Here is a 72,089-nt window from a genome sequence, read left to right as displayed (position 1 = left end):
GGCATCCAAATTGGAAAGGAAGAAGTCAAACTAGCCTTGTTTCCAGATGACACGATCTTATAATTACAAAAACCTAAAGACTCCACCAAGAACACTATTAGAATTGATAAATGAATTTAGTAAAGTGGCAGGGTACAAAACAACATACAAAAATCAGGAGGATTTATATATGTCAACAGTGACTGATCTGAAAAAGAAATCAAGAAAGCAGGGCCAGGCATGGTGGCTCATGCCTGTAATCCCAGCACTTTGGGAGGCCAAAGTGGGCAAATCATCTGAGGTCAGGAGTTCGAGACCAGCCTGACCAACATGGAGAAACCCTGTCTCTATTAAAAATACTAAATTAGCCAGGCATGGTGGCACATGCCTGTAATTCCAGCTACTCGGGAGGCCGAGGCAGGAGAATCGCTTGAACTTGGGAGGCGGAGGTTGTAGTGAGCTGAAATAGGGCCACTGCACTCCAGCCTGGGCAGCAAGATCAAAACCCCATCTCAAAGAAAAAAAAAAAAAAGAAAGAAAGCAATCCCATTTACAATAGTTACAAAATACATAAGACACCTAGGAATCAATCTAATCAGAGAAGAAATATCTATACAAGGCCGGGCACGGTGGCTCACACCTGTAATCCCAGCACTTTGGGAGGTGGAGGTGGGTGGATCACAAGGTCTGGAGTTCCAGACCATCCTGGCCAACATGGTGAAACCCCGCCTCTACTAAAAATACAAAAAAAAAAAAAAAATTTGAGCTGGTCATGCATGGTGGCATGCGCCTGTAGTCCCAGCTTCTCAGGAGGCTGAGGCAGGAGAATCGCTTGAACCTGGGAGGTGGAGGTTGCAGTGAGCTGAGATCGTGACACTGTACTTCAGCCTGGCAACAGAGCGAGACTCCATCAAAAAAAAAAAAGAAAGAAAGAAAGAAAGAAAGGAAGGAAGGAAGGAAGGAAGGAAGGAAGGAAGGAAGGAAGGAAGGAAGGAAGGAAGGAAGGAAGGGTCCATACAAAGAACAAAGGAACACTATAAAATTCTGATGAAAGAAATAGAAGAAGACAAAAATGAAAAGATATTCCATGCTCATGGTGTGGAGGAATTAATATTGTTAAAATGACAATACTACTCAAAGCAATTTACGCATTCAATGCAATCCCTCTGAAAATACCAATGATATTCTTCACAGAAATAGGAAAAAAATTCTAAGTAATTGTTTCCTTTCAAAGTAATTTGCCTTTATAGGTCCTCTACCCATCGACATACATTTCAGAATTTTAGTTTCTCAATTTCTAAAATAAGGAATACAGCTGTGATTTGATTGGAATTCTTATAGATCAATGTGGGAAGAATAGACATTTTAACAGTATTGAGATTTATGACTCATACATTCCATTGATTGAGGTCTCTTATTTATTTTAACAATATTTTGTAGTTTCGTAGTTTTCAAACGTTTCTTTTTTTTGCAGGTTTATCCCTAAGTACTACACGCTTTGATATTTGCAATAATATCAAAATTATGGTAATATTAATGTAAATGTTTCATTTTTTCCTCCAGTAATTGTCAGGTAGCTTTAAATCATAATTTAATTGTATGATAAAACGGGGTTTTGAGAAACGTATACACATTGTATATATACATATTTTTCAGTTTGGCAGATTGACTCCACTATCATATCATAATTTAAAATTGCACTAATTACCACCAGCCTGCTCTCAAGGACAATACATCAAAATATGTATCATGTTTCAGTTTATTTAGCATCATGAAACTCTCATATTGCACTGACTTTTGTAAACCTGGAATAAAACAATAATGTAAATATCAGCTCACAGGCAACATATGGGTACATGTGACAATTTTCTAGATATCGACCTTTCACTATTTAATTCTCTGTTTATATTGTCGATTTTTTCCCTCCTCTTGAAACTCTCTTACACTGCTTATTAAATTTTGGTTCAATTCTCTCCCTACTTTTTCCAATAATCTACTTTCTAATATTTTACTGATGCTGTGCTCCTTTTCATTTGGACACTTCAAAAAAGCTGCATAATTTCTCCTTTGTATTAAAATGCAAATCCATATCCAAAATAAATGAGTGCAGGGACCAAACAGATGTTTGTGCAGTGTGTCCATGAGCAATATTATCCACAATAATCAAAGGGAAGGAGCAGCCCATGTGAATATTGATGGATGAGTAGTTAAAAAAATGTGGTATATACGGCAACGTCATAATATTCGGCCTTAAAATATATTCTGAACATGCTATGAAATAGATGAAACTTGAAGATATGCCAAGTGAAATAAGCCAGTTCGAGAAATTCAAACATTCTATATCATGCCATTTCTGTGAGATACTTTGTGAAATTTGTAGAGACAGAAAGTAGAATGGTGATTGCTACGGGGAGGGGTAGGGAGAGGAATAGGAAGTTGGTGTTCAATGAGTACAGAGTTTTAGTTGGAGAAGACAAGTTTTGGAGGTCTATGGTGGTGACTGTTGCACAACAGTGCAAATATACTTAATGCCACAAAACCGTGCACTTAAAGTGATTAAAAACGTAAATCTTTTGTTCTGTATATCTTTCCAGAATTATAAACCTGTAATCACAGTATAGAAATAGAACATGTTATATAGCTTTAGGTGATGATATTTTACACATTTGCACATATAAAATGCTAAATAAATTAAACATGGAATGAAGATTTGTCCTTAAATATAATTTACAAGAAGACTTTGATATTTGTTTTTCACAAGTGAAGCATTCTTATAAACTGTCATGACCTTTTGGGGGAACCTCTGGAAAAAATGGAGAAACTCTGAAGCTACATTCTCCCTAACCTCTCTTTACAGGGAGCTCCTGCAGCTCCTACAGAAATGAGTGGCTGAGATTCTTGATTGCATAGCAGAACTTCTCATCCAAACCCTTTCCCTTTTTAGTGTCTGTGTATCAGTATAAAAGTTCTGTAAACTGTAGTTCCTTATTTTAATCCCAAAGCACAGTAACAATATATTTCATCCTAGCATTGGCAGTTTCTGTGAGTGTTTTGTTTAATTCTTAAAACTCTATCTTTGGGATTCCAAAGAGCCTAAAAAGTAAAATATTTTAAAAAGGGGAAAGAGACAAAGAGAAAGAAACTAAAATCAATAGCTCATTCTGTCACTGTTATTAAACACCAGAATACCTTTCTGTTAATCTAATTAAAATTAGTGACATCATTTAGCATTTATGTCTTGAACAAAAGTTTGGAATCCTGAAAAAGAAATTTAATTTGCTAATAAATATATTTGAGTGGAATTGAAATCCTTATATATTACTTCAAATAAGAACACAAGATGAATTATGATATAGAAAATTCTATCTCTCATTGTCCAAAATCTAATAGTTAAATTGAACTTATCGAATAACATTATTTGCCAGGCATGTGGCTTACATCTGGAATCCCAATACTTTAGGAGGCAAAGGCAGGTGGATTGTTTGAGCTGAGGAGTTGCAGACCAGGTTTGGCAGTACAGTGAAACCCAATCTTGAAAAAAAAAAAAAAAGCCAGGTGTGGTGGCTTGCCTGTAGTCCCAGATACTCAGGAGGATGAGGTGGGAGGATCACGTGAGCCTGGGGAAGCTGGGACTGCAGTGCACCATGATTGTGTCACTGCACTCCAGCTTGGGCAACAGACTGAGACCCTATCTCAAAGAAAGAAAGAGAAAGAGAACAAAAGAACAAGAGAAAGAAAGCAAGAAAGCAGGAAGGAAGGAGGGAAGGAAAGAAGGAAGGAAGGAAGGAAGGAAGGAAGGAAGGAAGGAAGGAAGGAAGGAAGGAAGGAAGGAAGGAAGGAGAAAGAAAGGAAGGAAGGAAGGAAGGAAAAATAATGTTTTTGGTGCCAATAATCTTTGTGAAATTATACATGGAATTTTGCTTTAATAAAATAGATTTAACTAAGTTGTGACATGATTTAAGTGTACTGACCCTAGCAATCAGAGACCTCCGAATCTGCACAATGACTTGACAGTTACATTTGACAAGAATTGATTCTCCTATCATACATACAGCATAGTCACAATTTCAGAACTCCAACTTTCCCTATGCTATTTGTGCACATTGCTTAACATCTCTAAGACTCGATATTTTTACTCTTAAAATACTGCTAATAATAGTACCTAGTTTTTATAACGTGTATCAAAAGCATTATACTTTAAGGCAAATAGTAATTTCTCAGTAAATATTTGCTAATGTGTGTTTTAGTACAAACAGGAAAATTGGATTGTGATATTTATGACACTGTTGATTCTCCTTCTAGAAACATTTAATTGTTTCTAAAACTTGTTTTCAAGTAGAGCAGTATTTTGTGTTCAAATTGAAAATACTATGTGTTCATACTTTTTTTTTAAAGTATTCCTTGAATATTTTCATTAAAAAATTCCTAAATGAGCTTGAGCAAGGAGGACAGGAGAGATCAGTAAAATAAGGCTTTGTGGCATAGGAGACATTTGGTGGAGAGCTTTCAGCTCAAATAAGATTTGGGAAAAAAAAAAAGAGAGAATTTTTATAACAAACGTAAAGGCAGGATTTACCCTGATGAGCTTGTGAAGAAAATACAGAGTATAACGAAATCCAAAAGAGACTAATCAGTCAAAGTAGTTTTGAAGGAAATATCTCGAAGAGAGAGAACATAAAATGAAGATCAGGTATGTAATTATTTTAATAATCTACCCATGAGATAGAAAGCACTGGGTTTTTTGAATTGATCACAAAGGGAAAATAGTTTCAAGAACCATTCTTTGTTCAGCCTAAAGCAGATTTTACATTTTGAAACAATGACATATTGTGCTAAGTAGATAATATCCACATTTGTGTGTATATGAACAATTCTGTTCTCAATAAAAACACTTTATTCACAAAAGTGATGATTATCTGCATTTGATTTAGTGCTGAAAGGCCAAAGGGGGACTAATAAAATTTTAGAAATGCAAGCGGCTTAACTGGAAAATCATGATCATATTCAACTCATCATGACTGAAATAAGAAAACAAAGCAAAAAATAAATAAGAAAAAAATGGACTACATGAACATTTGCTTCTCTCCTAAGAATCAAAACGCTTAATTTGCTGTGGCTTAAAAGCATCTAGGTCCACAAGCCATGCAAAAGTCTACTGTTTCTGGGAGATAAGAAGAAGCAAAACACATCAGCTTTCAGAGAAGGTTAAGAAACCTCTCACACCCTACTCCACCCCACCTGAGACCAGGCAAAGGATCACTGCTTCTAGGGCACGGATGGAGGAAAAATACTTCTCCATCAGGAGAGGAAGAAGGATTTTTTGGGGCCCAGGATTTTGCACTAATGCAGAGTCGTGCTACTGTGGTAAAGGGTTGGAAAATCTCCATCCAGTGACCACAGACAAAGGTGCATTGTTCCTATGGAAGGAGAAAGAAAAGAGTTAGCCCTTATTGTGGGTTTGAAAACTTTCAATGATATAAATCAAAGGTTTTCTACCACTGAGGTGGGAGGAGGCAAGATATTATTTCTTCCTCAAAAACCAACACAGATAAGGGACAGTTTGACTCCCACTGGAATAAGAGTCACAAAGTGCTAAAAATATCCCTTCTCTGAGACTCCGATGATGAAACTGGCTCCAAAATAACATGAATCATCCCTCTGCTCCCAACCTCAATTTTCTGCATAGTCACACACACAAGAAATGATGTTCTACAGTTAGAGAGGAACAAGAAAGTGGAGAGAGACCCTCTCTGTGACATAGGTGGTAAGGACTACCAGAAGGTAACTGTGGAACAGGAGCATTGGCATATGCCCTGCAGAGCCTAAGGCCCCACACAAGGCACAAGGTATTGCAGCCTACTGCTGGAGAAATTGAAGTTACATGGTTCACTGAATGTTTCAGACACCACAGCAAAAATCAGCCTTTGTTCCTGCCGACACTAATAGCATGACACAAACCAAAATGAAACAGAAACATAAAACAATCTTGACATAAGTAATTATCTCACGAGCTACTGTTTTTGTACATCTGATGATTGGCATTTTTTTAGAAACTGGGAGACACATAAAAGCAAGTTAGAAATTTGAGTTATGAGTTATAATATTTTCAAAAGATAAAAAGTCAACAGAATCAAATTCAGAGATAATTCAGATGTTGGAACTAAATGCAAGTAATTTAAATAATAATGATCAAAATGTTAAAGGATCTAGTTAAAAAAAAGACATGCATGGAAAAATGAGGAATTTCAGCAGAGATGGGAACAGTAAAAGGCAAAAGCTAGAAATAAGTGAAAGCTTGAGAACAGAGATGAAGAATTACATCAACAAGCTGATTAGCAGACTGGTCATCAGAGTTAAGAAAGAAGCAGCAAATTTTATATTAGGCCAACACAAATTATTTGAATGGCAGCACAAAGGGAAGAAAGAGGAAAACAAAATAAACCAATGAACCAAGCAAATAAAATACTCCGGTGAGTCCAAGAATTCTCTGCTAATACGAAATTCACTAAAATACAATTAATTGGAATTCCAGAAGGAGATTAAAAACAGTGTGAGAGAAGAAAAATTTGAAAAAGATGACTGAGGACCCCAAGCAACCTCAAATAGCTCCAAGAAAGATTAATAAAAAATTTAAAGAACGCTAGAATAATCACACTAGTCTAACTGATGAAAACCAACGATTAGCATAAATCTTGAATTCAGTCACAGAAAAATAGGAACATTGTGTACAGAGATAAACAAAAACAAACATTACAGTGAACTGCTTGTCAGCAACTCTACAAGTCACAAACCAATGATACAAAATTTTTAAATAACTAAAAAAAAATCAGTCCCCAATCTTATATCCATTAACTATATAACTAAAATAACAATTAAATGAAGACATTTTCAGATTAACACTGGAAGAGTCCCTTGCTAACAGGTCTGCACTAAAATAAACGTCAAAACGATTTCTTGAGGCAAAAGGAATATGGAAGCAGATGAATGTTGAAACTACTCAAAGAAATAAAGAGTGCCAGGGAAGATATAAAGATATGTAGCCCAATTATTTTACATTGCTCTAAAGATCATGGATTGTCTAAATTTTTTTTAAAAAAAGAGTAACTTCACATCATGGAATTCATAATATTTGAGACTATAATGCATGACATAAATAGTGTAAAGGAGGGAGGAAACAGAAATATACAATTTAAGGTTTTTATACCATAGTTGATATAATATAAACTGTAGGTTACTGTAATAAGCTAGAATAGGTATTGAAATCTCTAGAGAAACAATAAACATTTTTAAAAGATTGTATGTGCATTAATGTTTTCATAGAACTTTTAGCTTTTATTTATTTGTTTTTATTTTATTTATTTATTTATTTATTTTTGAGATGCAGTCTCGACCTGGAGTGCAATGGCGTGATCTCAGCTCACTACAACCTCCGCCTCTCAGATTCCAATGATTCTCCTGCCTCAGCCCCCCGAGTAGCTGGGATTACAGGTGCATAGTGTGTGGATATTTTCTTCCATTCTGTAGGCTGTCTGTTCAATCCCTTGATAGTTTTTCGTGCTGTGCAGAAGAAGCTATTTAGTTTAAATAAATCCCACTTGTCAGTTTTCATTTTTCTGGCAATTGCTTTTGAGTACTTACCCACAAATTCATTGCGAAGTGCAACGTCCAGAAGAATATTTCCTAGTTTTTCTTCCAGGATTTTTGCAGTCAGAAGTTGTAATCTTATGCCAATGGGTCTTATTAATCAAATGACTCCACAGTGAGAATCATTACTCTGAAAAATCAATTTTGTTATAATGATGGAAATTTAAATATTTGAAAGTAAAAACAGATGCCACTTTATTGCTAGAATTCTACAAGGCAAATTGCTATTAGAGAGGCAGAGGAAATATATATATATCTCCAAAATATAATTTGCGGTGAAATAAATAGAAGCACATTATAAATAAACTTACCTGATTTTACAAACTAACCTGTAAAGGGATTTCTACTCATTTTTCTATTGCCTGCAATGCGCTTTCTTCTAGATCCAATTTATAATTTTGTACATCACCAATTTGTCTTCACCTGTGTGTTCTTTCCATAAGCATCTTAAGATTTAATATTTCTTCTTCCAACATATTTTATCCTCCTGAAATTTTTTACATTCCTGTTGTACTTTTTTTCATAGATTATAACTCCCATTGAATAACTTGATTTTATTTAGTCAAATAGACATATTTTGAAGATACAGCTCCCAGCTGTGTTGTAAGATCATCAAGCTACATTAATAAAATAATACAGCTTGATAATGAAGGAGGCTGAGAATAATCTCATACAAAACCAGTAACAAAATTTGAAATATATTTACTTGCAATAAAATGTTATCTATAACATACATTCTTTAAATGTTAACCCATAAGTTACTCAGAAATTCAAGAAGAAAGTAAAAGCCACCATGAGTCACAATCATATATTCTTTACTATCATCTTTGCCACAGAACTTCTGCACTTGATCTTTCTTTTATTTTTCTGATAATCTGTGTTTGTTCCTCCTTAAATGGCTCCAAGTTAACTCTTATTAGAAAGTTTCGAACCCCCTTCTCTCATCATCATGCCCCAAAATTTGTCAAAAAAAAGTTTCTGAGATATTATATTGAGTTATTTAGGCCAAAGTCAATAAATGGATCTTAGAATAAGACTTTGAAAATAATGTAATACTCTATGCTAGGCATGGCGGCTCATGCCTGTAATTCCAGCACTTTAGGAGGCTGCGGCAGAAAGATCACATTAGGCTGGGAATTTGAGACCAGCCAGAGCAACATAATGATACTATACTCTCAACAACAACAAAACCACATTTAAAAAACTAGCCAGGCATGGTGCCTTATGGTTGCAGCTCCAACTAGTTGGGAGACCAAGGCAAAAGGATGGATTGCACTCAGAGTTCATGGCGGTGGTGAATTACGACAAAATTACTGCACTTCTGTCTGGATGAGAGACAAAGACCATATCTCAAAAAAACACAAAATAATCATATAAATAAGGATTCTAATGCCATAAGCCTTTTCCTAGGTTGTAAATGTTTTATGCTAATTTGAATTGCATTTTAAAACATAAAGTCCTCCTCAAGATGGCTTGTGGAGGTAACCAAGAAGCCTGCAGTGCCATACAAGCCCTGAGGCATGGACTGGAGCCCTAAAGCAAGTACACACCCTACCACTGAGCCTGCTGCTCATTTCCTCTGTCTGGCTCCATTTGCAGCACAATTGTTGCACTGAGGCTTGTGCATACCTGGCAAGGCCAAGCTGGATCAAAGAGCAATGAGCCAAATCTGCAAGGGTGTGCCAGGAGCCGGTGGACCAGCACACCAACCTCACTCGCTGCCGTTCAGGATACATCATTTCTTCTATCCTAGAGGTAGGGCCTCAGTGCCATCTGCTTTCCTCAGGCCTCTGCTCCAGCAGCCATCAGGTGGCAGGCACTCAGGCTGTGGGAACCTGACCATCCCTGCTTCCTTCAGTGGGTGAGGTTGGTGACTGGTCCAACTGCTACACGCACACCCTTGCCAAGGTGGCAGGCTGTTCTTTGAACCAGCTTGGCCTTGCCTGTCATACACAGGCCCCAGCTACCCACGTACCGCTCTGAGTGAGTTGTCCTGCCTGAGGCCAAATTCTAAGTCTGGAAAGGGCCACAGAAAGCCTAGACCCCTGGATTGCAATCCTGGCTGCTTTCTTCACTTGAACACAAAGTTCTCCTTCAGACGGCCTGAGGTCTGCCTCTTGACAACAAAGAAGCCTGCGGTGCCATCTGAGCCCTGGGGAATTGACTGGAGCCCTAAAGGCAACGCACACCCTGTTCCTGAGCCTGCTGCTCCTTTCCTGTATATGGCCCCATTTGTAACACAATTGTTGCACTGAGGTATGTGCATGCCAGGCAAGACCAAGCTGGCTCAAAGAGCAACCAGCCAACTCTGCAAGGGTGTGCCAGGAGCCCGTGGACCAGCCACCAACCTCACTCGCTGCCGGTCAAGGTACATAATTTCTTCTACCCTAGTGGCAAGGCCTCAGTGTCATCTGCTTTTCCTCGGGCCTCTGCTCCATCAGCCATCGGGTGGCAGCCACTCAGGCTGTTGGAATCTGGCCATCCCTGCTTCCTTCAGTAGGTGAGGTTGCTGGCTGGTCCACCGGTTCCAGGTGCACCATTGCAGTGGTGGCTGGTTGTTCTTTGAGCCAGCTTGGCCTCACCTGGCATGCAGAGGCCCCAGCTACTGAAATGCTCCTCTGAGTGAGCTTGTCCTGCCTTGGGCCAAATTCTAAGTCTGGTCAAGGCCACTGAAGGCCGAGTCCTCTGGGTGGTAATCCTGGCTGCTTTCTGTTTTGGAACATGCAGTCCTTCTCAAGAAGGCCTGTGGTCTGCCTCTTTAAAACCAGAAGCCCGCAGTGCCATACGAGCCCTGAGGCATGGACTGGAGCCCCAAAGGCACTGCACACCCTGCTCCTGAGCCTGCTGCTCATTTCCTCTATATGGCTCCATTTGTAGCACAGTTATTGCACTGAGGCTTGTGCATGCGGGGCAAGGCCAAGCTGACTCTAAGAGCAACCAGCCACTTCTCCAAGGGTGTGCCAGGAGCTGGTGAACCAGCCACCAACCCCACTGACTGCCAGTCGGGTACATCAGTTCCTCTACCCTAGAGGTAGGGCCCCAATGCCTTCCGATTTTCCTCAGGCCTCAGCTCCATCAGCCGTCAGGTGGCAGACAGTCCGGCTGTTGGAACCCGGCCATCCCTACTTCCTTGAGTGGGTGAGGTAGGTGGCTACTGCAACTGATCCAGGTGCACCCTTGCAGAAGTGACTGGTTGCTCTTTGAGCCACCTTGGTTTTCCCTGGAATGCACAGACCCCAGGCACCAACATGCTGCTCTGAGTGAGCTGGTCCTGCCTGGGGCCAAATTCTAAGTCTTGCCAGGGCCACAGAAGACCTAGGCCACTGGGTGGAAATCCTGGCTGCTTTCTGCACTTGAACATAAAGTCTTCCTCAAGATGGCCTGTCGTCTGACCCTTGGCAGGAAAGAAGCCCAGAATGCCATCTGAGCCCTGAGGAATTGAGTGGAGCCCTAAAGGCAGGGCACACTGTGCTCCTGAGCCTGCTGCTCATTTCCTCTATATGGCTCCATTTGTAAGACAATTGTCACAATGAGGCTTGTGCATGCAGGACAAGGCCAAGCTGGCTCACGGAGCAACCAACCACCTCTGCAAGGGTGTGCCAGGAGCCCATGGACCAGCCACCAATCTCACTGCCAGTCAGGGTACATCATTTCTTCTACCACAGGGGTAAGGCCTCAGTGCCATCTGCTTTTCCTCAGGTCTCTGCTCCATCAGCCATCAGCAGGCAGCCACTCAGGCTGTTGGAATCCGGCCATCCCTGCTTCCTTGAGTGGGTGAGGTTGATGGCTGCTCCACCTGTTCCGGGTGCACCCTTGCAGAGATGGCTGGTGGCCCTTTGAGCCAGCTTGGCCTTGCCTGGCATGCACAGACTGCAGGTACCAAAGTGCTGCTCTGAGAGAGCTTGTCCTGCCTGGGGCCAAATTCTAAGTCTGGCCAGGGCCACAGAAGGCCGAGTCCCTTGGGTGGAAATCCTGGCTGCTTTCTGCACTTGAACATAAAGTTCTCCTCAAGATGTCATGTGGTCTCTCTATTTGCAACCAAGAAGCCCGCAGTGCCATCTGAGCCCTGAGGAATTGACTGGAGCCCTAAAAGCAGTGCACACCCTGCTCCTGAGCCTGCTACTCCTCTCCACTATACGGCTCCATTTGTAAGACAATTGTTGCACTGAGGCTTGTGCATGCCACACAAGGCCAAGCTGGCTCAAAGAGCAACCAGCCACCTCGGCAAGGGTGTGCCAGGAGCCAGTGGACCAGCCACAAACCTCACTCACTGCCGCTCATGGAACATCAGTTCTACCGTAGAGGTAGGGCCCCAGTGCCATCTGCTTTTCCTCAGGCTTCTGCTCCATCAGCCATCAGGTGGCAGCCACTCAGGCTGTTGGAAACTGGCCATCCCTGCTTCCTTGAGTGGGTGAGGTTGGCAGCTGCTCCACCTGCTCCAGGTGAGCTTGCCCTGCCTGAGGCCAAACTCTAAGTCTGGTCAGGGCCACAGAAGACCTAGGCCCCTGGGTGGAAATTCTTTCTGCTTTCTGCACTTGAATATAATAAAGTCCACCTCAAGATGGCCTGTGGTCTGCCTCTTGGCAAAGAAGAAGCCCGCAGTGCCATCTGAGCACTAAGGCATTGACTGGAGCCCTAAAGGCAGCTCATACCCTGCTCCTGAACCTGCCGCTCCTTTCCTCAATATGGCTCCATTTGTAAGACAATTGTTGAACTGAGGCTTGTGCATGCCAGGCAAGGCCAAGCTGGCTCAAAGAGCAACCAGCCACCTCTGCAAGGGTGTGCCAGGAGCAGGTGGACCAGCCACCAACCTCACCCACTGCTGCTCGTGTACCTCATTTCTTCTACCTAGAGGTAAGGCCTCAGTGCCATCTGCTTTTCCTCAGGCCTTTACTCCGTCAGCCATCAAGTGGCAGCCAGTCTGGCTTTTGGGACCTGGCCATCCCTACTTCCTTGAGTGGGTGGGGTTGGCGGCTGGTGCAACTGCTCCTGGCACACCCTTGCAGAGGTGGCTGGTTGCTCTTTGAGCCAGGATGACCTTGCCTTTCATGCACATGCCCCAGCTGCTCCGAGTGATCTTGTGCTGCCTGGGGCCAACTTTTAAATCTGCCCAGGGCCACAGAAGGCAGAGTCCTCAGGCCTCTACTCCATCAGCACCTGCTCCAGGCACACGCTTGCAGAGTTGGCTGGTTGCTCTTTGAGCCAACTTGGCCTTGCCTGGCATGCACAGACCGCAGGTACCGATGTGCTGCTCTGAGTCAGCTTGTCTTGCCTGGGGTCAAATTCTAAGTCTGGCCAGGGCCACGGAATGCCTAGCCCCTGGATTGCAATCCTGGCTGCTTTCTGCACTTGAACATAAAGTCCTCCTGAAGATGCCCTGTGGTCTGACTCTTGGCAACGAAGAAGCCCGCAGTGCCGTCTGAGCCCTGAGGAATTGACTGGAGTCTTAAATGCAGCACACACCCTGCTCCAGAGCTTGCTGCTCCTTTCCTCTATATAGCTCCCTTTGTAAGACAATTGTTGCACTGAGGCTTGTGCATGCCAGGGAAGGCCAAGCTGACTCAAAGAGCAACCAACCACCTCTGCAAGAGTGTGCCAGGAGAAGGTGGACCAGCCACCAACCTCAGTCGCTGCCAGACATGGTAAATCCTTTCTTCTATCCTAAACGTAGGGCCACAGTGCCAACTGCTTTTCCTGAGCGCTCTGCTCCATCAGCCATCAGGCGTCAGTCACTCAGACTGTTGGAATCTGGCCATCCCTGCTTTCTTGAGAGGGTGAAGTTGGTGGCTGAACCACCTGCTCCAGGTGCACCCTTGCAGAAGTGACTGGTTGCTCTTTGCGCCAGCCTGGACTTGCCTGGCATGCACAGGCCCCAGAAACTGACACTGCTCTGTGTAAGCTTGTCCTGCCTGGGGCTAAATTCTACGTCTGGCCAGGGTCACAGAAGGCCTAGGCCCCTGGGTGGAAATCCTGGCTGCTTTCTGCACTTGAATATAAAGTCCTCCTCAAGACAGCCTGTGGTCTACCTCTTCACAATGAAGAAGCCCGCAGTGCCATCTGAGCCCTGAGGAACTGACTGGAGCCCTAAAGGCAGCACACACCCTGCTCCTGAGCCTGCTGCTCATTTCCTCTATAGGACTCCAGTTGTAAGACAGTTGTTGCACTGAGGCTTGTGCATGCGGGACAAGGCCAAGCTGGCTTGCAACCAGCCAACTCTGCAAGGGTGTGCCAGGAGCCGGTGGACCAGCCACCAACCTCACTCACTGATGGTCAGTGTACCTCATTTCTTCTACCCTAGAGGTAAGGCCTCAGTGCCACCTACTTTTCCTCAAGCCTCTGCTCTGTCAGCCATCAGGTGGCAGCCAGTCCGACTGTTGGGACCTGGCTATCCCTACTTCCTTGAGTGGGTGAGGTTGGTGGCTGGTGCAACTGCTCCAGGTGCAACCTTGCAGAGGTGGCTGGTTGGTCTTTGAGCCAGGATGGCTTTGCCTTGCATGCACGGGTCCCAGCTGCTCCAAGTGATCTTGTCCTTCCTAGGCCCAAATTCTAACTCTGACCAGGGCCACAGAAGGCTGAGTCCCTTGGGTTTAAATCCTGGCTGCGTTCTGCACTTGAACATAAAGTACTCCTCAAAATGGCCTGTGGTCTCCTCATTTGCAACAAGAAGCCCACAGTGCCATCTGAGCCCTGAGGAATTGACTGGAGCCCTAAAGGGAGTGCACACCCTGCTCCTGAGCCTGCTACTCCTTTCCTCTATATGGCACCATGTGTAAGAAAATTGTTGCACTGAGGCTTGCGTATGCCAGGCAAGGCCAAGCTGGCTCAAAGAGCAACCAGCCACCTGTACAAGGGTGTGCCAGGAGCCGGTGGAGCAGCCACCAACCTCACTCACTGCCCCTCATGGTACATCAGTTCTACCCTAGAGGTAGAGCCCCAGTGCCATCTGCTTTTCCTCAGGCCTCTGCTCCATCAGCCATCAGGTGGCAGTCACTCAGTCTGTTGGAATCTGGCCATCCCTGCTTCCTTGAGTGGGTGAGGTTGGTGGCTGTTCCTGCTGCTCTGGGCGCACCCTTGCAGAGGTGGCTGGCTGCTCTTTGAGCCAGCTTGGCCTTGCCTGGTATGCACAGAACGCAGGTACCAAAGTGCTGCTCTCAGTGAGCTTGTCCTGCCTGAGGCCAAATCCTAAGTCTGCCCAGGGCCACAGAAGGCCTAGGCCCCTGGGTGGAAATCCTTTCTGCTTTCTGCACTTGAACGTAAAGTCCTCAGGATGGCCTCTGGTCTGCCTCTTGGCAATGAAGAAGCCCGCAGTGCCATCTGAGCCCTGAGGAATTGACTGGAGCCTAAAGGCAGCCCACACGCGGCTCCTGAGCCTGCTGCTCTTTTCCTCAATATGGCTCCATTTGTAAGACAATTGTTGCACTGAGGCTTGTTCATGCCAGGCAAGGCCAAGCTGCCTCAAAGAGCAACCAGCCACCTCTTCAAGTGTGTGCCAGGAGCCAGTGGACCAGCCACCAACCTCACTTACTGCCATTCATGATACATCAGTTCTACCCTAGAGTTAGGGCCCCAGTGCCATCTACTTTTCCTCAGGCCTCTGCTCCACCAGTCATCAGGTGGCAGTCACTCAGTCTGTTGGAATCTGGCCATCCCTGCTTCCTTGAGTGGGTGAGGTTGGTGGCTGCTCCATCTGCTCTGGGCGCACCCTTGCAGAGGTGGCTGGTTGCTCTTTGAGGCAGCTTGGTCTTGCCTGGCATGCACAGACTCTAGGTATGGACATTCTGCTCTGAGTGAACTTGTCCTGACTGGGTCCAAATTTTACGCCTGGCCAGGGCCACAGAAACCCTAGGAACTTGGGTGGAAATCCTGGCTGCTTTCTGCACTTGAACATAAAGTCCTCCTCAAGACGGCCTGTGATCTGCCTCTTGGCAATGAAGAAGCCCGCAGTGCCATCTGAGCCCTGAGGAATTGACTGGAGCCCTAAAGGCAGTGCACACCCTGCTCCTGAGCCTCCTGCTCCTTTTCTCTGTGTGGCTCCATTTGTAAGACAATTGTTGCACTGAGGCTTGTGCATGCCAGGCAAGGCCAAGCTGGCTCAAAGAGCAACCAGCCAACTCTGCAAGGGTGTGCCAGGAGCTGGTTCATCAGCCACCAACCTCACTCGCTGCCGGTCAAGGTATGTAATTTCTTCTACCATAGCGGCAAGGCCTCAGTGTCATCTGCTTTTCCTCGGGCCTCTGCTCCATCCGCCATCAGGTGGCAGCCACTCAGGCTGTTGGAATCTGGCCATCCCTGCTTCCTTAAGTGGGTGAGGTTGGCTGCTCCACCTGCTCCAGGGGTACCCTTGCAGAGGTGGCTGGTTGCTCTTTGAGCCAGCTTGGCCTTGCCTGGCATACACAGAACGCAGGTACCAAAGTGCTGCTCTGAGTGAGCTTGTCCTTCCTGAGGCCAAATTCTAAGTCTGGCCAGGGACACAGAAGGCCTAGGCCCCTGGGTGGAAATCCTGGCTGCTTTCTGCACTTGAATATAAAGTCCTCCTCAAGACAGCCTGTGGTCTGCCTCTTCACAATGAAGAAGCCTGCAGTGCCATCTGAGCCCTGAGGAATTGACTGGAGCCCTAAAGGCAGCCCACACCCTGCTCCTGAGCCTGCTGCTCATTTCCTCTATATGACTCCATTTGTAAGACAGTTGTTGCACTGAGGCTTGTGCATGCAGGGCAAGGCCAAGCTGGCTTGCAACCAGCCAACTCTGCAAGGGTGTGCCAGGAGCCAGTGGACCAGCCTCCAACCTCACTCACTGTCGCTCGTGTACCTCATTTCTTCTACACTAGAGGTAAGGCCTCAGTGCCGTCTGCTTTTCCACAGGCCTCTGCTCCATCAGCCATCTGGTGGCAGCCAGTCCGGCTTTTGGGACCTGGCCATCCCTGCTTCCCTGAGTGGGTGAGGTTGTACGCTGGTGCAACTGCTCCAGGCGCACCGTTGCAGAGGTGGCTGGCTGCTCTTTGAGCCACCATGGTCTTGCCTGGCATGAACATGCCCCAGCTGCTCCAAGTGATCTTGTCCTGCCTGGGGCCAAATTTTAAATCTGCCCAGGACCACAGAAGGCAGGATCCTCAGGCCTCTGCTCCAACAGCACCTGCTCCAGGTGCACCCTTGCAGAGGTGGCTGGTTGCTCTTTGAGCCAACTTGGCCTTGCCTGGCATGCACAGACTGCAGGTACCGATGTGCTGCTCTGAGTGAGCTTGTCCTGCCTGTGGCCACATTCAAAGTCTGGCCAGGGCCACAGAATGCCTAGTCCCTGGATTGCAATCCTGGATGCTTTCTGCACTTGAACATAAAGTCCTCCTCAAGACAGCCTGTGGTCTGCCTCTTGGCAACGAGGAAGCCCGCAGTACCATCTGAGCCCTGAGGGATTGACTGGTGTTTTAAAGGCAGCATACGCCCTGCTCCTGAGATTGCTGCTCATTTCCTCTATATGTCTCCATTTGTAAGACAATTATTGCACTGAGGCTTGTGCACGCCGGGCAAGGCCAAGCTGGCTCAAAGAGCAATCAGACACCTCTGCAAGAATGTGCCAGGAGCCGGTGGACAAGCGACCAATCACACTCGCTGCTGGTCAGGATATATCATTTCCTCTACCCTAGAGTTAAGGCCTCAGTGTCATCTGCTTTTCCTTAGGCCTCTGCCACATCAGTCATCAGGAGACAGCCACTCAGGCTGGGGAAAAATGGCCATCGCTGCTTCCTTCAGTGGGTGACATTGAAGGCTGGTCCAACTGCTACAGACGCACCATTGCAGAGATGGCTCGTTCCCCTTTGAACCAGGTTGGCTTTACCTGGCATGCACATACCCCAGCTATGGACATGCTGCTCTGAGTGACCTTGTCCTGCCTGGGGCCAAATTTTAAGTCTGGCCAGGGCCACAGAAGGCCAAGTCCCTTGGGTTTCAATCCTGGCTACTTTCTTCACTTGAACATAAAGCACAGGCCACCAACCTCACTCACTGCCGCTCATTGTACATCAGTTCTACCCTAGAGGTAGGGCCCCAGTACCATCTGCTTTTCCTCAGACCTCTGCTCCTTCAGCCATCAGGGGGCAGCCACTCAGGCTGTTGGAATCTGGCCATCCCTGCTTCCTTGAGCGGGTGAGGTTGGTGGCTGCTCCACCTGCTCCAGGGGAACCCTTGCAGAGGTGGCTGGTTGCTCTTTGAGCCAACTTGGCCTTGCCTGGCATGTACAGACCTCAGGTACCAAAGTGCTGCTCTGAGTGAGCTTGTCCTGCCTGAGGCCAAATTCTAACTCTGGTCAGGGCCACAGAAGGCCTAGGCCCCTGGGTGGAAATCCTTTCTGCTTTCTGCACTTGAATACAAAGTCCTCCACAAGAGGCCTGTGGTCTGCCTCTTGGCAAAGAAGAAGCCCACAGTGCCATCTGAGCACTGAGGAATTGACTGGAGCCCTAAAGTCAGCGCATATCCTGCTCCTGAGCCTGTTGCTCTTTTTCTTAATATGACTCCATTTGTAAGACAATTGTAGCACTGAGGCTTGTGCATGCCAGGCAAGGCCAAGCTGGCTCAAAGAGCAACCAGCCACCTCTGCAAGAGTGTGCCAGGAGCAGGTAGACCAGCCACCAACCTCACTCACTGCCGCTCCTGTACCTCATTTCTTCTACCCTAGAGGTAAGGCCTCAGTGTCATCTGTTTTTCCTCAAGCCTCTGCTAAATCAGTCATCAGGTGGCAGTCACTCAGGCTGTTGGGATCCGGTTATCCCTACTTCCTTGAGTGGGTGAGGTTGGTGGCTGGTGCAACTACTCCAGGCGCACCCTTGCAGAGGTGGCTGGTTGCTCTTTGAGCCAGGATGGCCTTGCATTGCATGCACATGCCCCAGCTGCTCCAAGTGATCTTGTCCTGCCTGAGGCCAAATTTTAAATCTGCCCAGGGCCACAGAAGGCAGAGTCCTCAAGTCTCTGCTCCATCAGCACCTGCTCCGGGTGCACCCTTGCAGAGGTGGGTGGATGCTCTTTGAGCCAGCTTGGCCTTGCCTGGCATGCACAGACCGTAGGTACCAACGTGCTGCTCTGAGTCAGCTTGTTCTGCCTGTGGTCATATTCACAGTCTGGTCAGGGCCACAGAATTCCTAGTCCCCTGGATTGCAATCCTGGCTGCTTTCTGCACTTGAACATAAAGTCCTCCTCAAAATGGCCCGTGGACTGCCTCTTGGCAACAAAGAAGCCCACAGTGCCATCTGAGCCCTGAGGAATTGACTGGAGTCTTAAAGGCAGCACACACCCCGCTCTACAGCTTGCTGCTCATTTCCTCTAAATGGCTCCATTTGTAAGACAGTTGTTGCACTGAGGCTTGTGCATGCCTGGCAAGGACAAGCTGGCTCAAAAGCAACCAGCCAACTCTACAAGGGTGTGCCAGGAGCCTCAGGCCTCTGCTCCATCAGCCATCAGGTGGCAGCCACTCAGTCTGTTGAAATCTGGCCTTCCCTGCTTTCTTGAGAGGGTGCGGTTGGTGGCTGCTCCACCTGCTCCGGGCACTCCCTTGCAGAGGTGGCTGGTTGCTCTTTGAGCCAGCTTGGACTTCCCTGGCAGGCACAGGCCCAAGAATCCAACACTGATCCATGTGAGCTTGTCCTGCGTGGGGCCAAATTCTAAGTCTGGCCATCCCTGCTTCCTTCAGTGGGTGGGGTTGAAGGCTGGTCCAACTGCTACAGGAGCTCCTTTGCAGAGGTGGCAGGTGGCCCTTTGAGCCAGCTTGGCCTTGCCTGGCATGCACAGATTCCAGGTACCGACATGTTGCTCTGAGTGAGCTTGACCTGCCTTGGGCCAAATTCTAAGTCTGGCCAGGGCCACAGAAGGCCGAGTCTCTTGGGTTTAAATCCTGGCTGCTTTCTGCACTTGAACATAAAGTCCTCCTTAAGACGGCCTGTAGTCTGCCTCTTGGCAACAAAGAAGTGCCATCTGAACCCTGAGGAATTGACTGGAACCCTAAAGGCAGTGCATACCCCGATCCTGAGCCTGCTGCTCATTTCCTCTATGTGGCTCCATGTGTAAGACAGTTGTTGCACTGAGGCTTGTGCATGCCAGGCAAGGTCAAGCTGGCTCAAAGGGCAACCAGCCACGTCTGCAAGTGTGTGCCAGGAGCCGGTGGACCAGCCACCAATCTCACTCGCTGCCGGTCAGGGTACATCACTTCTTCTACCTGAGAAGTAAGGCCTCAGTGCCATCTGCTTTTCCTCGGGCCTCTGCTCCATCAGCCATCAGGCGGCAGCCACTCAGGCTGTTGGAATCTGGCCATCCCTGCTTCCTTCAGTAGGTGAGGTTGGTGGCTGGTCCACTGGTCCAGGTGCACCCTTGCAGAGGTTGTTGTTTGCCCTTTGAGCCAGCTTGGCCTTGCCTGGCATGCACAGACCCCAGCTACTGACATTCTGCTCTGAGTGAGCTAGTCCTGCATGGGGCCAAATTGAAAGTCTGGCCAGGGCCACAGAAAGCCGAGTCCCCTGGGTGGAAATCCTGGCAGCTTTCTTCACTTCAACATAAAGTCCTCCTCAAGAGGGCCTGCGGTCTCCCTATTTGCAATCAAGAAGCCTGCAGTGCCGTCTGAGCCCTGAGGAATTGACTGGAGCCCTAAAGGCAGCCCACACCCTGCTCCTGAGCTTGCTACTCGTTTGTTCTATATGGCTCCATTTGTAAGCCAATTGTTGCACTGAGGTTTGTGCATACCAGGCAAGGCCAAGCTGGCTCAAAGTAACCAGCCACCTCTGCAAGGCTGTGCCAGGAGCCAGTGGACGAGCAACCAACCTCATTCACTGCCGCTCATGATACATCAGTTCTACCCTAGATGTAGGGCCCCAGTGCCATCTGCTTTTCCTCAGGCCTCTGCTCCATCAGCCATCAGGTGGCAGCCACACAGTCTGTTGGAATCTGGCCATCCCTGCTTCCTTGAGTGAGTGAGGTTGGTGGCTGCTCCACCTGCTCCAGGGGTACCCTTGCAGAGGGGGCTGGTTGCTCTTTGAGCAAACTTGGCCTTGCCTGGCATGCACAGACCTCAGGTACCAAAGTGCTGCTCTGAGTGAGTTTGTCCTGCCTGAGGCCAAATTCTAAGCCTGGCCAGGGCCACAGAAGGCCTAGGCCCCTGGGCGGAAATCCTGGCTGCTTTCTGCACTTGAACATAAAGTCCTCCTCAAGACGGCCTCTGGTCTGCCTCTTGGCAATGAAGAAGCCCGCAGTGCCATCTGAGCCCTGAGGAATTGACTGGAGCCTAAAGGCAGCCCACACGCGGCTCCTGAGCCTGTTGCTCTTTTCCTCAATATGACGCCATTTGTAAGACAATTGTTGCACTGAGGCTTGTGCATGCCAGGCAAGGCCAAGCTGGCTCAAAGAGCAACCAGCCACCTCTGCAAGAGTGCCTCTGGAGCAGTTGGAGCAGCCACCAACTTCACTCACTATCGCTCATGGTACATCAGTTCTACCCTAGAGTTAGGGCCCCAGTGCCATCTACTTTTCCTCAGGCCTCTGCTCCATCAGCCATCAGGTGGCAGCCACTCAGTATGTTGGAATCTGGCCATCCGTGCTTCCTTGAGTGGGTGAGATTGGTGGGTGCTCCACCTGCTCTGAGCGCACCCTTGCAGAGTTGGCTGGCTGCTCTTTGAGCCAGCTTGGCCTTGCCTGGCATGCACAGGCCCCAGAAACAGACACTGCTGCATGTGAGCTTGTCCTGCATGGGTCCAATTTCTAAGTCTGGCCATCCCTGCTTCCTTAAATGGGTGACGTTGAAGGCTGGTCCAACTGCTACAGGCGCACCCTTGCAGAGGTGGCTGGTTGCTCTTTGAGTCAGCTTGGCCTCGCTTGGCATGCACAGACCCCAGCTACGGACATTCTGCTCCGAGTGAGCTTGTCCTGCCTTGGGCCAAATTCTAAGTCTGGCTAGGGCCACAGAAGACCGAGTCCTTTGGGTTCAAATCCTGGCTGCTTTCTGCACTTGAACATAAAGTGTTCCTCAAGATGGCCTGTGGTCTCCCTATTTGCAACCAAGAAGCCCGCAGTGACATCTGTGCCATGAAGAATTGACTGGAACCCTAAAGGCAGCGCACACCCTGTTCCTGAGCCTGCTGCTCATTTCCTCTATAAGGCTCCATGTGTAAGACAATTGTTGCACTGAGGCTTGTGCATGCCAGGCAAGGCCAAACTGGCTGAAAGAGCAACCAGCCACCTCTGTAAGGGTGTGCCAGGAGCCGGTGGACCAGCCACCAACCTTACTCGATGCCGCTCATGGTACATCAGTTCTACCCTAGAGGTAAGGCCCCAGAGCCATCTGCTTTTCCTTATGCCTCTGTTCAACCAGACATCAGGTGGCAGTCACTCAGTCTGTTGGAAACTGGCCATCCCTGCTTCCTTGAGTGGGTGAGGTTGGTGGCTGCTACACCTGCTCTGGGCGCACCCTTGCAGAGGTGGCTGGTTGCTCTTTGAGCCAGCTTGGTCTTGTCTGGCATGCACAGACCACAGGTACCAAAGTACTGCTCCGAGTGAGCTTGTCCTGCTTAGGGCCAAATTCTACGTCTGGCCAGGGTAACAGAAGGCCTAGGCCCCTGGGTGGAAATCCTGGCTGCTTTCTGATCTTGAGAAGAAAGTCCTTCTCAAGACAGCCTGTGGTCTCTCTCTTGGCAACAAAGAAGCCCACAGTGCCATATGAGCCCTGAGGAATTGACTGGATCCCAAAGGCAGCGCACACCCTGCTCCTGAGCCTGCTGCTCCTTTCCTCTATGTGGCTCCATGTGTAAGACAGTTGTTGCACTGAGGCTTGTGCATGCCAGGCAAGGCCAAGCTGGCTCAAAAAGCAACCAACCACCTCTGCAAGGGTGTGCCAGGTGCTGGTGGACCAGCCACCAACCTCACTCACTGCCGCTTATAGTACATCAGTTCTACCCTAGACGTAGGGCCCCAGTGCCTTCTGCTTCTCCTCAGGCCTCAGCTCCATCAGCCATCAGGTGGCAGCCAGTCTGGCTGTTGAAACCATCTCTGCTTCCTTGAGTGGGTGAGGTCAGTGGCTGTTCCACCTGTTCCAGCTCACCTTTGCAGACGTGGCTGCTTGCTCCTTGAGCCAGTTTGGCTTTGCCTGGCATGCATAGACCGCAGCTACCACCATGCTACTCTGAGTGAGCTTGTCCTGCCTCGGGTCAAATTCTAAATCTGGCCAGGGGCACAGAAGGCCGAGTCCACTGGGTGGAACTCCTGCCTGCTTTCTGCACTTGAACATAAAGTCCTCCTCAAGATGGCCTGTGGTCTCCCTCTTTGAAACGAAGAAGCCCACAGTGCCATCTGAGCCCTGAGGAATGGACTGGAACCCTGAAGGCAGCACACACCCTGCTCCTGATCCTGCTGCTGCTTTTCTCTGTGTGGCTCCATTTGAAGCACAGTTGTTGCACTGTGGCTTGTGCATGCCAGGCAAGGCCAACCTGGCTCAAAGAGCAACCAGCCATGTCTGCAGGGATCCACCCAGAGCAGGTGGACCACTCGTCAACCTGACCCACTCAGGGAAGCCGGGAATGCGTGTTGTACCATGCATTTCACTGCAAGTACCTTTCTCTGCAGTTGGTGACCTAGGTTTTCTTCTATAGGTTTTTTATGGTTTTAGGTCTTGCATTTAACTCTTTAATCCATCTTAATATAATTTTTGTATTAAGCGTAAGGGAATAGCCCAGTTTCAGTTTTCTGCATACGGCTAGCCAGTTTTCCCAACACCATTTATTGATAGGGAATCCTTTCCCTTTGCTTGTTTTTGTCAGGTTTGTTAAAGATCAGACAGTTTTAGTTGTGTGGTGTCATTTCTGAGGTCTCTGTTCTGTTCCATTGGTCCATATATCTGGATTGGTATGAGTACCACGCTCTTTTGGTTACTGTAGCCTTGTAGAATAGTTTGAAGTCAGGTACTGTGATGCCTCCAGCTTTGTGCTTTTTGCTTAGGATTCTGTTGGCTGTGTGGGCTCTTTGCTGGTTCCATATGAAATTTAAAGCAGTTTTTCTAATTCTTTGAAGAAAGTCAGTGGTAGCTTGATGGGAATAGCACTGAATCTATAAATTACTTTAGGTGGTATGGCACTCAGGCACAGAAATGCCCTTGAGTAGGGCAATACCATTCAGGACATAGGCATGGACAAACTCTTCATCACTAGAACACCAAAAGCAATGGCAACCAAAGCCAAAATTGACAAATGGGATCTAATTAAACTACAGTGTCTGCAGAGCAAAAGAAACAATCATCAGAGTGAACAGGCAACCCACAGGATGAGAGAAATTTATTGCAATCTCTCCATCTGACCAAGGGCTAATATACATAATCTACAAAGAAGTTAAACAAATTTACAAGAGAAAAACAAAGAACCCCATCAAAAAGTGGGCAAAGATATGAACAGACACTTCCCAAAGAAGACATTTATGCAACCAACGAACATGTGAAGCAAAGCACATTACCACTGGTCGTTAGAGAAATGGAAAGTAAAATCACAATGAGATACAATCTCATGCCAGTTGGAATGGCCATCATTAAAAAATCGGGAAGCAATAGATGTTGGAGAGGATGTGGAGAAAGAGGAACACTTTTACACTGTTGGTGGGAGTATAAATTAGTTCAACAATTGTGGAAGACAGTGTGATGATTCCTCAAGGATCTATAACTAGAAATAGCATTTGACCCAGCAATCCCATTACTGGGTATATACCCCCCAAAATATAAATCATTCTAATATAAAGACACATGCACACGTATGTTTATTGAGGCACTGTTGACAACAGCACAGACTGGAACCAACCCAAATTCCCATCAAGGATAGATTTGATAAAGAAAATGTGGCATATATGCACCATGGTGTACTATGCAGCCACAATAATGGATGAGTTCATATCCTTTGCAGGGACATGGATGAAGCTGGAAACCATCATTCTCAGCAAACTAACACAAAAAACAGAAAACCAAACACCACACCTTCTCACTCATAAGTGGGAGTTGAACAATGGGAACACATGGACACAGGAAGGGGAACACCACACACCAGTGCCTGTCAGGGTGGGGAGCTAGGAGAGGGATAGCATTACCAGAAATTCATAATGTAGATCACGGACTGATGGATGCAGCAAGCCAGCATGGCATGTGTATACCCATAAAACAATCCTGCATGTTCTGCACATATACCACAGAACTTAAAGTATAATTTTAAAAAAAGGAAATTTGCTTTTAAGTAAACTTTTAATCATAGAACTTTAAAAAAAAAATCCTTTTGAATCTTTTACTACCACATCATAGCTTGGACAAACTGCTGATATTTCAAAAGTAACACAAACATCAAACAGAAAGAACTAGACTTAGGAACCAAACTCAGGTTTCCGTAGTTAACAAGCAGAATCTTAACACTGGGTCACCAAGACTACTCCTTCAGCCTGGCCTTGGCTAGCAAAAGATGGCCTTGTTATGTAGGTGAGCCCACTTATGTACAAACAAAAAAAATAAAAATAAAAAATATTTTCTGATAACTGGAATTTTTTTTTTCATTTTTGCAGCCACAGGGCTTTTAGCCAATTCAGATGCCTTGCTCTGCACAATTTGGAACATTCCCTTGGATTTGACCAAGTCAGGAAGAGATGGGAGAAAAGTGAAACAACAACAATAAAACCCCAAACACAAACACAAAGAATTGAGCAAAACAAACAAATGCACCATTTATATGATTACTGAGTGTTCTCATGGTAAGGAGAAATTAAAAGTAGCTGGTGGATAATCTTAAATTTTAGTCATTAGAAAAAATTTTAAGACAAAAGTCTAATTCAGTTACTTACCTGGAAATAAGGCTCAGGCTGGTGATCGTTCTCTGCCATCTGAGAAGCTGGAAAAAACTGACACTCACCTTTCCTGTCAGAAGCAAGCCGAAACTCAGGAAAGGAGGTGCCTGCTCTCCATCGCCATGGAAGCAGGAAAACTTGCCTTCGTTGTTGGAAATGAGTAAAACTTCAGAAAAGGACTTGTACAGCAAAATCAACTTTAGATCTCAACCAAATTTTGGGAGATCAGGAACTCTCTGCAGGGGAGAACTCCCCAACCTCAGCAAATTATCCTATTGGTTTGGGCAATAAAGATAGCCCAGGTTGGTATCAATCAATAATGAGATTTATCAAAGGTCAGGACCACCTTTGTAATCTCCTTCTTTTATTTCTTTTCTTTGAGACGGAGTCTCGCTCAGTCACCCAGGCTGGACTGCAGTGGCGCGATCCCAGCTCACTGCAAGCTCCGACTCCCAGGTTCATGCCATTCTCCTGCCTCAGCCTCCCGAGTAGCTGGGACTACAGGCACCCGCCACCGTGCCCGGCTAATTTTTTGTATTTTTAGTAGAGACGGGGTTTCACCGTCTTAGCCAGGATGGTCTTGATCTCCTGACCTCGAGATCTGCCCACTTCGGCCTCCCAAAGTGCTGGGATTACAGGCGTGAGCCACTGCGCCCGGCCCTCTGTCTTTTTTTATGTTTATTGCTATAGTCCGTTTGGTCAGGAACTAGGAGTGCAACACTTGCTTTTTTCTGTTTTCCATTTGCTTGAAATATTTTTCTCCATTCTTTTATTTTGAGCTTATGTATGGCACTGCATGCAAGATGGGTTTCTTGAAGACAGCATACTCAAATGGGTCTTGGTTCTTTATCCAGCTTGCCCCCGTGTCTTTCAAGTGGAGCATTTAGCCCATTTCCATTTAAGGTTAATCATGGTATGTGTGGATTTGATCCTGTCGTCATGCTGTCAGCTGGTTATTTTGCAGACTTGTGTATGTGGTTGGTTTTTGGCATCACTGGACTGTGTACTTCAGTGCGTTTTTGTACTGGATGGTGATGGTTTTTTCTTTCCATATTTAGTGCTTCCTTCAGGAGCTCTTGTAAGATAGATCTGGTGATAATGAATTCCCTCAGCATTTGTTTGTCTGAAAAGGATCTTATTTCTCCTTCACTTATGATGCTTCATTTTACTGGACATGAAATTCTGGGTTGAAATTTCTTTTCTTTAAGAAGTTGAATATCTTTTCTGGTTTGTCAGGTTTCAGCTGAGAGGTCTGCTAAGTCTGATGGAATTCCCTTTGTAGGTGACCTTGCCTTTCTCCTCAGCTGCCTTTAACGTACTATTTTTTTCATTTTGACCTTGGAAAATCTGATGACTGTGTGTCTTGGGGATGATCTTCCTGTGACATATCTTACTGAGGTTCTCTGGATTTCCTGAATTTGATTGTTGGCTGTCTGGTTAGGTTGGGGATATTCTCACGAATGATATTCTGAAGTACGTTTTCCAAGTTGGTTCCATTCTCCTCATCCCTTTCAGGTACATTAATTCGTCACAGATTTGGTCATTTATATCATCCCATATTTCTCGGATATTTTGTTCATTGCTTTTCATTCTTTTTTTTTCCCCATTCTTGTCTGCCTGTTTTATTTCAGAAAGCCAGTTTTCAAGACCTGAGATTCTTTCCTCTGCTTCGTCTGTTCTGCTGGGTGGTTTTGCACATGAGATGGAGCTGGTCAGACCCCTGCCGTCCTTAGTCTGTTTGCCTCTCCCAGGACTCCAGCTTGGGCACACTTGCTTACAGGGCACTCTCGGGTGCCCACACACACTACAATAATTTTCATAATGCCATCACACACAATCACCATGTGACTGCATTATGAAAATTCTTGTAGTGTGATTTACAGCTCTATCAGGTCAGTTATGTTTTTCTCTGTACTGCCTATTTTGTCTGTCATCTCCTGCAGTGTTGTACAATGATTTTTAGCTTCCTGGTATTGGATGACAACGTACTTCTTTCACTCAGTGAACTTTATTCCTACCCATATCTTGATGTTGACAGGGATGGGGTTTTTGGCTCTGTTCCAACCACAGCTTCGTCTTCAGTGGCAGTTGGTGTGGGTTGGGGTGTGTGCTGCACTCCCATGTGCTGTCAGGGCAAGTACAGAAAAACCCCCCTGTGTAAACACACACAGCAAAGGGATGTGAGAAGTTTCCATATAAAGGGCTGCAGTATGGAGAGGTGATGTGCAGGCTGGTGCATGGCTGTAGGGGCCACCTTGCTGCAGCTCTCCACTAATCAGGCACGGTCCACTGGTACAGAAGCTATGGTGTGTGCACCCGAGAGTGTCCTGTAAGCAGGTGTGGCCTGGCTGGGGTCCTGGGAGAGGCAAGCTGACTAAGGGGTGCTGAGGACAGACCACCCTCACCTGATGTGCAAAACTGCCTAGCAGAGATCAGGGCTCAGAGAACTCTCTCGAAAGTGAACCCCAGCACAGCACAACTGCTCTACACAAACATGGCCAGACTTCTTTTTTAAGAAACTCCCCTTTTTAAAAAAGGTAACTCTTAGACCTGATCTGTGCTGGGCAATCTTGCACATGAGACAGGGCTGGTCTGACCGCAGCACTCCTTAAGTGCTGGATAAAGTGTCTCATAAGAGCAAGCAGAGCTAGAGAGATAGCTGTCCCTGCCCTCTGGGCTGCATATCATCTGACTTGTTGCTCTACAACTTTGTCTCCTGGAGGCTCCACCCGAGAGAGATGTAAGTTAGCAGTTACTTAATGTAATCACCCCAGGATGGAGGGTCTGTGCTGTGAGCCCAAGTCAGGGTTCCCTGTCTGGTGATGAACAGTGCAGGGTGTGTGGTACCTGTGGGAAATGGACTGGTGTGTTCCTTGGGTCAACTGCAGCTTGTTGGAGGTGTGGATATGGCACTTAGGGTCTTTGCTCCCTTGATATTCTGAGGGAAGCAAGGGCAGTTCCACTGCAGAGGCAGCGGCAGAGAGGATTTCAGTTGCTCCTGGAAGCTCAGTCCAGGGAATTGCCAAGTTGCTACAGGCTTGATAGTTCCAGTGGGGGGCTGGCTGGAGACCCTGCCAGGAGGGCCTACCCATTGAGGAGATATGGAAATGGGCACCCACATAACAGTCTGGCCACTTTTCTGTGGGGCTGCTGTGGTATGCTGGGGGTCCACTCCAGTCCCCAATGGCCTGCTATTTTCCAATGCCTGAAGGTATCAGCAGTGAAGTCTGCAAAAAGGCAAAGATGATAGCCTGCCCCTTCCTCTGGGAGCTCTGCACCTCGGAGGTATGAACCAGTTGCCAATCTGTACACACCTGTAGGATGTGGCTGGAGGCAAGTTGAGAAGTCCTGAACAGTCAGGAGGAACAGGAACAGGGACTTGCTTAAAAAAGAAGTCTGGTCACATTTTTGTAGAGTGGCTATGCTGTGCTGGGGGTTCACTTCAGCCCCTGGTTGCCTCAGACACTCTGAAACTTGAAGACTGAAATGGCTAAGTTGTCCAAATGGCAAAGATGACAGTCTGGTCCTTCCCCTGGAGCTTTGACTCAGGGAGGTCTGAAACCTCTGTCAGCCAGAGAACAGCAGTGAAGGTGGCTGGAGACCCTGGTTGAAAGCCTGCACCCAGTGTTTACAAACGTGGTTGGAGACTGACTTAAACAAGAGTCTGGCCATGTTTTTGGAGGGTGGCTGTGCTGCACTGAGACACCACTTCCACCCCTGGTCAGCTTGGGCTCTCCAAAGCCCATGGGCCAGAACGGCTAGGTACCCAAACAGCAAAGGTGGTGGCCCTCCCCTCTCTCTGGGAACTCTGTCCCAGGAAGGTTTCAAATCTCCGTTGGCCAGGGAACACTGGTGGGGGTAGCTAGAGGCCTCAGGTGGGAGGTCCTGTCCAGTGATGAGGAACAGGATCAGGGCCTGCTTACAGAAGCAGTCTGGCCATGATTTGGTAAAGCAGCTGTGCCGTGCCACAGGATCTCTTCTGCCCTTGATGGGTTTGTAGTCTCCAAAGCCCACACACTAGAATGACTAAGTTGTCTGAACAGGAAAGATGGGGGCCTGCCCCATCTTGTCTCTCAGAATTTATCCTGTGTGATGCAGCTTAATGTTTAGGCTGTTAATTTTGCTGTCAACATTAGAGTTGTTCAGAAAGAATCTCACTGTTATCTTTTAGGTTAGATATATGAGAATTCATTTTTTCCTGTAAATAAACCTGTTCGTGTTTGTTCTCTGTAAAGAAGTCTGTTTCATCTATTTGACATTGATCACAGTCATGTAGGGCAGTAGTCAGTCTAAAGCGACATGATAGGATTTCCATTTCCAGTGTTTCCTAGCTGTGTCTTACATTCTGCAATTCAGAACTGAGCATTCTCAGCGGTCAAAATGCTAAGCTGTCCACTCTACTGAAATACTGATTTTTGCTAATGCTTCCTCATTCAATTTTACAGCCTTAAGAAGTTTATCATTATTCTCAGTTGTCAAAATGCTAAGCTGTCCACTGTACTGAAATGCTGATTTTTGTTAATGATCCTCCCTTAATTTTACAGCCTTTAGAAGTTTATCTTTCTTTGCTTTCACACTTTCAATTTCCTCCAAAAGTTTCTTTTCCCTTAGCTGGCTCTGCTGTTTTATTCTGTCTACTTCCAGTCTCAGCATGGCAATTTCTTCCTGCAACATGCGATTTTCATGCAAGAGATCTTTTTCTTTCTTATTGGTAAGAGAAACCTAAGTAAACAAAGGGAACTTTTAATTAGCACTCAAGAGAATGACATATCATGATTTCTTCTGAAATTAAAGGATGACATTTATATTTGTATAAGGAAAGAATTCCCATAGTGGATATTTAACTGGAAAAAAGTTGGACAAAACTTCAAATCTAAAAATGTGTAAATTCCAAAAAGTTGAAATACTTATTTAAAGACCATGAAAAATAAGTCACTAGAGGATTTTTAGAATTTCAGAATTGGAAAAGCCTTTCTCTGAATTATTAAAAACCCAAATGCATAAAATATAAGATTAATATGCTTGAGTATATTTTTTAAATTGGGTTTATTCTCTGATATCTAATCTATCAACTACACCATTGTAAGAACCTTAGCTATGCATATATTTGGACAGAAGCAATTTCTTAAAGTTCTTTAAGTTCCTTTTTCTGAAGAAAGTTTTATCAATATACTACTTTTCTAATATTTTTACAGTCAGTTATAAGAATTGCATTTATTCATAACTGTTTAAGCATTGTACCCTTCCACAATGTACACGTAGGCATCTAAACATTGCACTTCTGTTTTAAAAATCCTGTGTACTTTCCAAAATACATAAAGTTGTCTTTTAAATAAATACACATATTAAAACATTTGAAAATGACTAAAGAAAATACCTCAGAATTCATTTTCTTTTCAGCCACTTCCATCTGCTCTTGTTTACCAGTCAGAATCTCTTCTTGTGATATTCCAGCATTCTGTTCTTCCGAAACTTGCTTCTGGGTATCATTTTGTTCATCACTAGAAGAAATTTTGATTTTCATGAAATACTGGAGGTGTCCCTAAAATGATCTACAGGGCAACATGGTGCCATCAGATGTCATTCACACAATGCATATCTGCACATTAATCCAAGACAAGGCAAAGGGGTCTCACATCTCTTAACCCAGTTCTCCCCAACCATGTTGGCACCAGGGACTGGTTTTGTGGAAGGTAATTTTTCTGTAGACCTGAGTTGGGGGATGGTTGCAGGATGACTCAAGCACATAACATTCATTGTGCATATTATTTCTATTATTACTTATATATAATGAAATAATTACATAGCTCACCATAATGTAGAATCAGTGGGAGCCTCAGCTTGTTTTCCTGCAACTAGATGGTCCCATCTGGGGGTGACAGTAGATGGTGACAGATCATAAAGCATTAGATTCTCATAAGGAGTGAACAACCTAGATACCCTGTGTAAGCAGCTTACAACAAGGTTTGAGTCACACTCCTATGACAATCCAATGCCACCACCGATCTGACAGGAAGAGGAGCTCAGGCAGTAATGTGAGTGACAGAGAGTGGCTTTAAACAGATGTAACTTTGCTTGCTCATCTGCCACTAGCCTCCTGCTCTGTGGTCCAGGTCCTAACAGTCCAGGGACTGGTACTGGTCCATGGCCTGGGGATTGGGAAGCCCTGTGTTAACCCATACTTTTTATATTTATTTTTGGGAAACACTTTCCACTTATATTCTTGATTCCTCTGTATTTTATAGACAACTTAGAAATTCCTTTTGGAACAAGACAGGGTCTAATATTGTGTTTTTAACATACAACTTTGAATTAATTTTATCTGTGTATGCGACAGAGATGTGAAATAAAGTAATCATTAATCACTTTTGATTTTACTTTTATTTCATGCATGTTAAGAATAAAACTGGGAAGTCCTAGGCAGAGCAATTGGGCAAGAGAAATAAAGGACATCCAAATTGGAAAAAAGAAAGTCAAATTATCTCTTCACCAATGATATGATCTTATCCCTAGAAAACCCTAAAGACTCCTACAAAACACTCCTAGGCTTGATAAATGAATTCAGTAAAGTCTCAGAGGCTACAAAATGTACAAATACCAATGAGTAGTACCACTATACACTACCTACAACCAAGTTGCGAGTCACGTCAAGAACCCAGTCCCTTTGACAATGGCTGCAAAAGAGTAAAATACCTAGGAAAATATGTAACAAAGGAGGTGAGTCAACTATAAAAGGATAACTGGAAAACACAACTGAAGAAAATCAGAGATGACACAAATAAATGAACATACATCCTATGTTCCTGGACTGAAAGCACTGATATTGTGAAAATGATCATAGTGCCCAAAGAAGTCTACAGATCCAATACAATTTCTATCCAAGTACCAATGTCATTCTTCACAGAGTTATTTTAAAAAGCTGCCATTCATGTAGAACCACAACAGAGCCTGAATAGCAGCACACACACCAAGCAAAAGGAACAAACATGTTGGCATCACATGACCTGAAAACTGTAATTATTTTTAATGAGGTAAAAATGCATAAGAATATTACTGTTATTGTACAGAGAAGACAGTGAACAAGAAAAGGAATTTAAAAAGAGAATATCACTACCATATACATATATTAACTGACAAAGAGACTAAAATCTCCTACTGGGGTTTATGTTAGGACTTGAACAAAAGCTTCTAGAAATACCAATAACAGAAACAAGGCAATTAATTTTAAGGAATAAATTATGCAAAGAAATATGTATTTTAAAAAATGTAAATAGATCTTCCTGAGAGCTATTATTAACCAATTCATCGTGACCACAATTTTAAAATGAGGTCTAAAATTCTGGAATATAAAATAGTTTCATTTTGAACATAGTTAATTGAAGGCAACTTTTAAACAGAAAATGTTCAGCTAAAGTTGAGTCTAACTTAGGAAAGAAATGACCTGTACCAATGGTAACAAGAAGCCACCCAGAGCCAGTTTGAAATCTACTCAACCAATCAATGACCACTGGTCTTGCTCACCAACCAATACAGATGTGAGCAGCTTGCTTCTGAAATACAGCCAAGCAGCAGCACCTGCTCCATCAGAATAGCCAGTGCCGGACCAGTATTCCTCTTACTATAGGAAGCAAAAAATTTCCAACTCTGTCTTTTTATTTCAAATACCAAAGGTTCATAATCCCTTGAAAAGAATTTGTAAGTCCATTAAATGTGCCACCCCAATTTTTTTTTTTTAAAGCAGGTGGCCAGGTGCAGTGGCTCACACCTGTAATCCTAGCACTTTGAAGGGCCAAAGTGGGTGGATCACCTGAGGTAAAGAGTTCGAGACCAGCCTGCCCAACAAAGTGAAATTAGTAGTCTCTACTAAAAATAAAGAAATTAGCCAGGTGTGGTGGCATGCCGCTGTAATCCCAGCTCCTCAGGAGACTAAGGCAGGAGAAATACATGAACCCAGGAGGCGGAGGGTGCAGTGAACTGAGACCCCACCACTGCACTCCAGCCTGGGCGATAGAGTGAGACTCTATCTCAAAAATCAAATCAAATAAAATACTAGTAAAGTTTGCAATTCCTCTGACTCAGTTTACCATAATTACAATTATGATTATAAATAAAAGAATAAATAATGAATAACCACAATATTGGGCTTTTCTCCCTAAATAAAAAAATTAATATAAAGAATGTAGCTTATTATAAAAAGCCAAAACAATAATTAAAATGCATATAATTACCAGACAAAACTAATAGAATGACCCATGTCAAAATTTTAAAGTGAGAATCAATCAAACAACATACCCAGGATAAACTCCATTCATTCATTTAATAAGGATTTATTAGGTAGCTACATCCAATACGCTAGGCCTTTTTCTAGGCAGTGAGGATATAGTAGTGAAAAATAAAATCCTTATTCATGAGAGTGAGATAAACACACAATAACAACAGACAGAGAAGACAAAATATACAGTACGTTAGAGGAGAAAAAACTAAAGCAGGAAAATGAAATGTTTATGTGTTTGATGGGGAGGGTGGTGGGAAAGTTGGGATGGTCAGAAAAGTCTCTGCTGAGAAAGGGGATTTCTTTCTTTCTAATACAAAAAACCTTTTATTTGTATATCAAAGACTCTAAGAAATGATGATATAAGGTTAAGAGTGTTGATGTCAAGATACAAATGGATTTGAAGTTAGAGATGATAAATCACTTTGTTTCATTGAACCTTCCCTTGGTTACATTAGAGAGCCTCTCTGGTACACTCCCAGTTGAATCTTAAGCATGATGCATCTGGGTAGTACATGGTTCTTCCTCAGAAAGTGGTTGTTCCATAATGTGTTTCTTTTTACCCTTTTTCTACTTCTTAGCAGAAAGGAGGTTTTAAATAAAGAACTGAAGGAATGGAAAGAGTAAGCTAGGAGGATATCTGGGGAAAAAGCATTCCAGACACAGGGAACTTCCAAGTACAGAGGTGTGCTTGGAGTCTTTAAGCACTAGGGGTAGAGAAGGGATGGCAAGAAGTTCAGTGTGGCTAAAGCAGAGCAAGGGAGATAATTAGGAGGAAATTTGACACATACTCAGAGTGAAATGGGAGGCAATCAGAAGGGCTGGGGCACAGGACTGACACAATTTGACTTGTATTTTAAGTACATCCACTGAGTTAAGAATTGATGAAAAGGGAAGTTTTTAAAAGCCAGGACTATCAATTACCAGTCTATGATACTCATGTAGACTGCAGATGAGGGTGGCTCAGATGTAGAAGATATGACTGGCTTCTGGACATATTCTTCAGATAGACCTGACAAGATTTACTGAGAGAATAGATGTAAGGTGTCAGAGATGGAGAGAGAGATGAGTCAAGAATGACAACGAGATTTTTGGCAGAGCAACTGGAAGAGTTGCCCTTAACCAAAGTAGGAAAGACTACATGAGGGGTAAATTTCAGGAAGGCCATCAGTAGCCCAATTTTGGGTCTGACAAGTGTGTGATACCCAATAGCTAACCAAATAGAGATATCAAGTAGGCAGGCTCATATGGAAATCTGGAATTAGGGAGAGAGATCTGAACCAGAGACATACATTTGGAAATCACTAGCATATACACGGTAGAAAAAGTCACGAGGGGCTGGGTGCAGTGGCTCATGCCTGCAACCCCAACACTTTGTGAGGCCAAGGCAGAGAGATCACCTGAGGTCAGGAGTTTGAGACCAGGCTGGCCAACATAGGGAAATGCTGTGTCTACTAAAAATACAAAAATTAGCCGAGCATGGTGGCACCAACCTGTAATGCCAGCTACTCAGGGGGCTGAGGCAGGAGAATCACTTGAACCCAGGAGGTGGAGGTTGCAGTGAGCCGAGATCACACCACTGAACTCCAGCCTGGGTGACAGAGTGAAACTCTGTCTCAAAAAAATAAAAAGTCATGAGAGAGAAGATTGAGGACTGAGCCCTCGGAAAAAACAATGTCCAAATGGAGAAAGATGAGGAGGAGCAAGCAAAAGAGGCCATGATGAATGGATTAGAAAGGCAGGAGGAAAAGCCTGAGGGACTGAGGTCCTGGAAGCCAAGTTGAAGATGCTGTTAGAGAGGAGATGTCCTCCATTGGCTCAAATTCTGCTAACAGATTAAATAAAATGAAGTGTACGAAAAATGCCTAGATTTATTACAGAAAAAAAATTAGTGATAATCTTGAGGAAAAACAACGTTGGAGGAGTACTGAAACTGAAGACTTACTGGTGTGAGATCAAGAGTGAATGAAAAGATAATTGAGTTCATGAGTTCTTTTAAGGACATCATACTTAGACAGTTCTTTTAAGGACATCATACTTAGAAGTCATGGCTGAGAATGTTGTAATTTTCTTCCACAGTCATGGAAAATAATAGACAATTAATTTCTAATTTTATATAACAGGTGTAGTCTTCAAATTTTACATAACAATTATATATTTTAAAAGTTATAAAATTATACACATGTGGCATTAAAAATGCCAGACTGAGGTGTTAAATCCTTAAAACTATAGAACTAAAAGTCACCTTAAACAATTCTAGATTCCATAAGCTGAATATCACTTTGTTCATGCTTATACATAAAGACCAAGAAACACTAAACGTTTCAAGGAGAGTATTTCTGGCTTGATAAAAATCAGCCAATTCTAGAACAGTTGATACTCATCAAATATACAAAGTAATTGATCACAGTAAACTACTGAGTTCTATTAACAGGAATAAAGTGGCAGAAATGCAGAAAATAGTCTTATGTTATAAATGAAATTTTAAAAATTATATGAAGTCACTGTGGAAAAATGTGGTGTGGTGAATACTGAAATATATCCTTTTCTAAAAGGAAGGATAATGTCACACATGCAGGACACTTTTATGAATAAGAGTTACTGCATTAGCAGCACCTTCCTTTTAGCACAAGGTCAGCACATTAACACCTGTGGGCCAAATCCCACTGCCTGTTTTTGTAAGTCAAGTATCTTGGAACCCAGCCACGCTTATTCACTCTACAGTTCACAGAGTCAATTAGCTGGGTGTGATGTTGCACACCTGTGGTCCCAGCTAGCAGAGAGGCTGAGGTGGGAGGATCACTAGAGCCCAGAAAGTTGAGGCTGCAGTGAGCCATGATCACAAAACCGCACTCCAGCCTGGGCAACAGAGACCCTGTCTCAAAATTATATATACAGTCTGCAAAGCCTAAAATATTTACTAACTGACTCTGCAGAAAAATCTGACCAAATTCTGGTTTAGTAGATGAAAGATCCTTTGATACATTTTAATAAAAGTTTTACCCAATATACTGAAATGTTTATATTAAATATAGATCCCCATACAATCCCTTGGCAATATTCAGATTGAAGATCCAATATTTCAGCACTCAGGCACTGACAACAAAAATTTAATAACTAGCAATCAAGGTACAGTGTCAATGGAGCATGCAGCTTCCATTTGCAACACAGCAGATATCACAAGAATTCTAACAAAATTATCTTAAGATGTGTTATCAAAGTAAAGGTTTTAAATACATTTTAATTGTGAAATAATCCGTATACTCTAGATCTAACCTCATTTGTAAAAAATGGTTTCATACTACATTATTTTCTGGGAATGAAAATTGAGCTATTTCCTATTGGTAAGGATTTACTTTTAATAATGATAAATTCCTACTGACAAGGATCCATCTTTTGATATAATGATGCTGTAATAAATGTTCTTATATGTAAGTATATACGTAACAAATCTATACAAGTATCCTTAATATACATATATATCCTTACTATGTTATATATGTGTGTGTGAATATGCTACTCAATTAATGTTCGAAATGCATTTACCAACAGTGTACGACATGTCTTTTTCAATGAGACCATTTCCTTTGCAGCAACACAGATAGAGCTGGCGGCCACTATTCTAAGCAAACTAATGCAGAAACAGAAAATCAAATGCCACATATTCTTAATCATTTAGTGGAAACTAAACAATGAGAACTCATGGACACAAAGAGGAGAATAACAGGCAAAAGGGTCTACTTGAGGGTGGAGCATGGCTGGAGAGAGATGACCAAAAAACTACCTTTTGGGTATTTTGCTTATTATGTGGCTGATGAAATAATCTGTAGCCCAAACTTCCATGATACAGTTTACCTATATAACAAACTGCACATGTACCTCTGAAGCTAAAATAAAAGTTCACTAAAACGTAAAGAAATTCCTTTCCCCTCACATTTGCCAATACTCGTTATTTTTCAAATAAATTAATGACTGGAAAAAATGGTAACTCATTTTTTGCTGATTTTCATTTTTCTGATTACCAGGCAAGGCTGAATATCCTAGGAAAAATATAAAATTTTTAATCATGAATATTAGCCCAAATTAGGATTAGTTTGACAGCATATGGCTGTCTCCTATTAAATGTTGCCATAGGCTTACCTGTGATACTCTTCATTCTCAGTGTCAGGAAATTGCTGACTTTCAGGTGTTCTGCTCTTGCTTTGTGGAATTAATCCATCATCACCATTGCCCGCAGCGGCATCATTAGTCAGGTTTTCTGGTAATCCCATATTATTACTTCCATGCTTCTTCATGTCTTCTTCAGCCTTGAGTGGAAGTTTGATATTAAGGATATTAAGGATATTCACTTTATTGAATAAAAAGAACGTTTTTAATTGATTTTATCAATTGACTCAGTTTGTCATTATTGTAGTCATTAAAAATATTTCACACTTAAGTTTGATCATATGTACAGAACAATTACCATCTAATTTTAAGATGTAATTATCATATCATTGTAAAATTTGCTTCATTTCTGTTTGACTGAATAAAATAGAATTTTTCAAAATTCAAAAAGGGCCCTCCTTCATTTTGTGCTTTTATTCCCAACGACTCTTCAGAATCTTATATATATATTTATCCCATTTGACTCGTGGGAACACACAAATAAAAAGACAAAGATGCAAAATGTGTCTTCTTCTGTCTTTACCACCTAGATCTCACATTAAGCAGTCAGATTTAGAGGATGAGACACTGTGAGGCTTCAGGAATAGAAAGGAAGATTGCCCTTTTCTGCACTGAGATATTCTTCTCCCCCACTGCCTTTGATCATTTTTTTTCATTTGGTCCCTGGAATATCAAAAACATGATGGTTCTCACTGAAACATGGGAACCAAAGTTCACCACAACACAAGGAGCAGAGTGAAACTGCTGAGGTACAAGTGTGGATGCCCAGAAAATAAGATGCTCCCCAAATTTCACATTCCATAGCCATACGATTTTCTAGCTGGAAGATACACAGAATAAGAAATTATCTTCTTTGGCCACATTAACTATTGATAATCAGACTAAAACCAAGAAAGATAAAATGGTTGATCCAAAGCTCCTAAAGTCGCATGACCTAGCACTTTACGGCACCATTCAGGATTATTCCATAATAATGAAAGAATATTTCTGGGGTTTGTATCTCTTTAAAACTCAATCTACAGAATTCTTTCTGAGTTAAATATTAAATTTTTCACTGATGATTTATGCTACTTACATGATAGGATCATGTATGCCTATACTTACAACACTTTATTAAACAACATAATGTAAACATCTAATTCAACACAAACGTTTGAATATAATGGTATACCTCTCTATCACAATCCTTGTTTATTTCTGGTTCTTGAGACATTTCCTGCAAATGCAAAAATAGAAGGTTAATTTGTTGTATTTCTGTGATGTTTCCTCTTTTGGAATGCATGTTTTAAAAATAAGTTTATTTTAAGTAATCAAGTATAGACAATGAAAAATTAGAAAATAATTAAAATTAAAATTTAACTGTTAAAATAAATAATTAATTAAAATTAAAAATTAACTTTTTAATCTACGTTCAGCTACTGCCACATCACTGGCTTCTGACTAACATGGGAAAAATAATTCACCTTAGTCAACGGGAGAAGATCAACATGAACCAGCAAACTTAACTTTGTCACCATTTGTTTGGACTCCACTTAATTTGTTACGTGTTAAATCTGCCAAAAATGCATCAGTGGATGATTTGTAGTGTTGCAAAGTCTTCCTCACTTGAAAAGAGTTTACCTCACCAAACCCTAACCAGTGAGCCTCTACAGATTACTAACTGGATTGTAGGCATGCTTTCAATTATTAGGAGCTGAAATCAACACCAAACAGAAAGAAATGTAAATTCTTAAATTTTAATTGAGATTATATGTTGTAATATGATAGTGTTATGTATCTAGTTTATCTGCTTAAGTCCAGTTCTAATATATTCTAATGTGTACTAACAACAGTGGATAAAAATTTTAATAATCTGTACTGATTTTCTGCAACTGCAGTAAGTTCAAATGTTATTGTGTTTCTGCACTAACACCAAAGGTCCCATTCTGCAAGATACGATTCTTGTAATAGGCATTTGGGTTGCTTTTATGACCTGGTTCCCTCCCTGAAGAGAAACGCTGAGGTCAATGAGAGATCACAAGGCAGAATATATCTTTCACCTTGCTATCAGTGACTGCAATATAAAACTGCAGATTTTCAATCACTGGCCATGATTACTCTTCAACCACGAATCCAGCTCAGGGACCATCAGTGTTACATTGCTCATAATTCTATTGCTTAATAACATAATCCAATAATTGATGTTACTTTCTTTATCATGTCAGGGTGTTGTAAGAATAAAAGAACAAAGTTCTGGAATTTCTTTTGCCTCTATTCCAAAAGGAAAGATTACCTATAAGCTAATCAAAAAGGCAGATAAGAATATTTTAAATAAGAATATTGTAAAGTAAGAGTATTTTAAAGTTTATAGTGGTTATGTTTTTTAAGTTAAGTTTCAAATGCTAACTTAGAATCTATTGATTCTTCTGTTAATGAGATTGCTGAATTTATTAAATTTTATGAATCTATTAAAAAGTTCTTAGAAAAAAGAATCTATTGATTCTCAAAACCTAGTCTGAAAGATAATTTCATTTGGACTACCTAATATTATTAAAGCAAAGAAAACAACATTAAATCAAACATTTAAATGTAAAATTTTCCATGCCTCTGGCTGGCTATTTTCACTGCCTTTAAGCCTTTGTGATTCTTCCTCTGATGTCAGCTTTAAGTCTTGTTCTGTTGAGAAATCCATATATTCAGTTAAAATGAACCACTTAGAACAGTTAAAAACTATTGCCTTTATAAAAATAGATTTAAGACAACATTTTATTTTATCTCATAAATTGAGTGTTTAGTGTTTCATGAAATAGTTACTTAGGAAATCATTCTCTAAGACTTCAACAAACCACTTGGGGAGACGCCTGATGAGATTCACTCACAAATTCATCCGCCCAACATAAATGAACAAAACCACCAGAAACACAACTTTAAAATACAGTAGAAACATATAAGGTAACACAGTATGTTGTTCTCCACTTCCTAATCATGAAGCAGTAAACGTAATGAAAAGGAAATTTAGTTTTAAAGAGAAACAAGTTTTCCTGCACTTAGCTACTCTTACTCTAAGGATAGTAACAGGCAGGGCCCAGGTAAGGTCATGTTGACCCTGTCCAAGAAGCCAGAGCCCACAGGTATGGGTCCAGACATCCCAGAGCAAGGTTCAGAAAACAAATTCCTTTACCGTCTCCCCTTCCCCTCAGCATTTACTCATAGCTCTTTGTACAAATGTTTATATTTTGCAAGTTCCTCTTTTCCTTCAATGTAGTTGCAAAGTCACAAGCTATGCTGAGGTTGCCAAACTGTCACTATATGATTAACTGCCTTTGTTCTGCTTCTGTAAGCTTGCCTTTATAAGCCAGGCTCTGTCTTTGTTCAGGACTCAGCATTTGGATGCAAATCCACTGAACTGGTGTGCACCTAAATAAAATCCTCCTGTTTCACCCACTGGGTCTCTCCTGCCTCCTGTTTTCTGCAACAATAGTACCTTATAAATGATTTCCAAAACTACTACTGACACCTTTATTAGTGCACAATGTCTTCCTAATATCTAAAATGTTTCCCTCTACTATTCTGACAAATTTATTTTTTTTCTTTTTTTTTTTTTCTTCTTCTTTTTTTTTTTTTTTGTTGAGCCAGGGTCTTTCTCTGTCACCAGGCTGGAGTGCAGTGGCACAATCTCAGCTCACTGCAACCTCTGACTCCCTGGTTCAAGCAATTCTCCTGTCTCAGTCTCCCAAGAAGCTGGGATTACAGGCATGCACCATCATGCCCAGCTAATTTTCATATTTGTAGTAGAGATGGTGTTTCATGATTGGCCAGGATGTTCTTGATCTTTTGACCTTGTGATCCACCTCCTCCAGCCCCCCAAAATGCTGGGATTACAGTTGTGAGACACAACAACTGGCCCTATTTTCATCTTTTAAAACAACGATATGTGAAGTCTTCCTTGATTCTGCATGTCTTTCCCCAGATAAAAAGGTACCTCCTTCTTGAGGCTGCCTTGTGACTTCACTGATTTTTCTACTGCATCTTTACCACCTGAACTGTACATTATTCCCCCACATGTCTGTCCCCTCTGCTCCAAGACTGCAGAGAACAGTCCTGCACATCATCTTTGTAAAAACAGTCTTTATTTTACTCAGAAATTTCTTATTGAGTCCTGCTACATACATGCTAGGCATTAGGGTTTAAAAACAATGAAAATAAAGCATATCAGGGATGGCTTTTCTAGAACACATGCCCAAGCACAGACTGAAATATTGAGGCTAGCCAGATTAAAAGCGGTAGAGGGAAGGAAAGGGTAACAGCATTCCACACAGCAGCAAGAGCAGGAGTGAGGCCTGAAAGAGTGAACGAGTGAGTAGGACATTACCAGCAGCTCAGTAATGCCAGAGAAAGGGCACACAGGGAAAGGGCTAAAGATGAAGAGTGGGGCAGAAGTCAGATTATGAAACCTGATGTGTAATTTTAAGATGCTTGGACATTAATGTTCAAGAGTGATCCCTGGTCCTATCTGCATTTAGAAAAATATCATTTTAATGCCAAAACCAATATTCCTAGTGAGCCAATAGTCATTAAGACAAGGTGACAGATAGCTCTTGTGGACACAGCTGAGATGTTACTATGTAGCAAATTCTCAATAATTCTCATGAGCACTTGGAAAGTCAATTCTATAATAAGTCAAAGAAATTACAATAAATCACTTAATATTTGGTTTGGGAAGGTGCTTTCTAAAGTTATAGTGCATACGAATATAATTCCTAGTTGCGAATTCAGAGATGTGACAATAAAGCAATGAAACTACACTGTGTTTGAGTCAGTAATCTTCAGATTTCTATCTCGTCTTCCTACCCAGTCTGTAAATTCTAAGTATAATCTTGGTACTCACTCTCAAGTTTATGTTAAATACTAGCCTATAAAAAAACACTCTTTCTCTTACTTCTTTTTGTCATTTATATGTTGCTGTTATTAAAGGAAGAACACAAAAATGCCCCACTGAAGGGATTCTGTTTGGTTGCAGGCTACAAGAAGGGAAAAACAGAAAGCATATTTTGCAGAAAATAGTATTTTAGAAATCAGAACTATGACATGAAGTCAAGCAGGGAACTCTAGGACTGAATTTGCTGTGCTTCTTTAATACACTCCTTGCTCTCTTTCTTTTCTGGCAGCCGTGACTCATACAGGTCATGGAGACTATCATTCCCTAAGAGGAACACAATTCTGATATTCATCTTTATCTATTAAGTTCACCTATCCCAATTCTGTGTTCTGTGGATGCCGACTTTCGGTCACTGATGGTGATACACATGGATGATGAAAATGATGACATTTTCATCAACTTTCAGATTCTTTGATCTTTGATAAGTCTTGTTATTGAGAGTCAAAGTAGTAGGATGTGAGTTATAAATGCTGGTTATCCAATTACCTACTCAAAATATACTACATGAATATTCCATTAAACATGCATAGGAAAAAAATGGTCATTTCTGCTGACCTGCAGCTCTTTGCTCTTCTGTATTCACCAGAAAATTTCCTACTCCTTCCTCATGTCCAGGTTAAATACTAGTGTACGACCTGGAAACCTGTAAATCATCTGACATTTCTCTCGGTCCCCCAAGCCTTTCTCATTCAATTATCACTAAATCATATGGACTATACCTCTCTTCTGCCTCTGCTTTATATTTCCACTGCCACTGGGAACATAAACTTTACAAAATGGCTTCTATTTAAAAGAAAACCGTCAACTACTAATGTTAGTTCTTACATGAAAAACTTAAGCAAAACAAATAAAAAGGCATAACACCATAAAAACAAAGACCAACATATTAAAATGAGTAACTGAGATTCCTAATTTTATTCCACCATGGATGGGTGAAAACCTTATAATACATTGATACTAGTCCAAGGATGTGTGACGGAAACTGTAGCTGACTATTGCAAAAGCTTCCTTTGTCTCCTGGTTTCTTTCCATGGTAACCTTCCACCAATCCCAGGAAACTATAGGCCACAGTCCAAATTAAATCTGCCTTATGGTTTGTAAATAAAGTTTTATAGGAGCTCAGTCATGCCTGTTTGCTTACATAGAATCATGGTGGCTTTCACTCTACAACAGCAGACAACAGCAGGGGTAAGTAGTTATGACAGAGACCACATAGTCTAAAATATTTCCCACCTGGTCCTTTACAGGAAAAGCTTGCTAACCCATTTTACACCACAACCAGAATGCCTTAATACTCACATTTAATCTTGTGACTCCCCTGCTCCCATGTCTCCAATGAGCCCCTGCAGCAAACATTGTCGACTCCCTACCAATAGCCATTCCTTATTCTTTCTTGCAGAAGAAACACAAGTCTATTGGGATGTTTATTATCCCAATCTCCCTCCTCAGCCTCAGAAAGAGAAACGTTAATTCTAAGCTAATCACATATTTGCATTCCCAGTGCCTGGTTTGGGAATGAGCAGGTAGTGTAACACAGCCAATGAAATGTTACAGGAAGCCACTTGTGTGCTTCTAAGTTTTCTCCCTGTTTAGAAAACACAGGTGAAGAAAAGAAGCCCTTGAGATGTTGTGTTGTGAGAACAAGATGTTTGGAGCTGTTGCAGATTACCCGACCATGAAGGGAGACATGAATAAAACACTGTCGACAGCACAGAAAGAGGGACAAGAGGGATCCCTAGGATATCACTGAACAAACAAAACAACTCTGGTTCCTACTGTTTTCACCACTGTTCATCAGTATTTGCAGTCCAAAGCATTCTACCTGGTAAACTTCCCATGGCCCACAGGACGAAACCTACTCATTTCTGTAGTATTAAAAAGTCTGTCATAAACTTGCCTTACCCAAGTATTCACCTCATTCCCAACCTCTGGTATCTCACACTTTTGGTGCTAGCAAAAGTGAACTGCTCAGAAACCCTGCAAAGTTCACTCAAGCATCTTGTCTTTTGCACTTGCTGCCCTTCCTGCCAAACAGGCAATCTCCTTAGATGTTCCTTCTGGCCAACACACAATCTTGTTGCATGTTCCTTCTGTCAAACATTATTCTTCTGCTTTTTTACCTAGAAAAATTCTTCTCACTCTGCATGCTTCCCTTGAACATACCTACTTTTTTTTTTTTTTACCAAAACTTTCATTCCTCATCACATATGTCTGGCACATAATCAATATATAATAAATTATAAGCTTCCAGTGGGCATCTAGCACACAGTAAGAACTGAATAAAGTAGTGAAATAAAAAAATAATGACAATGATAATAACAAACTCCTGTCTGTATTTTTAATTGTGTTCTGTTGCATTAGAAAAATGGTTAGTATCTAAAAGACATTTGATAGTTATTTGTTAAGTGAAGTGAAAACATAAATGGAAATATTTTCTTTGTAAATTCTATTGAAAAAGCACAGAAATGAAATAGAGACAGCTCTATTATGAGCACCTTAAGGATCAAAACTACATCTGCTCCGTCTTTATCTCCTGCAACTTATAAAACCAAACTTATAAAAGTTCTTTGATAAATTGATGGCTAAATTAAAGGTGTCCTCATACCGCTAGGGTTATACAATGTATTAGGTGTCCACAACCAGGTAGCATACTAGCATTTTTGTTATTGTGAAACATTTTTCTAATTTTATTATAATCTCCTGAGCCTAGAGTTGAGAAATTTGTATATTTATTATGACAATCTTTTGGCAAATGGTAGCAGAGCATTTGTTCTAACAAAATTGCTGTTATCATGACAACTAACCAGCAGGTAGAAGAGCACATCTTGCTCCAACAAAGTAAATGTGTCTCTTTCCAACTTCAAATGAGAAGGAATGAAGTCAGTAATAGTGAGACCTTATTGGGACAAGCATATGTAACATAACTTTGCTTCAGCATTCTTTTGAGATCAAAAGTTCCTTACTTTTACTTTTTTATCTATGGTAGGACCACCCAGAGCAGGGGTCCTCAACTCCCATGCTACAGACTGGTAGCAGTCCATGGATTATTATGAACCACACCACACAGGAAGAGGTGAGCAGTAAGCAAACCAGGGAAGCTTCACCTGTACTTACAGCCAACCAATAATAATGGCTCATATTATTGCCTGAACTCTGCCCCTTCCTAGATCAGTGATAGCACTAGCTACTCATTGGAGCATGAACCCTGTTGTGAACTGCCCACCCGAGGGATCTAGGTTGTGTGCTTCCTATGAGAATCTAATGCCTGATGATCTGTCACTGTCTCATGTTGCCCCCAGATGAGACCATCTAGTTGCAGAAAAACAAGCTCAGAGCTTCCACAGATTCTACATGATGGTAAGTTGTATGATTATTTCATTATATATTACAATGTAATAATAATATAAATAAAGTAGCACAATAAATGTAACATGACTGAATAATCCTGAAACTATCCCCACCTTCCCCCAGCCCATAGAAAGACTGTCTTCCACAAAACCGGTCCCTGGTACCAAAAAGATCGGGGACAACTGACCTAAAGAAATTCACTATCACAAGTGTTACCTGGATTGCTGTTTTCAGAAGAGATTTTTAGCATCTGTTTTTCTTTGTAGTCAGAAAGTAATTGGCAAATTCTATGTATAAAAATGTAATAAACCAAATTACTATTTTAATACTGATGTAAAACACTTACCAAATATAAAATTCTTAGAGTATTTCAAACAATATCATAATATCAGAACTTAACAGTATTATCCCATCCACTTATGAGTACATTCTACAAACTTCTCTTGAAGCTTCTAAGAAGACAAAAATGTAGGGTGAAATGCTCATAAATTGAGAGCAGTGTGACCCAGTAAATTAGCTTGCATTAGCATGACATAATAGAAAGTGTTCCAACTCTGCTTAAGTCCTAGCTCCATAATGAACAACTGCTATTTGTTCTTGGATGACTTGCTTATCTTCTTCAACAAAGTGAGGACTTTGCTGCCTTCTTTCACTAGGTTGTTACAAAGATTTAACAAGATAACATTTTTTAAATGCTCAGAGAAATAGTAAAGCAAAGGAATAATCTGTTCCTAAACATTATAACTAAAATTATCTTGGAATCCCAAATAAAACCCAATGCATATTTTGTTCATAGGTTCTAATATGCAAATGTTATAGTTTTCAGCAAATGTTATTAAGTCTTAATTTTGCTTCTTAGTTTTCCTGCTCCTTAGGGCTTAAAATTCTGGGCATCTCAACTACGTCTTAGTTTGTAACTAAATTTACTCATAAATATCTCATTAAAGTAGATAATGTGAGTGTCCACTATTACGGAGTTGACCAATCACACCAAGGGCAGAAAAACCAATGGATGTTAAGACCTGGCTTGGACCAGTGATCCTTCTCTACCGACTCCAACTCTGAGCCAGCAGATGTTTCTTAGGATAATAGTCGATATTGATGTTCAATTCCAGCTGACATGGAGACCAAAACTCTACCTATATGTTTTTTAGTTTCCATGAAGAAGTTGTAAGTTGACATTCTCTAATTTTTGACATACACACTAACAACATATTTTGCACCAAACACATTATTCAGCTCTGAATCACCTCATAGACCATCTTACATGACTATTTTTTTAGTGCAAATCACAATTTCAATATTTTGGTGGCACCCATTTTTTGCTTTGATTCACACTGTTTCCTTAGAGCTAGTCAGCAAATAGTCAAATGACCTTCCAGTGACTGACCAAACTATGGAATGCTTCAAAAATTTGTGCTGCTTCCTTATGCAGAAGCCATGCTAATTTTCTCTGTATTGTTCCCATTTTAGGATATGTGCTGCGGAAGCAAGCACAAAGCCCTACTTTTACACATGATTAGTGATGAGTCATGCACAGGGCTTGGTTCTGTTAAGTCCAAATAACCTACTTGAGATTCTGAGAATTCTCTTCAATGGCTCCCTGTGAGGTAGAATTTGAAAATATTTTAAAATCTTGAGTTACAGATGAAAGTAGCTTGGACGATTTTCATTATCATGTAAAACAGATCACTCAAGGGCCGACCACAACTGGGAGTCACTGCTCGGAGAAGGTTCATATGGGACTTTCTACTGCCTAAGGTTCTATAGAGAATATAAAGGTGCCTTACAGTACAGATCTGATAGCAAAGAAGAAGAAACAAACACTGATCTCTTTCTGTCACATTATTTGAACCCCTCTGACCCTTTAGAACAAGCCTAATTAATATCTGCCAGAGAAAAGACCAACAATGGCCTCAAAGGATTTTGTACCATGAAGGTCTCAGCTAATTCTTGGCTAAGATGTGGTTTCCACATTAGGTTCTGAATATGGGGGCAAGTGTCAATTTGCTCACTTTGTCTGCAGATCAAGTCAGGATACCCAGCTGCCAGAGCAGGGTGCTGGTGCTTTGGGAACAATGGCTGAGCATAGAAGCATAGATATGGGAACTTAAAGACTTGAGGGATCTGAATCAGTAAGGGCATCTTGGTGTCAAAGGTCAACCATTACCAGGCAACAGGACCAGTTTGAGTGGCAACAACGCAGCAACAGAAACAACGGAAACATCAAAATGACTGGAATGTCCTTTTTATTCTGCTCCTTTTGACTTGAAAAAAGGGACTGTCTTCCTTGGATTTAGTGAATCCCTTCAGTTATTGAGAAATTCAAGGAGTATGTAGGAAATAGTCTCCAGAAGACAGTACAAGGTTTTTTGTTAAGCTGGACATTTCAAGACCCAAATAACTAATCAGAAAAATGAAAGATATGACACTGTTTTTTAATCCCATCCATAGGTGTTATACTTGGATGAAATGAACAATGTTGGGATCTCTAAGTATCAAGGTCTTAAAAGTCCTGAGATAAAGAATCCTGTATCCATTGGTACTTCTAAATTGTCTTGCTTTTTTTCTGATTTCTGGCTGATGCAGGGGACTAACTGACTGCCACTCTAAAACTAGCTGAACGGCACTATGACATCTCACCTGATATGTAAGATGTTCTTGTTATAATTATTTTAAACCTCAATTTAGCATTAACTCGCCTTTTAATGTAAACACTTACACATTATGATGACTAGAAACAGCATAGTCTCTGGCCGTCTGTTCAGATAGATCTTTAGAAGAGACATCAATATTTTGCTCGAGTAGAAGGCTGACTATACTTGCTGATCCACAACGTACAGCAAGTATGAGAGCATTTCTAAAATGACAGAGATAATTTCTCCCTTAGGAACTGTAATAAACTTATTTTAAAAGCTAATTTGATATACTTTATCAACTTAACATCTTGCCTGTCCATGCAGAATTAAAGATTTACATGCACTAAAACACACAAGCACTTGGGTGCTTAAGTGTTCATCTTTGTAAAATACAACAAGGTTTAAAGGAAGGGACAACAAGGAAACCTCTTATCTCAGTGAGGTATTGGAAAGTAGAAGACATTAATTTAAAGTCTTTCAATGGGCAAGAAACAATGCTAGGGCCACTTATCTGAAGTGGACAAAGTTATAAGTGAAGATTTCCTTACAGCTTCCCTAGACTGATATGCTGTAATAGAAAATCAGCTAGAGGGTAAGATAAGTAAGAGCTCTCTGCTTGCTGAAAGCAGTAATATTAATAATAATGGTAAGAATAGTCATAAGAGTTTCAGTTAATGATGCCAATAAGCATGTGCTAGGCACTGAATTAAATGCCATATATATCTTCCTTACTTATGCACAATCAATTTGAAGGATATATTCTCCTACTTTTCATATATGACAACACATTTGGTGGTAAATAAGATTCCCAAGGTCACACACTTACCAAGTAAGAAAGCTAGGGATTAAACCCAGTCTTGTGTGAATCCAAAGCCTAGCTCTTTTCTCTTTATCACCCACCTACGGCTTGCCTTCATTAAAGGAAAAGTGTATCCACTTAAAACTATCTTCACTCCCTCTCTCCATACCAATTAAAAATAAAACCATCAAAATACACTGGAAATAGAAAAGGAAAAGCTGTTGGACCCACAGTATGTGGGAATAGCAATTAATTGTCAAGTAGGGATAAGCTAACATTAATATTCTTCAAACAAGGCAACTTAAAGCAGAGTCATTGAATAGAAAAAAGGATTTTCAACTCCTATTTAGGTTTCATGCAGCATATTTAGCAGAAAAGCATATAAGACACAGAGGTTAAAAACTACTAGAAAAGGTTAAGAAGTTCAATACTGGGTCATAAAGTAAACTAAACCTAAAGTTCACATTTCATAAAATTAACATGAAATCCCTTTAGCTAACATAATATCATCTAACCAAAAACACCATACAACAAATAACATCAGTCAATACAATAAGAGAAGATGAATCCTACTAAAACTGTTCTTCATGTTGCCCAGTCCAAATAATTGTTTTTCTACTTAACTGATTTGTGTTGATACTCATCACTATGTCCCAATAAGTATAATTTAATCTTACTAATTTATTATTTATGACTTGAGTGACTGCTATCAATCTCGAACAACACACAGATTAAAAGAAATAACTATACCTTCCACATCTGTCACGTGCACTTAAATTAGCTTTTTTCTTGATTAAAAATTTCACCACTTGCTGTTTTTGTCCATGTACGCCAAGCAAAAGTGGTGTGAGGCCATGCTGTAAAACAATATAAAACAAAAACAATATGTAATTCAAAAAATTACCTATTTCTCAGCTGAACTGGAAACTATATAAGATCCCATGGACTTACACTCATAGAAAGTAAATCAAATGTAGCTGCTTCCATCTCACTCTTCTGTGCTTTCCCACATGCTGCTGCTTCCCTTGGAAACACCCCTTCGCTGCCTGACCACATCAACTCTGGTCATCGCAAAAACTCACTTTCAACGTTTACTGCTTCTAAGACTCTTTGCTTCTAACCCAGCATTTGGCATGGCACTTTTGGATGATGATTTTTTTTCCATTTAAACAAAGAGCTTCTTGAGGGCAGGGGATGTATCTTTTATCTCTATATTATCCAACCCTAAGACAAAATTCTTGTGTATAAAGCAAGAATTTGAATGTAAAATATTTCTTTAGTTTCACATGTTTTACCAAAAGTTCAAGTTCCAATGTGCAATAAAAATTGCTATTAATACTCCTACTGCCCATTTGAAGAATTTTCCCATTCATTCATTTAAAATCTATTTGTATTTACTTTTTCCAGATTGTTAACTAAATCATCAGTTCATAGGATTACTGAAACTAACAGAATTCCCGTCTGTATTCTTAATAACTCCATGGTTTTTAGTGTTTACACCTGCCATCTTGATTATGTCAAAGCTCTGCAAACATAAGAGACATAATGGATAGTCCACAATACAGCTTCAATTGATTTAAAAAAAGGTTTAGAATTTGCTACAATTCTAATTGAGAAAACTCTGCTCTTAACAATGACTTACTGACCTAAGCACTTGAATAAGTGAACAAAGAGACAAAAAATCCTGAAAGGGCCATTCTCTACTTAACGAAAAACTACTCACTGCAAATTTCTAAAGACCTTCTGAATGGCAGGGAATAACTGAAGGTATAAAGGAAAAGGTATTATTCCGTAAGCTGATAGTGCCAATAATATTCATTTTAATGTCTCATCCACATATAAAAGTCAGACTTGGCCAGGAATGGTGGCTCACACCTGTAATCCTAGCATTTTGGGAGGCTGAGGTGGGTGATTCACTTGAGCCCAGGAGTTCAAGGTCAGCCTGAAAAAGATGGCATTAACCTCATCTCTACTAAAAACAAAAAAAAAACCAAAATAAAAACAAAAACAAAAACAAAAACAAAAAACTGAGATTGGAGAACCACCTGAGCTTGGGGAGGTCAAGGCTGTGGTAAGCTGTGATCACACCACTGCACTACAGCCTGGGGAACAGATTGAGACCCCATCTCAAAAACCAACCAAAAAAAAGTTAGATTAATGTTATTGGAAAGGAAAGATTTAAAGGAATTAGCACATATCCAACTCCAACTCTTCTAGAAATATCTTAAGTTTCTGAGACATAAGAATTTACATATTACACTTATGTATTCATGGTTCTTGAGCAGAAGTGTATCCAGATTTTGAGAAATTTGTTGTTGTTGTTGTTGTTGTTGTTAGAGACAGGGTCTCATTATGTTGACCAGGCTAGACTCGAACTCCTGAGCTCAAGCAATCCTCCCACCTCAGACTCCCCAGCAGCTGGGACTACAGCCATGCAACACCATGCCTGGCTTCAAGGAAACATTTTTAAATGTACATATTAGATTTACTCTATGAAAATCTTCAGGGGGAAAGCCTAGACTTGTGGATTATTTAAAAATTTTCCTGAGGTAACTGGAATGCACAACTCTAGCTGGAAGCTAGTGCAATAGATGATTACTTCAGTCTCAGCGCTCATCCACATAACCAATTCCCTTTATCATTTGAGGATTTGGCCAAAAAGAGGAAAGAGTAGGAGAGAGACTCATTTGCTGAAAACATCACATAATTTTCCCCGGTAAGAGTAGAACAAGGTCTAGTAAACTCAAAATCCAACCTGATCTTGCTCCTTATAAGCCCCTTATCACCCACCTTCCCATCAAGATATTCTAGAGTTGAAAGCAGAGTTGAGACTCCAATTGGCCATTTTTACCAGAATAGGACACTAAGTCAGTTAATTACTTGTCGTTCCCTCTGCTCAAGTGTTTCCCACTACATTACCACCTATTCACTGCCTATCTGGATCCTCAGAGGCTTCCTGAAATTGATCTCTAAGCAGTTTACAACCCACTAACTCCCTCTCCCAAACTGAAAACTGTCATTCTCTAAAATTGAAAAGAACCTTGTCTCACCATACAAAGGAAACAAATGAATGATCAACAGCAACACACACACACACAGAAAACCTCTTCATGGTCTTTCCCTCCATTACCTAATTTCTAAATTGGTCTTGATATTTCTGATTGCTGTCTTTTTCCCTTTCTGCTTCTGCCTCATGTGCAATCAGAAATATCTTAAGACTTGTCACTGAGAAAAAGACTTGTCACTGAGAAATCCATCACCTCATATCTATTACTGTTTTTTGTTTTGTTTTTTTTTGGGGGGGGGGAACTTGCCAAAGGGGCAGGGTTACTATTCACTGAACTGTGTTTGAGTTTTCTTGGAGTTTTAATGTAAAACCTATTTCCAGGGCAAATTTTGTCATTTTACATTTATTAGGGGAAAAAAAAACCTGGCATGAAAAAAAACAAAGTATTACCTTTTACAAATTCAGTGTTTTTTAAAAAAACATAAACCACAAGAGCATTAAAAAAAAACCTGTACCCTCGAATGCTTCTTTAAAAGTAACAATATTTAAAATAAAGTCTTAGATAATTAACTCATTTCAAAATATTTTCATTCAGGTTATGCTTGAGCTTCCAAATATGGAAAACTGGCTCTTACCCAGGTCAATGCTAAAATGAATGCATTTTAGTATTTTGAAGATGAAATTGGTAGACCTATACCTTGTTTTTTGATTCAATATCAGCACCGTATAAGAGCAGTGCTTTCGCCATTAATTTATCTTCATTGTAGATAGCATAGTGTAGAGCAGTATTTCCATACTCATCTGGAATATTTGGATCAGTGCCATGTTCCAGCAACATTAATGCACATTCATCTTCTTGGCATTGTACAGCCTGTCAGTATTAGACCAAAAATAAATTATAAGTCCTGAGAATTAAAAGTAACATTCCACAGCTTTCACCAACTAGTTCCATTTAAATGAGAAAACTCATTTTTATGCTATGTATTGAAATCAAAGCCATCTCATGCTGATATAGTTGACTACTGCATACCTTGATCAGAGCTGTCCTCTTTTTGTTGTCAAGGACATCAAGTTGACATCGTCTGTCCAGCAGGAGTTTTACTATTTCTGAATTCCCATTGGCAGAGGCCAGATGTAGAGCAGTCCTATGAGAGTGAGAAGACTTTTTAGGAAATTGTAGTGCACTATCTACAGCTACATCAATGATTCATGCAATAGCAAACACAGAATAGCCTGCTATTACTCTGCCTTCAAAACAAACTTAATTTCCCTTTGAAGAAAGCACACTACTTATTACCTCATGACTCACTGTATGAATGAAAGAGCAGCCTATTTGAATAGGAAGAGCAGAGCCCTTGAATGGCATTCAACGTGGGCTGGAATCCTCCTTGAAGCTCTGATGCTTCCCAGCTGTTGCTTACCTTTTTTGGCTCTCAATTTCCTCATCAATAAAATGGGAATGAAAAGAGTCGATTTCTCAGAGGAAACCACAGTATTGCTTAAATAAGACTCTACACGAAAGATATAGAATAGTTCCTAACACAAATAACAGCTCAGTAATTGTAAGATATTATAATTTTTACTAATACCACTAAAGACAACATTTGAATTCAGTAAGATGATACAATTATACCTATACTTTCAGGTATGTTTTAAAGATTACAGGTAACGATGTATTTTATTGATTCTAAGATGATCATTGTCTCTATGTTCCACCATTTCTCACACTGAAATGCCACTTATAATTCATGATTTACTATAACTATAATTGGCAGCATTTAAATAATTCTCTTATTGAGACATACAATAATGGGGCATCATACAATCCCTGGTGTCTTACATTAAGTAGAATATGTTACAATATAACACGTCTGGGGCAGTTCCAGTCAGGTGACTAGCACTTAGATAAATTTTAGTTCTTAAAAGAAGTATGGAATAAGAGGGCTGAGGTGAAAGCACAAACAAATTTCTAAAATAATCTATTTCTTACTTTGGTTTTCAAAAACTTTAAGCCAAAGAAAGCTTGAAATTCAAATGAATGGCATGGGCTCATTTTTATCAATACTTAGATTTATACAATGTATGTACATTAGATATTTCCAATCATTCATATTAGGATTTAAGACTATTATAATTCTTCTCCTTTTAAAATGAATTTATGAAACTATTTGTGGAGCTTTTTTTCAACGTTTACTTTCAGGGGTACAGGTGCAGGATGTGCAGGTTTGTTACATAGGTAAAAACGTGTCAAGGGGGTTGGTTGTACAAATTATTTCATTACCCAGGTGTTAAGCCCAGTACCCATTAGTTCTATTTGCTGCTTCTTTCCCTCCTCCCACCCTCCACCCTCTGATAGGCCCCAGTGTGTGTCGCTTCCCTCTAGGTGTCTGTGTGTTCTCATCATTTAGCTCCCACCTATAAGTGAGACCGTGCGGTATTTGGTTTTCTGTTCCCGTATTAGTTTGCTAAGGGTAATGGCCTTCAACACCATCCATGTCCCTGCAAAGGACATGCTCTCATTCTTTATTTTATGACTGCATAGTATTCCATGCTGTTTTTGTACCACATTTTAGTTCTTAAAAGTACTAAAACAGTCTTTACCCAAGACTTATACATTTTCAGAAGGGTAGTTGAGGGTTATCTTTTACTGTTGTCTACCTTCAGAAATGCTTTTGTTTGAAAGGAGGGAAGAAAAGTTTCAATTGAGATTACCTCCTAATGCCCCAATTTTAAATCTCTCAACTTGCTCAGGCCCAGCAGGTAAATATGAAGTTTTCAAAGACGGAAGGATCCTGAGAGATGGTAGAATATGCCTTCCACATAATAGGTGTCTGGCTTATGTTTGATGACTAAACGGATTGAAAGAATGCATAAACACAGCTTGGGAGTTCAATATTTTTAAAGAATGCTCCTGCTGAGTAGAGCAATACATTTACAATAGTAATGGTCATTTATATTTGCTATTTTAGTTTTCATAAATATATAACTAAAATAAAATAATTAATTCATACCTTTTACACATGTTTATATATATAATGAAAAGATAATTTTATAATAAAATGTATATACAATAAAATCTACAGGAACAGGTAAACAGAAACCCTCTACTTCTCAAGAGGGTAAAAGTTCACAGAAGATAGCTATCCACAGGAATAAAAATAAATAATAAAATGTGAGAAATTATTTGTATCTATGCAAGTAGCACATTCCTTCTCTTCCCAAGGATTATTTCATTACTAGTGAAATTTAACTAAAACTTTTCAGATATTCATTGCAGAAATCACAGATAAAGGGAAGAACTTCACTTACAAATCCCCAGAAATAAGTTTGATTATGTTTTCTACATGTTTTCAGGTAACACAAGAGCAGATTCTGTTTGTGTAGGTGTATAACAAACTGATTTTTTCCTCACTTGATATAGCAAAGCACATCTTTGCACAACATATCTCTGTATCTACTGACACCTTCAATGGTTACATGTTATTCCATCCTATGGATGCACTGAAATTTTTTCATAAAATCTTTATGTGAGCTCTTCTCAATACACTGCTATTTTAAGCAATACTAAGAAAAACATATGTGTCTATTTCATATAGATATTTCAGTATAATAGAGTTGATAGGTAAAAGGCATACACATTTTTAACATGTGGTTCTTATCATCGAAGTGTGTTAGAAAAGTTGCAGCAGCTTAAACTTTCAGCAACTACATAAATACCACTGTTCTTCACCCTCACAAACTTGGTGGATAGAAGACAGTATTTCATTCCTTTATTTATTTATTTTTATTATTAATTTATTTATTTATTTTTGAGATGAAGTCTCATTCCATGATCCAGGCGGGAGTGTAGTGGTGCAATCTCAGTTCACTGCAACCTCCACCTCCCTGGTTCAAGCAATTCTCCTGCCTCAGCCTCCTGAGTAGCTGGGATTGCAGGTGCATGCCACCATGCCTGGCTAATTTTTTGTATTTTTTAGTAGAGACGGGGTTTCACCATGCTGGCCAGGCTAGTCTCAAATTCTTGACCTCGTTATCCACCTGCTTTGGCCTTCCAAAGTGCTGGGATTACAGGCGTGAGCCACCGCGGCCGGCCTTTCATTCCTCTTCTAACTTCAATAGAAAACAGTATTTCATTCCTCTTCTAACTTAAGTTCCTTCTCTTACCAGGAACACTACGTTTTCCTATGTGCACAGGTCACTGGTAGATATGCAAAAAAGTACCTTGCCCAATCTTAAATTGAGCTTATTTTATTATATCTGCATATATATGCTTGGTTCAGTGGCTCAGGCTTGTAATCTCAGCACTTTGGGAGGCTGAGGCGGGTAGATCACAAGGATAGGAGTTCAAGACCAACCTGGCCAAGATGGTGAAATTCTGCCTCTATTGAAAATACAAAAAATTAGCCGGGTGTGGTGGCGGGCACCTGTAATCCTAGCTACTCAATAGGCTGAGGCAGAGAATTGCTCGAACCCGGGAGGCGGAGGTTGTAGTGAGCTGATATTGCGCCACTGAACTCCAGCCTGGGCAACAGAGTGAGATTCTGTCCCAGAAAAATAAATAAATAAATAAATAGTTGCATATATAAATAGGCTTTTGTGTTTTCTTCTGGTATTTTTCTCCTTTTGTATATTTAAAAATTTTAATCTATACTCCAGGAACTTACTTTTGTGACATAAAAATCTAGCTAGTTTTCTCCAAACAGCATGCATTTCATTTATTAATGATTAATCTTGCTTTATCAATATGAAACATCACCATTATCAAGTGCTAAATTCTTACATATATTTGGGTATTTCTGGATTTCCTATTCTGTTCTATTCATTGATATTTTTTCAGTTGTTAGTAAACAATTTGTGGAAATAACACATTCACATTTTGATATCTGGAAAAGCAAGTCTTTTTCCATTCTGTTACAAAAAATTAACTTATTACAGCAATAAAATACAGGATGTGCAGTGTAAAAATGCTAAAACTTCGCTATTTTTATTTGGCTTACGTAAAAGTGATAAACACAGAAAAAGCTCACATCTTAAGAAAAACGAATCTTCCTATTCAAGGACACAAACCATCTTCTCATTTCAGTTTCCTTGTAAGGTTCCTCAGTAAAGGACATATTTACATAGGGTACATTGATATAAAATCCATATTGGATTTTATTTGAAAAATATTTAGCCCAGAAGTTGATATATTATGGGACTTAGTTCTCAATATACACCTTTCTATAATGTATAGAACATTGTTTTAAAATGTGTACATTAAAAATAATCTGCTGCATCGACTTGATTTTGCGAGTTAAGTCACTTTCATACAGTCTATTAGTGTTCTATAAGGGAAATTATAATCGGATAGGAAATCAGCTAAAGTTTTGTTTCTGTGTTGTTGTTCATAAAGGGCCTGTGCCCTGACCTCTCTGAGGTTTCCACACCCAGGGTGGTGTGGGGCCTGCGGAGGAACAGAAAGCCAGGACCCCGATCCCTCCAGGAGGGTATGCCCCCATCATCCCCCCACCTCCCGCCTCCTCCCAGCCCAGGCCCGGTTACCTCTTTTGTTTGTCCGTCTTGTTCACGTCAGTGTCCCTGAGCATGACGATGAGATCCTTTCTGGGGACTTTACCCCACCAGGCAGCTCTGTGGAGCTTGTCCAGATCTTCTCCACGGACGTGGTACCTGGGCTCCATGAAGGCGCTGTCGTCGTAGTCTTCCCAAGCTTCCACGTTGCTCTCCCCGCGCCCCTTGCAGCTGGGGACGTGGTACCTGGGCTCCATGAAGGCGCTGTCGTCGTAGTCTTCCCAAGCTTCCACCTTGCTCTCCCCGCGCCCCGTGCAGCGGGGGAAGCAGTGGCAGCACCACTTGGCCATCTTGCTCCTAAGTGTCTTCATAGCAGAGGCATGGTGGTCCCCAGAAGTGCCCACGTTGCTCTTGCCGCTCCTCCTGCAGCAGGGGAAGCAGTGGCAGCACCACTTGGCCATCTTGCTTCTAAGTGTCTTCATAGCGGAGTCGTCCTGGTCTCCAGAAGCACCCACGTTGCTCTTGCCGCTCGCCCTGCAGCAGGGGAAGCAGTGGTGGCACCACTTGCCCATCTTGCTCCTGAGACCAAATGGCTTCTTCACAGCGGAGGCAGCGGGTATTGAAGAAACCTCAGCCACCATCTGCTTTGAACAGCCAGGGGAGGCCGGTAGTTGCGAGCACATCGCGTCTACCAACCAGTTTCACCAACTAGCAGGAAATTCTGGGTTTCCGATCTGTTTGAAGAGAAAGGTCAATCCCAGCCAAAACCTGCCAACCCCAGCAGGGGAGCCCAGCCCACCCCACCCGGGAAAACCCACACCCAGCCGGGGAAAGCCCACGCCCACCTGGGGTGATCCCACGCCCCCCCCCCCAGGAAGAGCCAACCCCCGCCCCGCCCCGCCCAAAGGAAACACCCAACCCAGCCAAGGGAATGCCAAGCCCAGCAGCGAAAAGGTCAAGCCCAGCAAAAGAACGCGATGGAGGAAACGTCAATCCAAGCGAGAAACACCGGGCAAAGTGATTAACGCCGAGCCAAGCGAGGAACGCCAAGCCAAGCCAGGAACGCAGAGCCAGGCCTAGCAGTTACAGGCAAGCCAAGCCGTTACGCGGGTGCGCGTGCGGTGTGCGCGCCTCAGGCGGCGTCATTGCACGTGGCACAGACAGTGGCCAATGTGTGCAACCTGCGCACAAGTCTTGGTGCCACGAATATCAGTGACAGCCTTGCGTTCCCGGCAAACTTCGTGGGAATTGGCCGAGCCTTCAGGCTATGGAGGAGAAGCCTCTGGTTGGAAAAAGCCTCTTGAAGCAGGACAGGGGCTAGAGCGCCTGGAACTGGAGGATGCTGACAGGCTCCTCTGAGGAAAGCCCGCAAGACACTCGTGGCGGTGCTGTTGCTGGTGGCCATGGCTGCCGCTCAGAGCTCGGGCTTCTTTCTTATATTTGTTTTGGTTTTATTTTGCTACTATTTTCTACTTTCTTGATGTGATAGCTGAAATTTTATTTGAGAAATTTCTACTTTTCCGTCATACACATTTAGTGAAACACATTTTCCTGCCAGCACTGGCTTTACCTGTGTTGAATCAAGTGTGATATGTCGTATTTTTATTCAGTTTAATATATTTAATAGTTTCCCTTGAGACGTTTCCCTTAGGAGTGTGCTTGCTGTTTAGCGCTATTCACAATAGCAAAGACATGGAATCAATCCAAATGTCCATCAATGATAGACTGGATGAAGAAAATGTGGTACACATACAATATGGAATACTATGCAGCCATAAAAAAAGAATGAGATCATGTCCTTTGCAGGGACATGGATGGAACAGGAAGCCATTATCCTCAGGCAACTAATGCAGAAACAGAAAGCGAAACACCTAATGTTCTCCCTTATAGTAGGACCTGAACAATGAGAGCACATGGACACAGGGAAGGAAACAACACACAATGGGGCCCCTGGATGGGGGCGGGAGAGGGAGAGAATCAGGAAAAATAGTTAATGCGTGCTGGGTTTAATGCCAAGGCAATGGGTTGATATGTATAGCAAACCACCATGGCACAAATTTACCTGTGTAACAAAGCTGCACATCCTGCACATGTACCCCAGAACTTAAAATAAAATAAATAAAAATGTAAAAAAGAAAAAAACCAACAAAACTAAAATGTGTGCTGTTTATCTTTCAAGTATTTAAGATTTTGCTGTTATCTTACTTTTTTATTTTGAATTGGATGCCATTTTGGCTGGAGGATACATTCTACATGATTTCAGTTCTTTTAAAACTCTAATGTTTGTTAAAATGCAGGACACAGACCATCTTGGTTTATGTTCTGTGGGTACCTAAATGTTCTGCTGTATTCTGATGCTAGGGGGTGGAGGAGCAGGGGTTTTTGTTGTTTCGTTTGTTTTGTTTTTTTGAGGCAGAGTGTCGCTCATTTTGCCCAGGGTGGAATGCAATGGCCTGATCTCGGCTCACTGTAACCTTCGCCTCCCGGGTTCAAGCGATTCTCCTGCCTAAACCTCCCCAGTAGCTGGGATTACAAGCACCCGCCACCACACCCGGCTAATTCTAGTATTTTTAGTAGAGGCAGGGTTTTGCCATATTGGCCAGGCTGGTCTCCAACTCCTGACCTCAGGTGATGCACCCGCCTTGGCCTCCCAAAGTGGTGGGATTACAGGCCTGAGCCTCCGCACCCAGCCAAGGGTGGAGTACTTTATAAATGCCAGTGAGTGGCAGCCGCCAACATCAGTAGCTGCTGACACTGCTAGAGACTGGGGCGGACAGCGGCCAGAGCCGGAACCCAGGCTTCCTGCCACCTGTGCGTGCGGCGCACACCTGGAAGTTGTCCTCCCACAGCCTACACCGGGGGGCACAGCAAAGCTGGGACTCATGTTTGAAGGAAGGAAAAAAATCGAACGCGTAACCCAGCACTGTTCTTTCCAGATCCATCCCGCTGGCCCTCTTGTTTCCCACGTTTTTGAAAACTGGCTACTCTGACCTCAGATCCCTAAATCGCAGCCACTGAGACCTGGCTCTCAGAAGCCAAAGCCCTGGCACTTTCCAGGCTGAGCAGGAGGAGGTGAAGGCAGACTGGAGGCTGGTCCAAGACAGCTGAGGGCTGACCATAGGGGGTCATGCAGAGGCCACCACTGGGGCCGCTACACGTGACATGGGATTTGGGCCATTGGGTAGAAGGCGTGGAGATGGGGCACTGCCAGCGGAGCCAGGGAGGAAAGAGAACACTCTCCAAATTGTCTTCCAGGATTTCCATGAGCATTTTATTAACTCAGAATCTGTCAGGAATAATACTAGGGAGTTACCTTTCCCTGAAGATGGCTCTTGTCAGAGTAGTGAGATAGGTGTGGGGGGGGGGTAGGGAGGAGGAAGAGGAATGTGAGGCTCAGTTTACACATATTAAGATCAGCAATGGTGTGTCGCTGGCAGGAGCAGAGCGAGCCTGGAGATTTGGGTGGCTGCAGTTGGTAAGTGGTTGCAATCCAGAGAGTGGGACTGAGATCCTCTCTTGTCATGTTAGCATCCCGTTTCCTGGGCGCGGCTCTGACATCCTGCAGGTGGTCATTTCACTCATGGAGGCTTTGTCTCTCTTCCATCACCCCAGACTCAGCTTCACACTCCAGGGCTGCACACCACCAGCCACCGTCATGTTAACCCCTTCCCAGGTCAATGTGTCCCTCACCTGGAGCCCAATCTGCTGGACAGCCTTGGACCATCCATTTTCGGGGTGGTGGGCAACCTGGTGGCCATCGTGCTGCTGTGCAAGTCGCGCGAGGAGCAGAAGGAGACCGCCTTCTACACACTGGTATGCGGCTGGCCACCAACGACCTGTTGTTCACTTTGCTGGTGAGCCAGGTGACCATCGCCATGTACATGAAGGGCGGGTGACCTGGGGCCAGCCCCTGTGCCAGTACAGCATCTTCATCCTGCTCTTCTTCAGCCAGCCCGGCCTCAGCATCATCTGCACCCTGATATCTATACAGGTAATTTGTGTTCAACATTCTCAGAGGAGTTTCATAAGCTTTATGTTTTATCTGGGTTATAAACAGAGTCCTCAAATGCGTAAAAAAGAAATCATACCAGGATTGAATTTCAGCAGGAATAAGTTTATTTTACCTATTCAAAATTAAAATACTTTTGTTTTGTTTGATAATGTTTTTGTTAAAGATACATTTTTGAAAACAATTTAGGTAAATATTTAATAATGTCCCCTTTTCTATCCCAAGAAATAATTTCATAGTTTATTTAAATTTTTTTAACAAAAGTGTAGCATAGATTTCTTAAAAAAATAATGCATATTTTAACTCAATAAATCCAAAATACTGTGGCAACATGTAATCAATGTAAAAATTACTAGAGATAGTTTGCATTCTTTTTTCTTATGAAATCTTTGAAATCCATTGTGTATTTTACATTTTAGTACGTCTCAACTCAAATGTGAAATTTTCATCGAGAATATCTGAACTGTATTTAGATTAATAAAAACGGCAGTTAAAAAATTTAACATAGATTTAGTACGGGGTGTGCAGCCAGCTTGCAAATCAGATCTCGGCTGAGCGGCCAGGCAGCCAACCCCCGAGGAGCGGCCTGCTGGCTCCGCAGTGCCCAGAAGTTGAGGATGTTCTACAGATCCATCATGCCTGCCCCCAGCAGCACCCCCGGCTCCAGCACCCCTGGGCCAGGCACCCCGGTCCCTACAGGAAGCGTCCTGTCGCCGTCGGGTTCAGTGCCAGGAGCCGCTGTCCCTTTCAGACCGCTGTTTAACGACTTTGGACCGCCTTCCATGGGCTGCGTGCAGGCCATGAAACCACCTGGTGCCCAGGGCTGCCAGAGCACCCACACGGAACTGCTGTCGGTCACAGGGGAGATGGGCAAAGGGATCCGGACCACCTTCGCTGGCAGCAAGAGCACCACGGAGCGCCTGAAGAGAGGGATCATCCATCCCTAGTCAGAGTGCCTGGCGGAGACAGAGCGGAACCCACACACTTAACAGGAAGCTCCTAAGCCTCTGTGTCTGGACTTTTCCCGGCCACTCCAGAGCACCTGCTTCTCCCTGGCCCTCATCCCTAGTTGCACTAACCATCCTGGGCTTCCTGGGTCCTGTGTCCCTTGATGGTGCCCTCAGGAACCAAGGGGTGGCTCTCACTGCAGGTGGCAGCACTAACGATCCTCCCTTCCCCCCACCCCACTCCGCCAAAGCAACAAGAGTTAGCAGCGAGGTCCCCGTGAGTCCCACCCATGACCTACCCACAGTGTTGCCCACTGGAACTTTCTGTGGGCCCCACCACTCAGCCCTTCCCAGCACTTCTCCCACGTGCCCCCAGCCTCCTTCTCCCTCAGCACGTCTCAGGCCTCAGGCCTGACACTTCCCTGCCTTGTGTCTTTTGCTAAATATGACCTTTCTACATTAATAAAAGATGATTTGGAGTTGTGCTCTCTAAAAAAAGTTTAATATAAAAGAGAAATAAAAGAAAATTTAGCAAAGGAATATATCGATGAATATTTAAATATTTAGATGACATTACTACCAGACATAATGAGATAATCAGATATTTCATTTACTTATGATTAATATGTTTGTATTTATTTTTTTATTTTATTTACGTATTTATTTTTAGTATACTTTAAGTTCTAGGGTACATGTGCACAACGTGCAGGTTTGTTACATATGTATACATGTGCCCTGTTAGTTTGCTGCACCCATTAACTCCTCATTTACATTAGGTATTTCTCCTAATGCTATCCCTCCTCATGCCCCCCACCCCATGACAGGCCCCTGTGTGTGATGTTCCCCGCCCTGTGTCCAAGTGTTCTCATTGTTTAATTCCCACCTGTGAGTGAGAACATGCAGTGTTTGGTTTTCTGACCTTGTGATAGTTTAAACAAACTAGCAAGTTCAGAAGTCACTTTATAAGAGAAATAATGAAAAATAAAGTATTACTGACATTGGTAACAGAATAAAAGTTAGAGTTAGACAAAGTATTAACAAATAAGCTTATTTATTTATAAGAGAAGGGAAAATATTAGAAAGGATTAAATGACGTCTTGTCAACATGAAGAAAAACTGTATTATATATAATTCATTTGTTAACTTATTATTGTGTTTCCTTGTATAATTTTCACTTGGTTTTGTCAGTTTTACTACTTGCTTCATTAGTTCAAAAACTACATCTTCATAGACCATTTCAGCTTTTGCTGTGTGGGCAGAATTATAAAACCCAGTTTCAAAATTTCAACTGAACGTTGTCAGCATTTTTCTTTGGGCTTTTTATTAAAAACAAAACAAAACAAAAAACCCCCCAAGTAATTGTGTGTGTGTGTATTTTAGCATTATCATGAATGTAATAACAATAAAATCAAACAGAATCAAATGGATAAGCAATATGTTGGACTAGCATCTCAAGTATGAAAATGGCATTGCCAACAGTGATATGATTTTTTCAAAATGGTCAACTTTTTAAAGTATAATCTTATTTCAACCTAAAATCTTACTATCGGAAAGTGTAGTGTACATTAAAATGTTCTGAAATGCCTTTATTCACATATATTAAATGGTCGTACTCATTCAGTTATCTACAAATTGGTTTTTCACTTCTGTAATTGTCTTATAGAATGTTCAGAAGTTATGCAGAATGTGAGATAATTTTCTATTGAATATGATCATTTTATCGTTGCAAGACATCAAACATCCCTGTTGCAAGCCATTAAACACCCCTGTTTCCTACCAAATAAATGTACAATAGTGATAAATGTAAAGATGTTTTTCAAAAAAGACACATTTTCGAGTTATAAAACAAGGATTTTAAAACTTGAATTGTTACAGTGAATATGTCTTAATATAGGCTACGGTCACTTTAGATAAAAAAATTACCTCACGTCTATTTTCAGTATTACTTAAAGGTATTTATGTAGTGGCAAAGAATTTTTTTTGTTTTTTGCCTAGAGGCAGATATTTTTCCACATGGCTATTTATGGTATGAAACTGTATTTAAATGCATGTACACATAAAAAAGCTGCCACTGTGGCTGTAAACTATTAAAAGTTATCAAGATTAAAAAATAAATAAAAAATAATTGTTTTTCTATGAAATGTCTTTATTCAAGTCCAAATTTAGAGGTTTAAAATGCTTGAAATGAATAAAAGTGAGTGTTTCACATATTTCAGTCGGAATGGCCTTTGTCCTAGTTTTATTAGTGAAGCAGCAGACTGCATTTTTTTCGCTCTCACACACCTTCAAAAGCTGGAGAGAAAAATTTGATAAAACTTCTAGGACATTATGTGATGAAACACATTAAACACTGAAGGAGAAATACAACCTCACTGTTTATAAAAAAACATATAAGAAGGAATCCTGCATACATATATCTATCAGTTTTGTATTTTCAAAAAGTATTTGCCTTAAAATGAGCTTCATTAGAATATGTGTTCTCCCACAAAGCCAAGGAAAGTACGTTAGACAGAGGATCTGGAAGTCTACATGTGTGATGTAACTTCATTGAATACGTTTCACAAATAAGGCAGAAATGTATCCGTGTGACCCAAAATATTCTCTAAATTTTCTCAAAGCAATGTGGCCACATCTATTATCTTTTACCATGACTAGTGTTCATTCCAGGGGTTGGATATTACCTCGCCCATTTGCAGCCTCCTATCTCTGCGATTAATTATGGCTAACATTCTCAGCAGTCAAACATCTTGCAAGTGACAGCTTGAAAAGGCCTACCAGCATGATGTTCACTCTGCCACCTGACTAGCTTGTCTTCCATCTACACACTGCAGTATTTAGAAGAGCGCTTTAGTATTGTAAATTTGATCCAACATGTGTTCAACGAGATGAAATCTTCAATATTGCACTACCTGTGAATCGGGAGAATGTTAATTTGCTTCTGTAGTTTTAAGTGTATTCTCAGAGGTAGAGGAAGCCATATTATATCATTGGATTCAAGAAGTAAAGTAAATAGAAGAAAAAAAGATGTTATTCTAGTTTGGTTATGTTTATATCTTAAGTTTTCTTTTCCAGATATATAAGAACCTACTAAATACACTGAATAAAATGTGGTAGCCATGGGTTAAATATCATACTTTATGTTTTGCTAATTAATTCCAAGATACAGTAGAAAAATAAGCTCTCTTATATAATACAAAAATGATATGGGGGAAAGAAGTAAAAAATTAACTTAGAGACATCATTAATTAATTTCTTTTCTAAATGAAACACTAAATAATTTCTATTTGTTTTGACAAATAGATAATATATTTAGAATCAATGCTTTATTACTTGGAAAGTGGAGTAAAATTTTAAATGTATTATTCAGATTGTATTATTACTATTTACTACAGATCACATACATTTGTCTTTTCTTCGTATTAGACATTAATTAATGGCAAACGTCCCTTTGAGGCCTATTTAATATGAGTAGTAAAGTATCTGGAATTTCTGAAATAATAAAAGTGACCTAAATCACCATGTTTGGTAAATTCACAACATTCAAATGGCAGGAGGGGAGTAGTGGATGTAGGGAAGGGAATGCTCATGTTCTCATTATTCCCAAACGGATTCTTACAAGTCTTCTCACTCGGCACATGGATGCATCTCAGTAACACACAATGTCTTACTTAGACAGCCACAACTGTCTGCAGTTTTTAACAAGGTACAATTCAACATTATTATTCCTTGCCACCTCAATATCAGATATTTTCTCATGTCATCTTTTACTTCTGAAGAGCTGAATTATTGATTCATAAACTGAATCCATAGCTACATATCTGTGGATGTTTTTAAATTATGTGAAAATTTTGTATATGCTTTCTTCTGGGGAAAGTATCGAACCTGGTGATTGTAACAAAAACAATCACTCGTGTTAATATTTAAGTCTTCATTAATGCAGAAAACTTTGCACACACCTTAAGGTCAGATATTATTTTGTACCCTACATATAAAAACTTTTTTTTTTTTTTTGAGATGGAGTCTCACTCTGTTGCCCAGGTTGGAGTGCAATGGAGTGATCTCTGCTCACTGCAAACTCCGCCTCCCATAACATTAATGATCACTGATCAAAGATCACCATAACAAATATAATAATAATGAAATATTTAAAAAATTGTGAGGATTACCAAAATGTGAAACCAAGATACAAAGTGAGAACAGGCTGTTTATTAAATGGTACCAATAGACTCGTTTCACCTGGGTTGTCACAAACATTTCATTAGTAAATAAAAGAAAAAAAGGCCATATCTGTGAATAAAGAGAAGTGCAATAAAACATGTTTGTATTAATTTGGTTAACTTTATTCCAACTTAATGTAAACTAGTTTATTTATTTATTTATTTATTGAGATGGAGTCTGGATCTTGCCCAGGCTGGAGGGCAGTGGCGCATCTCGGCTCACTGCAGGCTCTGCCTCTGGTGTTCACACCATTCTCCTGCCTCAGCCTCCTGAGTTGCTGGGACCACAGGCGCCCGCCACCACGCCCTGCTAATTGTTTGTAATTTTTAGTAGAGACAGGGTTTCACCGTGTTAGCCAGGATGGTCTTGATCTGATCTCGTGATCCTCCCACCTCAGCCTCCCGAAGTGCTGGGATTACAGGCGTGAGCCACTGCTCCTGGCCATAAACTAGTTTTAAAACAGTTTATAAAACTCTAAAATGAACCTGGCAAATTTAGAGCAATAATAATATGATTTAAATTAGAGAAGTATTTTTTAAAAAGGTTAAATAACAAATGTCTCATTGGAATTATTCAAGTTGTTTCAAGCTCAGCTCTGAAGTTCTTAGAAACTAAAGTAAAAAGTATGACCAGTTTCTGAAGTCAAGACAAAATCATACAATCTTTAACTTAGAAAATTATCTTCTGTGTTGTGTCCTAAGCATAAAACAAATGTAAGGACTTGCCCTGACACTCTGTAAGTCGTTCCACTCCCATACGCACTGCAGAAATGTTTCCTGGCAAGAACAGCAAGTCTGAAGCCTTTTCAGCACAATAAGGAGGGATATGCTACATATAAAAAAATAGATGAGGAGGGAAAATAGCACCTTAGAGAAGTGAGAAGTCTCAAAAGAGTCATGTATAAGAAGAGAAGTTGCAATTATAAAGAGCAAAATATGGAATGATGAAAAAAGACACTGCAAAAAAAGTTTTCCTCAGTATTTGCAATGCTCTTGCCACCTTCTGAAGAACGCTGGCTCCTCCTGGAAACAGGGTATTTGGACCCAGGCTTTGGAATGGAGTGACCATCTGCATCGAACTACCTTAAACTCAACTTTGTGAGCATAGGGTAAGAATAATTGGGTTACATAAAAGTCATTTTTAATCTAAAATATCGTTCGTTAGTTTCACCAACTTTCTTTACCACTGGCCACTTGATTATATACACAGTATATAATGCATACAATGTATGAAGTATGTGTGTATGTGTTAATTGCCTATTTATGTTATCAGTAAGGTTTCCAGTCAGCAGTAGGCTATTAGTAGTTAATTTTGGGGGAATCAAAAGTTATGCATGTATTCTGAACTGTGTGGAGTGTCAATGCCCCTAATATCCGCATTATTCAAGGGTCAACTGTATATATCTTACTCAGCATAAAAGCCTTTATGAGGAAATGAAGACCCAAAGAGGCGGTTAAGAGTCCACCTCGTTATTTATTGAATTAAACATGAGTGGTTGTGAAATGTGGTGAGTCCAAGGGGTTTGGGTTACAGTAATTTATTGGTTAGAGAAGTGACTAGGAAGAAAAAGGTTAGTTTAACAAGATTTATTTGTGCAGATTTTCCTCAGCTTTACCTTCCAATCATTAATGGCAAGAACGCTACTACTTTTGGTATAGAGAATATGTATTACACATGGTAATTTCATCTCTTGTTTTAAAAAAAAAAACAGAGTTAAAGTAAGAGTGATCTTGAACCTGCCTTGAGTTTTTTTGTTTGCTTGTTTTTTTTGTTTGTTTGTTTTTTTGGTTTTGTTTTTTTTTTTGGGGGGGGGGCTTTGTTTTCATTGAAAATAGTCAATATGCCAGAGTAGCATATTTTGTGGTGGAATCTTTTCAACTCCTTCACTGACTTAGCAAGATTCTTGTTCAAACTGGGTTCTACAAGGACAGAGAAAAGTCTGAGGTCAGGACTAGTCAAGAAGGACTCAAATACCTGACTAAAAATTTACTCAAAGGAAAGTCTTTGTCACAGGTAGGTCAAGAGAAACTGTATTAGTAAAAATCCTCTCTATTCCTTTATTTCGTCCTAGATTAATCATTTATGTAGCAAGGATATGTTAGGAATACATTATTTTTCAACCATAAAAAGTATGTTACACTCAAGGCCATCATTAAGACACAAATTTAGATTTATAGTTTACAAGGACTGTGCAGTCTGTCTGTGTATATATTTTTTCTGTCTTTATATTAACAATATTAGATTTGGCTGAAAGTTTCATATTGTAGTTTTATAAACATTAAAGAATTTAAGCATTTTAAATGACAAGTATTGCAAATATATCCAAAGTGATGCAACTATTTAGATACTTCCTTCCTTACCCTCCAAATACATAGAAAGTATGATATATAATGTGATGTATTATAGTTTCTAAACCTGCTCCTATATGTGAAGAGGGAAATATAGTATCTTTATATGAAGAACTTCCATACTTTTTATCATATAGTAAATATCTGCTTTCCAAAAATATACCCTATGTCACCAGTAACCAGGTTTTGTTTTTGTTTTATTAATAGATTATATGTTCTAAGATTTCAGGACAGTAGTAGTCTCCACTTATCCATGGAGAATATGTTACAAGACCCTCTGTGGATGCCTGAAACCATGGATAGTACTGAAAGCTAATATATACCTGTACTATGATTTTTCTTATACATACCTATGATAAAGTTTATAGATTAGCCACAGAAAGAGATTAACATTATTTAATATAAAATTTACCAATTATAACAATATACTCCAATAAAAGTTATGTGAATATGGTCCCTCTCTCTTAACATTTCTTTTTCTTTTTTTTTTTTTTTTTCTTTCTTTTTTGAAATGGAATCTTGCTCTGTCACCCAGGCTGGAGTGCACTGGTGCGATCTTGGCTCACTGCAACCTTCACCTCCTGGGTTCAGGTGAATCTCCTGCCTCAGTCTCTTGAGTACCTGGGACTATAGGCGGGTGCCAACACGCATGGCTAATTTTTTGTACTTTTAGTAGAGATGCGGTTTCACCATGTTAGCCAGGATGGTCTCGATCTCCTGACCTCATGATCCGCCCTCCTTGGCCTCCCAAAGTGCTGGGAGTAAGTGGGTGTGAGCCACCATGCCCGGCCTCTCTTAACATTTTCTATTGTACTATAGATCTTAGCAACCTCAGGGTATATATATTTTTTTATTTCCCTACTGAGAATTTTGACCTTTTCACTTTAAGGAAGCACTTTACAACTTCTCTTTGACATATCCAAATTGCTGCACATCACTGCTCTTGCACTTATGAAATACAATAAGGGTGACTTGAACACAAGCACTGTGATACCAACAGTTGATCTGATAACCCAGCTAGCTCCTTAGTGATTCACCCACAGGAAGCGCAGACAGCATGCATTTGTGGGACAAAGGGATGATTCACATTCAGTTCCACCTGGGATGGGATAAAAATCTCATCGTGCTATTCAGAACTGTGTGCAATTCACAACTTAGAAACTGTTTATTCTTGGAATTTTCCATTGAATAATTTCAAACTGCAGTTGACAACTGGTAATTGAAAACTGTGGAAAGTGAAACTGGGATAAGGAGGGCTACTGTACCATTGTTTTTCTGTACATTTTCAACTCATTTTATTTCAGAAGTAATTCTATTGTAAATTTATTCCGATTTTGTTTTTGCTTTGGTAGAACACCTTAGGAAAACTGAGAATGGTGGTCAAAAGCATAATGGTTTTAGTTGGTTACTGGGACAGCCAAAAACAATCAACCACTTACTCCTAAAGATCCTTCTACTATATAAAGGTCCCCACAGTTCAAATCACAGATATTCAGTTTACAAAACTTTGGTTGACATTATGATTAAGAGTATAAAAAGTATAAAATACTATGTTAACATTTGAACACTAATGTTCCAACAGGCTATGAAAAGGAAATGGAACATTCATACAGACAGATAAATCTTAATTTTAGTCATTGAAAATTTATAGCTAATCAATTATCAATCATGTTGGAGACAATTATGAAAAGATATACTTAAAACACCTGTTTTTTTCTTTTCCATTGGTATAGAAGGCTCCATTTTTAAAATATTGAAATAAATCATTAATTTATATGGATTATGAATTATATGTATTTGCATTCCAAAAGTAATTTTAAAATTAGGTAACTTTCAAATTTTTAAAAAATTTTCTAATTTAAAATAGACATTAATTTCAGTTTTTCCAGCTTCTCTTTGGCATAAATAAGTTTTATACACTGTCATTTGACTCTTTTCTATGTACTAATTTATTATTATTTAATGTTTATTATATTTTAAGCTCATTACATTAGTGCATTTTTTATAAAGAATACTAGACTAAGTAACTAGTATATTTGCTTATAAACCCAATATAAACTAAAATACTTTTCAGAAAATATGATCAACTTTACACACTAATTTTGAGATTTCAGTTGTAGCCTGAAATTAAGTTTCATAAAAACTTTAAAAGTATTTTTTAGGGCCAGGCATGGTGGCTCATGCTTGTAATTGCAGCACTTACGGCGGCAAAGTTGGGAGGATCCCTTGAGCCCAGTAGTTGAAGACCAGCTTGGGCAACATAAGAAGACTTTGTTTTTAGAAAAATTAAAATAAAATAACAAAAAATTAGCCAGATGTGGTGGCACACGCCTGTAGTCCCAGCTACTCAGGAGGCTGAAGGAGGAGGATTGCTCGAGCCCAGAAGGTCTAGGCTGCAGTCAACCATAATAACATCACTGCACTCCAGTCTAGGCAATAGAGCAAGACTTTGTCTCAG

The 72,089-nt window shown here is 41.4% G+C and overlaps 1 protein-coding gene, 1 non-coding gene and 1 pseudogene across 2 annotated transcripts; 1 reads left to right on the top strand and 2 right to left on the bottom strand.

Moving 5' to 3' along the window:
• Positions 1-29,172: 29,172 nt before the first annotated feature.
• LOC139358551 (POTE ankyrin domain family member G-like) lies at positions 29,173-58,912 on the bottom strand. Its single transcript, XM_071079787.1, has 11 exons — positions 58,143-58,912; positions 53,632-53,746; positions 53,299-53,472; positions 50,345-50,451; positions 48,879-49,016; positions 46,373-46,443; positions 40,475-40,545; positions 39,062-39,106; positions 37,864-38,030; positions 30,829-30,952; positions 29,173-30,173 (listed from the first exon to the last, which is right to left on the bottom strand). Exons 1-11 carry the CDS (start codon positions 58,790-58,792, stop codon positions 29,970-29,972), a joined length of 1,866 nt encoding a protein of 621 aa, XP_070935888.1. The 5' UTR covers positions 58,793-58,912; the 3' UTR covers positions 29,173-29,969.
• On the bottom strand, positions 47,547-47,653 carry LOC139358980 (U6 spliceosomal RNA). Its single transcript, XR_011614480.1, has one exon. It is a non-coding gene; the product is annotated as a U6 spliceosomal RNA (small nuclear RNA).
• A 3,509-nt stretch (positions 58,913-62,421) lies between the features above and the next one.
• LOC139358854 (cyclin-dependent kinase 2-associated protein 2 pseudogene) lies at positions 62,422-63,518 on the top strand (annotated as a pseudogene).
• The last annotated feature ends 8,571 nt before the right edge of the window (positions 63,519-72,089 follow it).

The sequence above is a fragment of the Macaca nemestrina genome, chromosome 15, assembly GCF_043159975.1.
Source record: "Macaca nemestrina isolate mMacNem1 chromosome 15, mMacNem.hap1, whole genome shotgun sequence".
NCBI classification, from domain to species: domain Eukaryota; kingdom Metazoa; phylum Chordata; class Mammalia; order Primates; family Cercopithecidae; genus Macaca; species Macaca nemestrina.
Note: the sequence above shows the minus strand (reverse complement) of the source record. Positions and strands in the feature narration are given on the sequence as shown.

Excerpts from the sequence above, each read along its gene's own strand:
- LOC139358551 (XM_071079787.1), bottom strand. The coding sequence starts at position 58,792 with ATGTGCTCGCAACTACCGGCCTCCCCTGGCTGTTCAAAGCAGATGGTG. Across the intron at positions 53,747-58,142 it reads AAGACGGACAAACAAAAGAG|GACTGCTCTACATCTGGCCT; the intron begins GTAACCGGGCCT and ends TCACTCTCATAG. Across the intron at positions 30,953-37,863 it reads GAGAATGAAGAGTATCACAG|TGATGAACAAAATGATACCC; the intron begins GTAAGCCTATGG and ends AATTTCTTCTAG.